The following is a 72,089-nucleotide window of genomic DNA, read 5'->3' as shown; positions in this document are numbered from 1 at the left end:
TTTATTGGATTCCTGAGTATGTGAATGTATGTGTCTCTGCATCTTGTAGGCATTTCTGGTACATTTTCTTTGCTTCTTTTTTCTTGTTCAATTGTTTTGTCATATTACAATTTGTTTGGTTTTGATTTACCTTTTATTTTAATAGTCCTTAGAGGCTTGTTTGTTTTCTAAAGACAGATAGAAAGGGTGTGGATTAGGCGAGGAGGGAAGGTGAGAAAAACTGGGAGGAGTAGAGGGAGGGGAAACTATAATCAAGATGTTCTATAAAAAAAATCCACTTTCAATAAAAGAAAAACGGTGTACATATGCAGTATAAAAAAAGAAGAGGAAGAGGAGGAGAAGCCGGGGGAGGGTCAGGCCACATGGGTCTCCACAGTTTCAGAAGCAGTGGGATACTTTCTTAACCAACCATTCATGTGAGCTTGTCTGGAGGGTGACTCACGCTGCAGACGGCTTCCGCCTGTACGGATATCTCGTCTTGTTAGTGCACTCTCCAGAGAAGCGCAGAGCTCATCCAACCTGCTTCATCTATGTAAGCTGGGGCGAGCTCAGCAGCTGGGTTCCACCGAGCAAAAAGCATCACAAAGGACATCTACAGCGCTCATGCCTGTAACCACAGCACTCTGGAAGCTGAGACAGGAGGATGGCCTCTTATTGAAGCCCAGTGTCCGAAACAGTATGTTGTACGTAGGCCTAGGTTGAAATAAGCACGAGCCTGTCACAAGCAAGCAAACACAGGCTAGCTCAACAAGCAATTATCTGTAGGAGGAGAAATGAGTATGGTTTGAAATGGAACCAGCATTGTGAAGTGATCTGACCTTTTGGTGGAGGTCGGGGGGGGGGGGGGCTTTTTTTTTTTCAGCTATAATTTTCCGAGAATCTGGGTTAAGAAAGAAGCCTTTGGGGAATACCTTTTCTTTTTAAAAGTTTACTAAGTGGATCCATACAAAAAGTCTGTGTAAAATCATCTGTGGTAGACTGGATTGTTGTGTTACACACTCTTCCCTCTCCCCCCCTCCCCACCCCCGTGCCCCATTTGCCAATGCAGTGACTGCTGTTTACACTAGTACAGGGCTATTATTTTTTTTTTCTGTTGCTGTGATAAAATATTCTGACACAAAACTTAAAGGAGAAGAAGTTTGCTTTGGCTCACAGCTCTAGGTGGCAGTCCATTTCCAGGAAGCCACAATGGCTGCAGGCAACAGGCCACATTGCATCCATGGTCCAGGAGCACAGGGTGGGTGTGTTCCTCCTTTTCATTCAGTCCCGGGCCCAACCCTTAAAAGGGTGCTGCTCACATTCAGGGTGTGTCTTCCCAATTCAATTAAACGAACCCTAGGACAACCTAACCCCCCATTGAGACTTCCTTCCCAGACAACTGCAGATTTTGCTAAATTGACGACCAACATTAACCAGCACACAAGGGGGTACTTCCCCATCTCCACCCGCTCTGTCACGTGATGTCTGGACCTGCAGACCAGACCGTGAGCACTAATGCGGTCACTTGTTCTGACACAGAGCATTACCACCTCGGTCCAGTCGCCATTCTCTACCTGATGAACCAGCTTGGGGTGGCTGCTGTTCCTTCTTCAGCTTGAGGACAAAGTTATAAAGGACATGTGGAACAGACCTGGACCTCAGCCCTACCGAACTCAGTAGAGAGCAGCCAGACCGCAGTCAACCCGCAGGCTGGTCAGCGTGACATAAATACCTGGGAGTCTAAAGCCACTGAGGTTTGGAAGCTGTTAACAGTGAAGCTTTTTAGAGCCCAAAGCCCGATATGCCTTCAGGAACGTCCTGACCCACATATGGAGTTTCATCAGAAAGACCAAAACACAAACCATAACTGTGCTTATATGGATTTCTAGCCGGCCCTGGCATATCAGAACCCACAAAGTAGCCAAAGGACACAAGCAGCCAAGGTCTATTCTTTTCTTCCAGTTGTCTTTTATTCCATATCCAACTTGCTTGGATATAGAATATTTACTAAGAAGACATCTGCTGACACCTTGTATAGTCTTGGGATATTCAACCAAAGACTTTTATATTCCTTGATATTATGGGTTGAATAGAATCACCCCCAAAACCACAGATTGAACTCACAATCTCCAGTCCCTCATACTGGGGCCTTATTTGGAAAGTGGGTCAGTGAAGATGCAATTAGGTAAGATTAGGTCATGCTTCCGTGTGGGGCGCCCTAATCAATGTAATGGCTTCCTTATAAATGGCCATGCTAGGTAAAGACAGTGATGTGGCTACAAGCCAAAGAATGGCAAGGGCCACCAGCAAGTGACCAGAAGTAAAAGATACACTCCTTACAGAGGAAATGTATCTTTGCTGATAAGCAGATTGGGGGACGTCTGCCTTCAGAACTGTGAGAAAACACATTTTGATGTTTTGTTTTGTTTTTTCAAATATTTTACTTTATGTGTACTGAGTGTTTTACCTGCATGTATGCATGTGTACCACATGGATTCCTGGTGTCCTCAGAGGCCAGAAGAGGGTGTCAGATCTCTTACAATTGCAATTACAGTCCTGAGCCTCCATATGGGTGTTGGGACTTGAACCTGGGTTCTCTGCAAGGGCAATGAGTGCTCTTAATCGCTGAGCCATCTCTCCAGCCCCCGTTTCTGTTGTTTTAAGCCACTCTATTTATGATACATCGTTCTAACAATCCTAACATGAAACTATACTGATCTTGGATTACTTCTCTATATTACCACTGTTCCCCGAAGCATGCTGTTGGAAAAACTTGACTTTCCCATCAGGACTATAGTGCTGCTGTCTCTCATCACTTCAAGGAAAGAGGAGAGTTCCATTCAGGGAACTGGCAAGTATACTATGTTGAATAACAGTAGACATGCATCCAGTCAACCCCAGTAACCAGGAGATAACTGTATAAGAACTGACATGATAATCAAGAAAATATTTCATCATAAAAGAGAGTTGAAGGCATTCTTACAATATGTGATTGTGTATTATGCCACACACATCATACTTCAGTGATTTTTCAACAAACAAAATCCCACGGCTAGATTTCTCGGTGCACTCTGGCATGACCTGTGTCATTTTCTACTTCATTCTTCAATATTCTTTCCAGCCAGACTTTGAATCTTGAAAAGGCATGGACTGTGCCCAGGCTGTGCAGGAGGACAAGCCAGGTTTACACACTGGGGTGGTCTTGAATAACAACAGTCCCCATAGGTTCAAATATTTGAATGCTTGGTCCCACATGGTGGAACTGTTTGGGAAGGATTAGGGGGTGGGGCCTCACTGGAGGAGGTGCGTCACTGGAGGTCGCTGGAGGAGCAAACGCAATTCCCAGTTAGCTCTCTGCCTCCTGCCTGCGGATCGGGTTGTAAGCTCTCAGCTACTGCGACCATACCTGCTGCCTTTACCCCCCCCCCACCATCATGATAATGAACTCTAACCCCCTGGAACAAGAAACCTCAATCAACTCTTTTATAAGTTGCCTTGGTCATGGTGTTTCTTCAAAACAAGAGGAGAGGGAGACACATGGGAACATGCATCACAACTCCTAGCTAGACACAGGATTAAAAAAATTATTTTTAATTACTGAAATGTGAGTGGGGTGGGTATGTACACATGAGGCAGGTACCTGAGGAGGCCATAAGAGACTGTTGGGTCATCTGGAACTGGAGTCACAGGTGATGGTGAGCAGCCTGACATGGCTTCTGGGAGCCCAATGTAGGTCCCTGAACCATCTCTTCAGGCCCAAACTAATTCTGACTTATTGTTAAATAACAGAAACTAACCTTAGGCAATAGAACAATAGTTCCTGTCATTATTTAGATCTTTAACTAAAAATCATATGCCACATCAATAGAAGTATCTGAACTTTTGTTTTGTTTTGTTTTTTGAGACAGGGTTTCTCTGTGTAGCTTTGCGCCTTTCCTGGAGCTCACTTGGTAGCCCAGGCTGGCCTTGAACTCACAGAGATCTGCCTGGCTCTGCCTCCCAAGTGCTGGGATTAAATGCGTGTGCCACCACTGCCTGGCCTGAACTTAAAACCCTATTTTTAACAAAAACCTATGTCTTATACACTAAGATATACCTTATATGACATATAAAATAGAAATTACAAAGATATAGACATTCTAAATTTTTCTTCTCATAGCTGATGGGGTATATGAGTCCCATTTTAGAACCACTGGTCTAGACTTTAAGAGCAGCTTTATAAAACAATAAAACATCTCCTGGGATTTTTGTCCTTTCCAGAAAATATAAGATCTATAAACTAATAAATTCACAAACCTTAAATACATTCTCTGACAGGTTCATAGAATTATCTACACCAAACAAACGGTATTTACCGATGGTAACAACCAAGATTAATTAGCACATTACCGGACTCCCACTGGTAAGCGCACTGCCAACTGTGGCATCCTCTGACACCGAATACTTCAGGGTTTAGATTGTTTGGGAAGGAAAATCTAGAATTAGATTATCACGCTAATAACATATGACTAAGAGAATCAAAAGATGTAATATCCTAATCTTAAAAATGCAAATATGAGAAGCATATCCAGAGACGATAAATGAACCCAACACCTATCAATCATTCCTAAGGATGTGAGCCACACAGGAACATCCTATGTTCTTGTGCATCATATACACATGGGTAATGCTGTGCTGCAAACTGAAGACCACAGAGCAATAAAAGATGCAGTCCCTGTAAGTTTACTGTAAGGACAAGTAGGCAATAAAGCATGCCAGCATTTAGTTCCCTTAGACGGTGTTTGTGAGATACCAGCCAGATGTGGATGACTGAAAAAGTGTGAGAAAGTTCCAGCTAGGGAAGGGAACAGGAAGCTTGCAGGCGGGAATTCTCTCCTGTATGAGTGCTGATACATGTGAGTGGGAGTGGGAAACAACCCTGAGGCTGTGAAACCTGGGGCAAGTGCGGTGCCCTTATCATCCATTCGGGATTCTCTGAGCTAAGTTCTGAAGAAGTCACCCCTTCTAAAAATCACATACATCTTTTCACTTGTTCTATTTTTCCAGAGAGGTCAGGGACTGACCTCACCAGTAGAACACTTGAGGCTTGGGTTCCATCTCCAGAACAGCGACACACACACACACACATACACAAACACACATACCACAAACTTGAGACAGATCTATGCACACACCAAGAAAGTGACACGCAAGAAAATACCAGCAGATGATGAGTGCGTGAAGATACTGAAGAAGTGAAATTACAGTAGCTCAGAAAGGAAGGGACAGTAAAATATGTCAAACTGGCCGGGTGGTGGCGGCGGCGGCGCATGCCTTTAATCCAAGCACTCGGGAGGCAGAGCCTGGCAGATCTCTGTGAGTTCGAGGCCAGCCTGGGCTACCAAGTGAGCTCCAGGAAAGGCACAAAGCTACACAGAGAAACCCTGTCTCAAAAAACAACAAAAAACAAAAAAACAAAAAACAAAAAAAATGAATACACGATCTGTAAAGACAAGGCAAGAATACAGAAATTCTATGGTATATGGTTTGTAATAAATATTTGATAATCATTGTAAAACATGAACAGGTAAAATGTGGGGCAAAGAAAATAGAAATCACCCATGCTCTCATCAAATGGAGAAAAGTTTTAATATTTTAATCACGATTTTGGCCTTCCTTCTATGTAAACATACCTTAAAATCAAATTAGGGTCCCTGCTCTGGACAACTCAAGCATGCCTCCCAGAGAAACTGGATTCACCACTGAACACACAATCTGATATTTAGCGCACTTATTATGAATGTCTCCCAAGTGGTTAGATATCCTTTAAACCCATTATTTTAATGACTAAGTATACACGCACTGTCGTTTTTTAAATGGTTTCACTGTTGGAATTTACTCAGATTCTCATAATACTCGCGACGACAGCTAACAGAACTGCTTACTTTGCACCAGGCAAGTTTCCAAGCACTTTATATAAATTATCTGATGTTCGGAGTGATGTAGGAGGTTAGGTGCTATTATTATCCTCATCTGACAGATGAGAGTTGAGAAATTAACTGCCTAAGTTCACATGGGCGGCGACAAACAGGATGACCCTGTAAGTCACCTGCTGTAGCATCCTGTTCTTAGCCGTCTACCATGTCACTCGCCTCATTACCTTAGTGTATACTCGGAATCACTGGGTCTGAGGAATTCTAGGACTAGACCATCTTCCACCTAATGGGTAGCAACATGCCTTCTTGTCTTCCACCTAATGGGTAGCAACATGCCCTCTAACCTTGATATGAAACAATTCCTTCTTCGTCAGCCTTGTTCGTGACTTTTATAATCTGCTACAATAAACTCCATCTCTTTGATGCCATCAAGCCGATGCTTGTTCGCAGCTCAGCTATTTTAAGTTCCTATTTTGTGAATTTTCCATTTCTCTTCCTAACTAGAATTTTTTTTTTAAGTTAAGGAATAGTAAATTGAAAACATTTTGGAATATGACTCAAAACATCAAAGACTGTTGCTAGCTAGCTCTTTCAGTGGGACTTAATAGATGGGCAGTCCTTAGGGAAATCATCACAGCTCAGTTGTAAATATTTAAAAACATAGACCTAAGCAGGCCCTCCCAACAGATAGAGGAATACTCTGAACTGCGATTTCCACCACCCAGTAGAGGTTGCATAATACTCTAGAATAGTTGTCTGGTGCTTGGAACCTTCTCCTCTCAGTTCCTTCTATCAACATGTTTGGGAAAGCAAAATCTATAATTCTGATGTTTGCAAGGTGAGGTCAGAATTAGAGAAGGAAACAAAGATCTGGAGAGAACAGCACCTGCAGAACTCTCCTGCATTCTTCCTGAGCTACAAGGCAAGGGAATTTGTTTGCGATAATAATCTACCGGCCAGAAATTTCACACAAGCAGGGCGAAACTCTGTTAAAGACTGTTGTTAATAGGTCATGAAAGTCATTGCTCCATACAAGGCAGTTTGTCATAAATCGAGTGCCTGGCATACCCTCTGGGTTGAAGTTTAACATGTCTCACTCACATAATAAGTAATTTTTCAGGATGGGCTTTTTCTGGATAGCTCATGTCATCTTTTGATGGCAATGTTGAATGCTTTCAACTTTTAAGGGGTGCCTCTCTTCTTGTGAGAGCCCCAAATTTCATGACACCCTTTGGAATGCTAGCTCCTTTAAGTACCAATCACAGAGAAAAGCCTAGCATTGAAGGCACGCAAGAGACTCTCCCAAACAAGGATCATAGTGAATACAAAAGTTATTTTGCAAGAGCATGGACACAATATTTGGTGACGAGTTATTAAACCAGGATTACTAGAAATGATAAGGGCAACTCCATGTATTAGATGGAGTTGGGGTGGGATGGGAAGGCAAAGGGATGGATAGTTAATGATTCAATTTTGTTTTGTGTGGCTGATCAGTCCCACTTGTTAATCAAAACCAGCTCACTTTGAAAAGAAGGGCAGTTTTACTACTTATGAGAAATAACTAGTCTGCTCATTCCCAGGACCGAAGCCCTGTGTGGGCCATCACAGCTCCATGTGTTTTCAGAATCTCAACTAAGAAAGGCCTCTGGAGGCCACATCTCAACTGTGTGGCTTGCTAACACACATGGAGATTGGTGGGGTTTTGTTGTTGGTAGTCATTTTTGTCTTGTCATGATCTCACAAGGTAGTTCTGGTTGTTCTGGAACTCACTACACAGACCAGGCTGGCCTCTAACTCACAAGAGATCCACCTACCTGCCTCTGCCTCCTGAGTGCTGGGGTTAGAGACGTGTACCACCAGAAGCAGCTAAGAGACCAGTGTATTCTAAGGAGAAGGGACAGCAAGGAGAAGTGTGCTTGCACATGAAGTGACCACCAGTTTTACTTCACTGAAATAACATTCATAACTTGGGGCTAATAAACAAATCAAACAGGGTTTGTGGTACACGATGACCCACTGAATTTTAGTCTGGAAGGGGGCTTGTCTAATAACAGCTGTGGGTCAAATAGTATCAAGGGGTAAGGGACCGGAGATGAAGTCCTCAGAACCCCAGAGAACAAGTTAAGATGTATGCACTGCAGGGACCGTGTACAAAGTCTGAAGAGGGAACTTCGGCAGTAAGGCTAGTGGAACTACAGGGTGTAGACTCTAGGTCCCGAGCACCCGAGGTGCCAGGCCAGGTGGTGGGACAGGCTATGTTAGAAAAACAGTAGAGACAAATGAGTAGGCTTTCTGTTCACATTTTCATATAAAAAAAAAAAATCTCCCTGCAGGGTTTTCAACTACAATCTGGCTACCCATGGATAGGAAAGAAGAGTCTGGGGATGAGGGGAAACTTTCAGGGTACACCTTGCAAGCTATTATTTAGTCCAAAAACTACTTTTAAAAAGAATTGGAGGTAATTAAATGAGATGCCTCTATTCGAATACCTTCCTCTAACTTCTGGCTACGTGTCAAGTTGCACTTGAATTAAGACTGTTTTTCAGCCAGAGTCCAGGTTTCCAGTGATGACTACTCACAGAGGAGGGGGTAATTCCTATGTGAGCCTGAGAGGCCAGCATATCAAACACAGTATCACACAGTGGCAAATAACTACTTACCTGGCAAAATTCAACCCCTGTAAGTTACCTGTCATAGCTACACAATGGACAGAGTCTGGCCAATTAGCTTGGGAAAATATCATGGCAAATGAAAGAGACTCTCAGAAGAATGAGTATTGTGATTTATTCGAACAAGGCTAAGTCACACGGTCTGTGGACACAGAGGTGAGATTGGCCAGCACAGTGATTGCTGAGCTAGCTTGGATTTACCCTTTGGCTAAAAATGAGTTTTGAAAAACAACATACAACCTTTTCTTTGACGTAATGCATGCTAGGAGGCAGATTGTCCAGATATAAGTGAACTAAGTCGAAAGGTTTCACCAACTCCAAATAGCTAGGGATGTTCATTCATTCAACAGTTCAAAAGTAAGTAGAATTTAACATTGCAATTTAGTTTTATAAAACCGCATGATACTGTTTCGCATTTGACTGTATTCACAAGCACCAGTGTATCAAAATTTGAATACTTGCTCAAAACTCATTCAATGTAACCAATTTGCAATGTGTTCATCAGAAACACCATGTGTCCAGAGATCAGCTATGCTATTCCTTCATTTATTTGGTTTAATGCTTTGTATTTTTTCTTATTCCATTAAGGATGAGTCATCTGAAATAATGTAATTCAATAAAATATGAGAATTAAAATTAGATAACAATCAGAATCAAGAGAAACAGGATAGAACAGCCAAAAGACATGAGGGGGGATTAGAACAATAATGCTAATAATACATTTTTTTCACATGGTTATTAGATTTGAGCTGCAAATCTCACTCTTGAATTCCTAGTCACCAAAGCATAAAGGGAAACATCTATCTAGCAAAATGGAAATAAAGTCACACATAGTAATTGTTCAGGGGAGGAGGCATGGCTTGGCTCTGGCACCTAGGGCTCAATGGAATTTTCCCCTAATCAAATCTATGAAGTGATCTAACAGTAGTTTCTTCTCCATGGTCCGCTGCATGAATCCTTCACAGTGCACACAAGGGAGGCGGGGGTGGGGCGTGGGGGTGGGGTGGGGGTGGTGGTGTCAAGCATGCTGAAGAGGGAAACCAAGTCACTCAGTTTGGAAAGCTCCCCTTAGACCCCTGGTCTAGACGAGATTAAGGTGGTAGATGGCAAGGCCTTTGTTCCACTGAACATCTAGAAACAGTTTTTATCAATTAATCTTATAAAAAATTTGGAGGGGGGGGTTTCATGACAGGGTTTCTCTGTGTAGCCCTGGCTGTTCTAGAACTAGCTCTGTAGACTAAGCTGGTCTTGAACCTCTGCCTCCCGAAAGCTGGGATTAAAGGCGTGTGCCATCATCGCCACCTGGCCAATCTTATCAAATTTAAAGACAATCCATATTCTCTTGTGAGTGTAGGAACAAATTCATTTCATGCACCTAGTGAAGGAGACAAGCACAATTATTTTTCTTCAGCCATACATCTCCTGCATTTGACATTGACGATTACAAAATTTACTTCTGTGTATTTTTCCCATAATGCTAATTCCCACAATTTTGATTGTATTGTATGTGAATTGAGAGAATTCTGCCTAATTTAAAAAGAAAATTAGGAATGAGATTTAAAAAGTACACATTTAACAAAGAACAGACAGGTTTCAAAAAGGCCAGCAGGAGCCTGGTGTAGTGACACACACCTTTAATCCCAGCACTTGGGAGGCCGAGGCAGAAGGATCTCTGTGAGTTCGAGGCCAGCCTGGTCTACAAAGAGAGTTCCAGGACAGCCAGGGCTGCTACACAGAGAAACCCTGTCTTGAAAGAACTCAAAACAAACATACAGACAAACATATAAAATGACAGCAAGAGAAAGATACACAAGGATAAAATGCAATCATCCGGGCTTAGAATTCCATGGCTACAGTGCACGGGACCCAGGGTTGCAGCTGGCTCTTTTTTTTTTTTTTTTTAAAGATTTATTTATTATGTATACATTGTTCTGTCTGTACGTATCCCCACAGGCCAGAAGAGGGCACCAAATCTCATTACAGATGGTTGTGAGCCACCATGTGGTTGCTGGGAATTGAACTCAGGACCTTTGGAAGAGCAAGCAGTGCTCTTAACCTCTAAGCCATCTCTCCAGCCCTGCAGCTGGCTCTTGAGGCAAGCCCCAACACGCGAGTCATCACATCTTAGAGGTATTACATTTGGATGTAGAACACAAGAGAAATGAAGATTCCTTCTACAATGAGGAAAAGGCTCTTATTTGGTCGACTACTTCAGAGCATAAAGATAGAGCACATTGTGAAAATGTCCAAGTTCTACTTGCTAAATGAATAAAATAACTGTCCAGAAGTTAAAAAGTAAGATGTATGTGTGGGGGCGGGGCACTCAGTGGTTAAGAGCACTGGCAGAGGACCTGAGTTTGATTCCAAACGGTGGCTCACCACGCTAACTCCAGTCTCGGGAGATCTGATGCCCTCTTCTGCCCTCTATAGGTACTGCATGCACAAGGTGCACAAACATCTTCAAGGCAAGACACACCCCATACACATATAAAAAAAATGATTTTTAAAGAAGCAAAAAGGTGTACTGTAAACCACAGGCTCTTTTAAAAAGTGAGCAGGGGAGAAAAATGCAAATGATTTGCTCAATACCCTTGATTATAAATAAGTCTCGAAAATAGCTATATCTTCATCGGGTATGGGAGCCTGCTTTGTTTTCACCAATTATAACAACTTGATTTATTCATAAGTTCTTGTCCCACGCTTCCCCCAGTCTTCCTACCTTATATCTAAAAGTTTTCCTTCACCCATTTGAAACATTCCAACTAGGTTAGAGAAGAAACAGCAACAGATTATGCTTTACCATAGTGTGTGAAAATGAGGATTCTGGGTAATTTTCTGGGTAGTGAGGAAGGAGAAGAAGATGCATGAAGATTAGAAGGTATTCCCTGTCAGATAAATGTGCTGAGGAGAGAATGAAAAGACGTTAATAATGACTCACTAGGCTTATGGGACAGGAAAAGAAAGATATATCAAAACTTTCATAGTGTAAAAGTAAAGCCAACAGAGGGTGATGGCGTGGTCCTTGTGTCTAGCTTGGTCTTTTCTGATATTTTTTCTCTTTTTCTCCTAAAATAACATTTGGAAGCAGAAAAGCCACTGGACCTTCCAAATATCTCATTTTATAGAGGAAAATATCTAAAATATTGTTTTTATGGCTGAGGATGTAGCTGAAACATGACCAAGCTAACACTGGAAGCCTTGGGCCTGATCTTGGATCTGGTCCCTAGCACCACAAGAAAAAAAAAATTGAATCTGCATCTGTTTAATATCTGTGAGGTCACTTTGCAGTTATAGACTCTTAAATGTTTTGTTTTCACTTAAGTTTTAATAAAAACATATTAAAAATAAACCACAGCCCAACCTTAAAACAAGTTGTTACTTATTAACCAGATCACTGCTCCTTCTGGAATAACTTAAGAATTTTCTTCAAACATGAATTCTGCTTTCTAAATTGTTTTTGAAAGTAGAATTGAAAGGGAATCGATTGCTATAATGCTGGAGAATGGGCACGATGTGAACCTAAACAGGGAACGACTGCCTTCCTCGCTGCTGGGGCCACAAATGTCAATTAAAAAATAACCAAGTCTGCCTGTCTATAGAAAGAAGCGATTTTTAAAAATACAGTTAATTGCACTAGCAACAAAACAAAACATACTATCATTTTAAATGGTTGGGATTATAAATATATATATATTGAAATGCAATTTCATTCATTCAACAAATAACCAACAAACAGCTATAAGGCATCCGAAGGAGGATAATTATAGAACGGGGGGGGGGTATTCTATCTCCTTGGTATTTATTTTCATTCAGTTCGCCAAAATCTCTAATCCGAAATTGTGCCTATAAAACTGGAGTTTACAATGATTCATTTTTTCAAAATTCTAAACCTTAATGTTTAGTGTAAAATGAAAAAAAAAATGCAGCCTGAGAGGAAACAATCTTGCTTAAAAAAAACAAACAAACAAACAAAAAAAAACCTCAACCTTAACCTGTTTCTCGAAAAGGCAAAGGTCAGCTCGGAGGTAGTGAGTGAGGCTGGAGATAGGGAGACAAGACTGCCTCTGCTGGTTGACAAGCGCATCTTTTCAGAGTCTCAACTCCCGACACCTGTATCAAACTTGCAGCTAGCTCTCAGATCCATCAGTTCCCCTCTGGTTTATCCTAAGAGAACACGCCGGTCTCATCCATCACCCGAGTAATCTGACTTCTACAAGGACTTGCCTTACACTGGCACCCAAAATAAAGTGTTTGCACCACTGATTTTATATACCACTCGGCCAGGCGTAAAGCACACAAATATCCACAACCCCTCCTAAATACCTCTAAAACAACACCGTTCCTCATCTACATTTTAGCTTAAAGAGATGGGAAGGACGCGCTTGCTGATCTTGCTTTTTTGAAAATGCAATGACATCGTCTACTTGAGCTAGTGCAAAAGGCAACGGTCTCCTCCCCGAAGAAGCCCCGCGCCAACCTGTCCTTCCAAGCACCCCCACCCACCAACCCGAGGGTCCCCCCAGAATGTTGGCGGGAAGGGTCCAGCGCCCCTGCGCCCCAGCTCGGCCTCGAACGTTCCAGCAGAGCGTCTCAGGTCCCCCGGGGGCTGCGCCCAACGCCATTAGCACACCTCGGAGCGCTGGCAGCCCAAGAAGGAGGCAAGTTTGGCCGCTGCCGGCCGCGTCCCCGCTTCTCCCTGGCCGCAGCATCAGCAGCGGGTGGCCTCCAAAGCCGGGCCCCGCCTCGGCCACCTACCTACTGGGCGGGGGCGCGGACTCCGCGGGTCGGGGCGAAGTGGCTCGGGCGCACGCATTTCTGGGAGCGGTGGCCTCTGCCGCTGGGCGCGGGGGAGCGCATCCTCCGGGGTGGGAGGAGGGAGGGCACGAGGGTGGGGGTGGGGGAAGGACCGCGCGTCGAGGAGGAGCGTCGGGAAGCGGCGGCCGGAGCCGGGGGGCGGAGGGGTGCGCTCCTGCGGGGTCCCCAAGTCCAGATCTGCCCCAGCAGCCGCCGCCGGGATGCTCGAGGCCTCGCCCAGGTGCCTGCAGCGGCGCCCACGGTCAGGGCACCCGCCGCGCTCCGGGCGGAAGGCGGGGAGCTGCGGTGGCGCGACTCCCGCCCGGCGCCCGCCTCTAGCTCCGCCCGAGCCAGGGAGCGCGCTGCGCTCGTCCGCTGCGGCGGGGGCCCGAGAGCCCGGCGGCCTGGCTTAGCGGTTCGGGTTGCAGCCGCGGCATCGTGCCTGCCGGGTGCGACCTCGGAGCCGCTGGCTGGACAGCTTGGGGGTGACACGGGTCCCCCAACACCGGGTCCCAGCGGCTCCGCCCCGGAGAGCTGCGCGCGCGGCCTTCCCAGGCCTCAGCCCTTTGTGACGCTGCCCCGGGCGACAACTCAGGCTATCTGTGGACCGGGAACGGTCTGCTTACCTGGCTTCTGTTCGCATCCCCTCTAGCTGGCTACGGTCTGGATCTTGGAGGGAAGTAAAGCTTAGGGGCACAGCTGGAGTTAGAGCGTCTGCTGGAGTCTTAAAGTCCCTTTACTTTCCCTTCCAGCTCTAGGACCACGGGCCACCCTAAATTCATCCTTCTGTCTTTTCCGGGATTGCCTTTGGCAACGGGGCCCACCATCTCCTCCCTCTCCCGTTCCCGGTTCAACATCCTGTAAGCTGCGGAATTGCAATCATAGCCTAAGCAATGTAGCAATTGGGCGGTCCAGCGGCTCTTCACCTAGACTGGAGGGAAGCTCAGTAGGAAGGCTTTTGCATCAGCCCCGGGGCCTGTGTTTATGAGCTTCCCCCCGGTATTGGATGCCGCTCCCTTTACTGACTCGTGACGAGCACTGCAAGATGACTCCGAGGATCTGGCCGTGAAGAATACTCTTAAATACAGGAAAAAGGAAAAAAAAAAAAAAATCAACAGCCTGCAGCTGGTCTGATAAGACTGGTGTATCCGAAGCCATCCACACATACAGTACATAGCGGCTCCCCAGGTTGCCGCTGCTGCTTGGTATTACCAGTCTTGGAGGGCTGAGGAGAGTACTGAACAGTAGTGACTTGGGGATTTTAGCTGCAGGTGATGTTATATGGTCTGGTAAATATAGAATTGTCTCTTGGTTTGCACTGACCATCAGTAGATTATGACGTGTGTTTACATCTTTATAGTCTGAGTAGGAGAGACCTCTCCTTTTTCTTTAGACACCTTCTTGGTAAATAACTTAGCATTTAGCTAAGGAAGAAAACGGGTTCCTAAAATATAAAGAGATAGTTCTATTTGGGTCAAAAGAAAAACATGTCTTGAACTCTCCAGAAGTTTGGTGGTGGTCTTACAATTCTTTGATACGTGCTTTTATGATTTTGAAATCTAAGCTTAATTAAAAAAAATGAGAACACACACACACGTCATAGTGGCATAGTCCTGTAATCCCAGCTCTTGGGGGACTCAGTTAGGAAGATAAAGAATGCAAGGCCAACCTCAACTACTAACCTAAGGTATATTTCTCTTTGAAAAAGTAAAATAAAAGTTTGAAAAGAAAGGAAAAACACCATGTCAAGTCCAAGTTGTGATAAGATAGCTGAGATCTTTGGGAGGGAGCGTTAGCTTCTTGAAGGTCAGGGTGGAACAGTCCAGTGTCTGCGGTGTATTGTCCTGGGTAGGAAGGGAGGCACATGACTCAACCCTGTTCTGAGAAGGGCTGATGATTCTAAAGCCCCATATAAGTGATAGATATAATAGTCCTGCTATTTTGCCCCAATTCAGAATGACCTGATTGTAGGGATACATAGTGATGTTATGAGAAACAACGTGAAATCACTTGGAACAAGTACTTTGCAGTTTGCTTAACAAAGTATCTAAACCTTGAGTGTAGTTTCTGCAGAAAATGTTTACTGAGCTGCAGTTACTGTGCCCCCGCTCCACCCCAACAGCACCCCTTTGTATCTATGAACCCTGATTTCCTTTCTCTTAGGCAATAGTATAACTGGGTGTGTGTGTGTGTTTAAAATGGTGACTATTGCTGAAGAAGTGTTCCTCAGCCTTTCAAAAGCATGGCAAATAATGTCACTATCTTCATTAGCTCCCCTGGGACTATATGATGTTATCACATGCTAATTATAGCTTGTCACTACAGTGAATGTCTGAATAGAGTAAGGAGTTGAGCTTTCATGGTTCGGGAGTGCTTCTAATTTAAAGATTGTTCACTCATCCTTTTTCATTACCAAGTATTGACTGATTCATCTGAGTCTTCACAGAGAAACAAAATTAACATCCTCTTTATCCCTGTTATCCACTACAGTACCCGGTAGCCCCATGTGGTCATTTAAATTTAATCAAACACAGTTAAGTTATGATTGTTCAGTCTATTAGTCGTGCTTCAAGTTCTAAGGAGTCAACTAAAGCTTGTGGTTGCCTTTTGAATAGCACAGGCCGTAGCATTTCCTTATTATAGGAAATTCTTCTGGAATCCTTGTCAACTTTCAATGGGTAGAGAGGAGTCACACAAAAGAATTTGGTTAATATGAGTACACCTCGATCAAATACCATTTGAATATATATATATATATATATATATATATATATATATATATATATATATATATATAAACATGATAATCCTGAAGAATTCATGGTTTGCCTTTGGACTACAGCTCCAACATGTGCTGGGCTTGGATAAATTACTACCTTTCTGATGCTTTTATCTTCGAAGCGGGAATGGTCGCAGCACCAACTTCATAGGGTAGATATCGGGAATGAGATCATTCATGGAGGGTATGTGCAGTGTTGGATGTGTAATCAATAGGAGTCAGCTATTACTCTAGTAGCATGTGTTAGTATAATCAAAGTTTTCTTTTCATAAACAGTATCCCCGAACTGGACACTTGTGGCCCATTTCTATAATCCCAGAATTTGGGGGGGGGGGTAGACAGGAGGATTGTTAGCTCCAGGCCAGCCTGCCATATGTGATAAAATCCTATCTCTAATTAATAAAATTAATTCATTTGTAAAATTTAATTTATTAATGAAAATGAAATGGTCTCCATAGCACCTCTCCTTGCACCTGGTTAGTTGCAAGTGATTGGTAAGTGATGAACGGTTTGGGGCTGAGGGCCTGTGATAAATATGAAGACTGCCTCTTCTTTCTCTAATAAAGGGGAGAAGTGATGGTGGGGTAGTTTAAGCACATTTGTCATGTCCTTTTTTTGTGACAAATCATTTTTATATATGGAGACTTTTGTGTAAATTAGAGAGGCAGGGAGCTCTTTGAGCCTAAAAGGGAGAAGCGGAGAGCGAGTCATTTGACTTGCTCTGCCCTACACACACACACACACACACACACACACACACACACACACACACACACACACACACACGAATAAGAAATGACTTAGGCTCAGTTAGGCTCACTGAAATATTGTCACAGATATATATTTCCGGGCCAAGATGTTTGAGTTGTAACTCGTGCACTGGATGAAAAGTTGAGGCTACGGCCACCAAGCAAGTTCCCTCTTGTAGTGATAGTATTTAGAACTATTTTTCTATGTCTAGCTCAGAGAGAAATACATGCTCACATGCTCTCTCACCCTGCACTTGGGCTGGTTGACACAGGCTGTGAGGGACACCAATAACAACTGTGGACGTCTGTAGGTGGTCCTCTACATCTAAAGAGGTTAAAGAGATCCTAATTAGCAGGGTTGAAGGCAGGAGCCCATTTTCACAAGCTGGGGTCATTAGTCTACCCAATAGACTCTATCGGGTCACTAAGATACCATCTTGACTTTGAGAAAACATGAAAGAAGTCAGATGTGGCGCCATACACCTGTAAGCCCAGCACAGGGGAACCTGAGCATTAAGATGGCAAGGGTCCATATGCTTGGTTTTATGGTTACTGCATACTCAACTTTATAAGAAACTACCACACCGGACGGTGGTGGCACACACCTTTAATCCCAGCACTCGGGAGGCAGAGCCTGGCAGATCTCTGTGAGTTCAATGCCAGCCTGGGCTACCAAGTTGGAAAAAAAAAAATGAAAAGAACTATTTTTCAGGAATCTGTATCATTTTATAGTCTTTTTTTCCCCCGACTTTTTTTTTTTGGGGGGGGGGGTTTCGAGACAGGGTTTCTCTGTGTAACTTTGGGCCTTTTCCTGGAACTCACTTGGTAGCCCAGGCTGGCCTCGAACTCACGGAGATCCGCCTGGCTCTGCCTCCCAAGTGCTGGGATTAAAGGCGTGCGCCACCACCGCCCGGCATCATTTTATAGTCTTACCTATATGTATACATTATGAAAGATAGATGTGAATCTATTAAATAAATGTAATAAAGTGTGTGATACATTTCTTTGCTATGCTGTAATTTCTTGGTTGCTTCAACTGCCACCTCAAGTTAAACTGTTACATTTGCAATCCGTGACTGGATTGATGGCTCCGCAGTTAAGAGCACTTCCTGCTCTTCCCAAGGACCTGAGTCTGGTAAGGTGATGTCCTAGTTAGGGTTACTACTGCTATGATGAAACACCATAACCAAAAGCAAGTTGGGGAGGAAATGGTTTATTTGGCTTATACTTCCACATCATAGTCCATCACTGAAGGAAGTCAAGGCAGGAACTTAAATAGCCTGGAGGTGGGAACTGATGCAGAATCCATCCTGGTGCTGGGTCAAGCTGCTGATTTTGGCTTGCTCCTCACTGATTGCTCAGCCTGCTTTCTTGTAGAACTCAGGACTACCAGCTCAGGGGGATGGGCCTTCTTACATCAATCCCTAATTAAGAAAATGCCCTATAGGCTTGCCTATGACCTGATCTGATGGAGGTATTTTCTCAGTTAAGGTTTCCACAGGTTGACATAAAACTTGTGGTACAGGTGGCATGCTCTAGGGATATATATGGAGGAGGCGTTATTGGGTCGGTATGCACAAAATTGCCAGTAATGAAAAGAGCTGGCACTGGGCGCATTCTGATGAAAAGTACTGGAGAAAATGTATCATTTATGATAGGTTTCCCGCCAAAAGATATTCCTAGTTTGAGAGACTTTCCAAAATAACTGTCCTCCATTATTTTAAAAAAAAAATCAATCTTAAAAGAAAATTGAAACTTGCAGATTGAAGAAATGAGACTTAGTTGGGTCCTGAATTAAAAAAAAAAAAACTATAAAAGATATATTAGGAAAATATATTAGGAAAATTGAAACTTTTGATTATTGATCATATAAGTATTGAATTCAAATTTCCTGAGTGTGATCATTATATTGCTGGTTCTTTTGAGATGATAAATGATAAAATATGTATTAGACATTACAATAACCTCAAGTGGCTCAAGAAAAAAGTAAACACGGCAAAAATATTACTAGTTAGTGAATCTAGGTTATTACTGTAAGATAACATATAAGCTATATACAGAACTTAAAATATTCATGTAGTTCATTAAAATAGTAACGAAACAAAAATATCAATATTTTGGGCACTCAATAGAACCAATATTACCATTTTTTAAAGGATCAATGTTTAAAAGTGTTGATATTTTATTTCTTTACACGAAGGATAGAGAACCCAATGTGAATTCAATACTTCAAGCACATCTAAATTAGTAGTAGCTGCATTTCAAGGCACTGGAGACACTCATGAAAGCCACTGAACAGACAACACAGGTTTACAAGAAGGGACTGTGTGCATTCATTATCCAATATCCCCTCCTGTAGGTTTGATATTTTTAAAAACAAAAATCTCAGGAGAAAAAGACCCATAAAAACCAGGTGTGGTGGCATGGGCTATTAACTCCTGCACTTGAGAGGCAAAAACAGGTGACTCTCTGTGAATTCAAGGTCACTTTGGTCTACATAGACAGTTCTAGGGCAGCTTGGTCTACATAGTGAGATTGTGTCAAGAAGACAAAACCCAACCCTAGCTATTTGTTCATTGGACAGATAGTTTCTGGGACTATTCAGGGGAAGTTGCTAATGCCTTCCAAATGAGAAAAAGGAATGAGGGTTATTTGGGAGGTAGAACTTGGGCATGGGTTTCACTGCCCTCCCTTTTAACATTGTGATTAAACCTATTAGAATTTAAACTAAAATTCTAAAACTGGCATCTGCTGTTTTTGCTCAAAATTCAAAGCTCAGTTGCTTCCGACAGGTTACCCCTTAAAACAGAGATAAAGCTATCTGCAGATCTTGATCTACTGAAATTTCTTAGCCAAGAAAAGGGGGAGTGTATTTTCTATATAAAATACGATAAAGGGTTAGCACAGACCTTTAATCCTAGCTCCCTGGAGCAGAGGCCAGCCGATCTCAGTAAATTAGAGGCCAGCTAGGGCCACAACAGTGAGACCCTGTCTTAAAAAAAAAAGTTTAGAAATGTCTTCTGGCAATATTTTATTAATCTTAGCCATTTCCTTTAATTTTTCCAGTTTGTGTATTGAGATAACTTTAGATTGTATCAATGATTTAGTCACCATCATCTGAAACATTTCCAAAAAAAAAAAAAAAAAGAAAAGAAAAAGAAAGAAAGAAAGAAAAAAAGCGGCAATATTCAAGCCCAGCTCAGCTGATTCTGCATGATGGAAGGCCCTTGAATCTCCACAGTGGTTTCTGAGGGTGTGGTGAGCAAGGTTCTTCGTGGATTCTTGCCTATCTTGCCTCTTTCCACCTCGATGCACAGTGGGGGCTCTTAGTTTACATGACTCTTGCCTCGCATTTCGTGAGGCGTTGTGGATGAAGGCTGACTGGCTCTTGAACACTTCTGGCAATTACAATTTCCTGGCTGTGATTAGTGTATATTGAAGCGACTGTCCAGATATGAGTCATTTGAGGAATGTGAGAGTAACTCACAGCTGGCCTGTCACCCTAACTCTCGAAGCTTCGTTAACCCTGATCACATATGCCAAATAAGTCACAATCATGTGATACATACATATATATTAATTTACATGTGCAATACGCCCTTTGGAACCGACATTTACACGCTACAGTCTTTGTGGGGTCTTGGACGATGTATCCTTAGCCTTTCTTGGGTACTAACGGCACTTAATATTCACGTGACAGGAAAAAAAAGAAAAGACAGATACAAATAGAGTCAGATTTGGTTTGAATAAAGTGTCTACGACGGTTAAGAAAAGAGCGAAGCAGACGACAAAAGTTTGACAGTAGCCTAGGCGTAGAAATATTTCCATGGAACGTAGGTAGGACGAGAATTTTGCACCACAGGAAGAAGGAGATCAGATTTCCAGGCTCCTTAGCAGCTGTTTCCCTCCTAGCAGCTGCAGCGAGCTCCGCCGGAAAGCTGAAAAACTGCTCTGGTTTCCGGTGCTCATTCCTACAGCAACTAAATGCATACAGTTAAGGGCGAGTGTGCCCTCTACAGCCTGGAAGTATATTCAGCATCTATATGAACCAATTAAAGTAATAGAAGGTTTCCCTTCAAGTTCCCTGGTGGTCTAGTGGTTAGGATTCGGCGCTCTCACCGCCGCGGCCCGGGTTCGATTCCCGGTCAGGGAAGACTTCCTTTTTCCTAGCAACTTGATTCTATGTGGATCAAGAAGCATTACTGCAAGCGGGTTCTTATTGCTGCTTTATTGTCGGCAACAAAAATTAGACTCGCTTTACGAATGTCTTTAAAGCTATATTTCAAAAATCATACGTCTATTTATTTACGATTGACAATTAAAAAGCATTAAAGTTCCCTAACTATAAAGGACTTGAAATATACTTGTTTGTAAATCTGTTCATCTAAGGAATACAATTTCCAGCCTCTGAGAATAATTCGGATGTGTAAACAAGCCAAGATTTTTAGGAAGCCTTTATTTACTCTTGGGTGTGTTTCACTGATAAAATAAGGGTATCATTTCAGGGAGATTTATGCTTATTTTGCATCACGTTTTGAGTCACTTTCTATTTATACATTGAGAGCATATATTATTTATTTAAAGTGGAGCTGTTCCTATCTTGTTCTCCTTTATAAATTCAAAGAGGCCTTTTTGATAAAAGTGAATGATGAATTATTTGCTTTTTTTAGTTTAAATTTTTATTTTTTATATTTATTATTTGTTTGTTTGTTTTCGAGACTTGGTCTCACTAAATAGCTCTGGCTGTCCTGGAACTCATTATATAGACCAGGCTGTCCTTGACTTCAAAGAGACGCACCTGCCTTTGCCTCCCAAGTGCTGGGATTAAAGTCATGTAACACAGCCTGGCATTTAGTTTTATATGTACATATATATGTATATAGTTTAATATATATATTCTAACCCATTTAATTATTTTACGTAAGTTTTTTCTTTCTAAGAAAACCACACAAATGCGGTAAGTTTCTTACATTCAGAATGCCAGTCCTCCATCTGCCAATCACATACTGTAAGTTGTACATTGGGATTTGGATGAGAATTTTTATAACTGAGAACAAATGGAGCTTTGGGATTTCTCAAAAAGAAATTATGAAAACGCTGGACCCAAAGAGAATACAAATGGTCGTACAGAGACCTTCACTGTTTTGAATTCTAAAATTTTATTCTATTCCATCCATTGTTGTTGTTTTGGGGATGTCGGGATTTAGGTTTTTTTGTTTTGTTGTTGTTTTTCCACTTTGTGTTTAAATCTGACCTTTCACAATGACATAAAAACTTGGAAAACAAGACTTGGAAGCTTGATTTCAACTAAGATGACCTGTTTTGCCTTCCTTCTAGCTGTACTATGACTGGTTTGGAAGAGAAAAATACTGAGTGGTTGCTAACAGAAGCACACTGGCTTTCTCTGAACCCAGTATTACTAGTAGGTTTTTTTTTTTTGTTGTTGTTGTTGTTTTTAGAAAATTTCACTTCACCATGCAATAACAGCAGAAGTATATTTGTCATAATTATCATCACCAACAAAATAATAGGCACCACACACTGGTTATTTGTGAGGTATCAAGCTATTCAAAGAGCCATGATCATGTGGTAAAGAAAATAAATGGGCACTGGATGAAAAAAGAATTTGAATGCTGGTTTCCAAGGTGAACAGAAAGGCTGGTAGTATATAGGTTGCCTGAGAATGGGCATTTTATTTAAGGGGATCCTGCATAATTGTGACAGGGTTTTCCAGAGAGAAAGAACCCCTAGAAGATGATAGATAGACAATAGACAGACAGACAGACAGATAGATAGATAGCTAGATAGATGATAGGAAGACAGATAATAGATAAAATGCAGTGTGTTAATTGGCTTTCTCATTACTGTAAGCAAAACACCCAAGAGAACTTAAAAGGAGGAATTATTTATTTTGGCTCCTGTTTTCAGAGAGGTCAGCCAGTCCTGACTAGGAGGGTACAGTGGAGCAAGTTAATTCACACCATGCTATCCAGGAAGCAGAGGAGCAGCTCATGGGAGGTACAGCCCTCTAAGAACACATCTGCACGGACTGATTCCACATGTCACCATCTCCCAGTAATGCATTCATTTTAGAAAACCATGAAGGGATTACTCCACTGAGTAGTTCAAAGCCCCCATGATCTAATCATCTCTGGAAACACTACAACAGATACACTCAGATCTCTGTTTTGCTAACCTAGGCATTTCTTGCTCCAAATACACTGACAATCTAAATGAATCATCAGAGATAGGTAGCTGGAGAGGTAGACACATAGAGAAGAGATCCATTGTGGGAATTGACTTTGTGATTATGGATACCGAAAAGTGCCACAAGAGGCCATCTAGAAAGCCGGAGAGCCTGGGACAGCCATGGCCAGGCTCATTTCAACACTAAAAGCCGTGCAACCAAGGAAGCTGGTAGTATAATTCTTAGCCCATGGCTGAAGACATGAGAACCTGCTATAAATCTTGGAATCCCAGACCCAGGAGTCATAGTTCAGCTGTCTAGTGACAAGAAAAGGAGAGTGTCTCAACTCTTGGACAGAGAGGAGGTTGACTTTTTGTTCCATCTAGGACCTCAGTGATTGGATGGCACCACAATCTGCCTTTGCCAGTCCATATGCTCAGGAGGTTCCTGCTTGTGGAAGCCCGCCTCGTGACCCTCCAACAAACAGCGTGGGGGCAATAGTGCCTTATCATTACCGTTTATTGAGTCCTTAATCCCATACAGTTGATACTTAAAATTAACTATCACAGTGACCACAGCTGGCATCTGCCATGAAGACAGCTTCATCAGCTGGGCTGTGATGAGGGACACATGCCGGGATATGGTGTAGGATGAGGTCAGACAGAAATATGCAACCAGATTATGGAAGACTTGACGACCTGCTTAAAAGTTGCAAGTGGAATGCAAGAGAACTCGGTATTTGATAGGCCCTGAAGCTACAGGGTCCAGAATGTAGAAGAATCATTGCTGATCCCATGATGTGTGCTCTGCCTGATGAGTACATTCAAAGGGGCACACAAAGTGATAAGGAGGCTGAAATGCAGGACAGTGGGCAGAGATGGTGAGTCCAGCTTCATCCCTCAGAGCCAACACAACCAAACATTGATAGGAAATGTTAAATTAGAGTTGAAGGTCCGGAGTGAGGAGCCCCATGCTTAGAAGAAGCTTGAGTAGATTTGGAATCTCCCAAAAGGAGAATTCACAAAACAGACAGATGATCAAGGAATAAACACAGGAGCGTATACTAAGAAAACGATAAGAACAGCATAACTAGGAAAGGACGTAGCAACAGTGATGTCAGAGAGATAAAGGGACTTAAGAAACAGTGGCGGGTGCTGGAGAGGTGCCTCATTACTTAAGAGCTCAGGTTGCTCTTCCTAGAACCCATATGGTGGCTCACAATCATCTGTATCTCCAATCGCAGGAAATCCAACACCCTCTGCTGGCCTCCAGGGCACCAGGCATGCATGAGATAACAAGACACACACAAAGGCAAAATACACAGACAAAAAAAAAATAACAATAAAGGTTAAAACATTTTAAAACAAAAAGAAGGGGTAAGTGGTGGTAGAATGAGAGTCTTGTGAAGAGGCTAAGGAGAAGAAGAAGGTGATTAAGCAAGGCAGGGAGTGAGATGTTGGGTGCTGGGTGCCGAGTATACTGTCAGGAGTTGCAACAGTAAGGGTGTCTGGGAGCTCATTGTTATATGACCGACTCTAAGAGTGAAGGCCTAATGAGAGGAAGAGGCAAGAGATTTGTCCATGAACTCGTGACAGAGGATGAACAAATATGGGAAAGCAAAAGAGGTCTGAAAAGTGCAAAAACATCCTTGTTGAGAAGCCAGAGAATGAAATCATCCTTACTGTGCCAATATTAGCTGTGTGGACTGAGGAAAGGACTCAACTCTTCAGAGCTTCTAGGTCCTTTCTGTACAGTGGAGATGCTTGTGGTCTCACAAACACTTCAGTGTGTACGTTAGTTCATTTGTCCAGCCATTCATAAAACAGGGATACCCTAGTCCATGGCAGTCACTGTGGTGGCACAGGTACATAAAAATAAATAAGATTGTCTCTACAATTGCAGTTGAATAGGAATCAGAGGAGAAAATTTGATGGTGGCTTATAAATTTGGAAAGAAGCCAAAGAAGGAAGCCATATAGTATTCATATGTGAGCCGAGGATGGTCACCCAAGTGACAGTGTTTGCTACATAGGTTGACATTTTTGACACATGATGACAGATCCAGAGGTGATTGGAACTGATGTAAGACCTCCATCCTGAAGAGAGAAAACACTTGCTCAGAGATTGAATGCAGCCAGGAGAGGCTACCTTGCAGGCTTGGTTTGGGCTGGAGAGTCAGGGTTTCTCTGTGTAGCTTTGGAGCCTGTCCTGGAACTCACTCTATAGATCAGGCTGGCCTTGAACTCACAGAGATCCACCGGCCTCTGCCTCCTGAATGCTGGGATTAAAGATGTGTGCCACCACCAGCAGGGCTGTCCAGGTACTTTCTAAAGGAGACTTTGTTTGTTTTGTTTAGTATCATCTTTATTGTCAGTCAATAATTTCCTAAGGGATACTGTTATTTCAACATAGCACTGGGTCATAATACCCACCCTCAGCTTGAAGGTACTGCTGTGGAGAGATGGAATACTGTGTTCGACTCTGAGTTTAGGACGAGTGGCGAAACACTGAGGAGTGTTTGCATAAATACTCCAGACGTGAAGAGGCCCTGCAAAGGTAAGGGAACAGGAAGTGCTTAGCCTGCAGAAAGGAATTTGTGTATACCTGAAAACACTCTTCTGTGCTTGTCCACTTTATTTTGAACGCAGAATTGTCATCCAGCCGAGGTTGTACTTACTACTCTACTGGGTGGCAATTTGGGCTGAGTCATCCTGAAACCATAAGGATGCCTGAAAGCAGCCCGTGGGGGGCCAGTTAAAGGCAAGGATTTTCATTAGCATCTAGAACAGTGTTTAGCATGTGGATGGTGTCACTGAATGAGATAAATAATTAACTAAACCAAGAAGTAGGTTGTTAGAACTGGTTTTGAAAGCAGTCATGTCAACCAGGAGAAGAGGTGAGTGACCTGCCTGCCAGCTGAATTGACCACTCCCTAGATTCTGTTCCCAAAGACCCACTCCACAGGCCACACCCTCCCACCTCATCACCCCCAAGGCTGCTGGGCCCTGCCCCCAACCCCAGCGGACTTGCATTGCTTAGACCATGCAAGCCAGAAGAACAGATCACACCAGTCAGTAGAACAGAGCCCCCTACTGCACCAAATGCCAAGCTAGCTGCCAGAAGGGTAGCCCCCAACTTGGATAGAGACTCCCTATAAGATCAGAGGTCATGCTGGCCACCAGAAACCCAGACCACAAAGACCAGAAGACCAAAGGGGAGACAAAAGCCAAGAAAAAACAAAGCAAAACACTCATCCAACAAACACAAACTCAGAAATCAACACCTAGACCTGTAATCATCCTAAACCCAGATGCTTAAACACCAGTGCAAGAATACAACCACAACAGTCAGGGCAACATGGCAACACCAGAGACCAGCTATCCTATTACAGCAAGACCTGACTATTCCCATGCAGTTGAAACACAAGCAAACTACCTTAAAAACAACTTTATGAAGATTATAGAGGTACTTACAGAGGAAATGAAAAAAAAAAATCCCTTATAGAAATTGAGGAAAAGGCAAACAAAAAAATTGGAGGAAATCAATAAATACCATAAAGAATGCCAAGAAAAGACAAACAGGTGAAGGACTCGAAAACCAGAATAGAAACAATAAAGAAAACATAAATTAATAGAATCCAGGACATGGAAAATCTGGGTAATGTACAGGAACTACAGATGCAAACTACAGATCACCAACAGAATATAAGAGTTGGAAGAGAGAATCTAAGGTGTTGAAGATATGATAGAAGAAATAGATTCATCAATCAAAGAAAATATATCTAATAAACTCCTAACACAAAACATCCAAGAAATCTGGAACACTATAAAAAGGCAAACCTAAAAAAAAAAAAAGGGATAGAAGAAGGAGAAGATTCTCAGTTCAAAAATCCAGAAAATATATTTAACAAATCATAGAAGAAAAATTTCCTACCCTAAGGAAGGAGATTCCTATATAAGTACAAGAAGCTTATAGAACACCAAAATACACTGGATCAGAAAAGAAAGTCCCTGAGCACATAATAATCAAAACACCAAACATAAAAACAAAGAAAGGATAATAAAAACTGCAAGGGGAAAAGGCCAAGTAATATATAAAGGCAGAACTATTAGAATTACATCCACCTTCTCAATGGAGACTCTGAAAGCCAGAAGGGCCTGGACAGATGTTTGACAGACACTAAAAGGCTATGGATGCCAGCACAGACTACTATAACTCAGAAAAATGTTCAATTACCATAGATGAAGAAAACAAGATATTTCATGACAAAGTCAAATTTAAACAATACCTATCCATAAATCCAGCTCTATAGAAGGTACTAGAGAGAAAACTCCAACCCAAGGAAGTTAACTATACCCACAAAACCACAGACAACAATCTCACACCAGCAAAACCCAAAGGACACACACACACTCACATGCACACATACACCACCACCACCAGCAGCAACAACAAAATAATGGAAACTAACAATAATTGGTCATTAATAATCTCTCAATATCAATGAACCCAATTCCCCAATAAAAAGACACAGGTTAACAGAATGGATACAAAAACAGGACTCATCCTTGGGCTGCATACAAGAAACACACCTCAACATCAAAGGTAGATATTACCTCAGAGTAAAGGGTTAGAAAAAGAATTTCCAAGTAAATGGACCTAAGAAACAAGCTGGTATAGCTATTCTAATATCTAACAAAATAGACTTCAAACCAAAATTAATCAAAAGAAATAGAGAAGGAAATTTCATATTCATTAAAGGAAAACTCCACCAAGGTAACATTTTAATTCTTAAATACAAGGGCATCCACATTTATAAAAGAAACATAAAGTTTAAATCACAGGTTGAACCACACACATTAATAGTGGGAGTGAGTCTTCAGTACCCCACTCTCACTAATGGACAGACAGAAACTATGAATTAAATGAACCTAACATATATCTGTAGAACACTTCACCCAGACACAAAAGAATACACCTTTTTCTTAGCACCTCATGGAACAGTCTCCAAAACTGACCACATACTCAGTTACAAAGTAAGTCTCAACAGATACAAGAAATTGAAATATTCCCCCTGTAGCTTATCTGATCACCATGGATTAAAGCTGGATTTCAACAACAACAGAAACCACAGAGAGCCTACAAACACATGGAAACTGAACAAACCCCTACTGAAAGACTACTGTGTCAAGGTGGAAATAAGGAAACTAAAGACTTCCTAGAACTCAGTGAAAATGAATGCTTGACACACCCAACTTATGGGACACAGGTGCTAAGGGGAAAGTTCAGAGCACTACGTTGTAGAATATTATTTTAAGGTGTGTTGCATTTGTTTATGCTGTGGAACATTTGTTTAATGATGCAAAGATGTGTTGCATTCTTTTGTGTTGCATTTGTTTAACTCTGTGAAGCTGTGGTACTGTGCCTGTATAAAACACCTGATGGTCTAATAAAGATGAATGGTCAATAGCAAGGCAGGAGAAAGGACAGGCAGGGCTGGCAGGCAGAGAGAATAAATAGAAGGAGAAATCTGGGAGGAAAAGAAGGAAGAACAAGAGAACAAAGAGAAGAGGATGCCAGGAGCCAGCCACAGAGTAAAAGTAAAAGTACGATATACAGAAGTAAGAAAAAGAAAAAGCCCAGAGGCCAAAGGTAGATGGGATAATTTAAAGTTAAGAAAAACTGGCAAGAAACAAGCCAAGCTAAGGCTGGGCATTCATAAGTAAGACGATATCTCCATTTTATTTGGGAGCTGGGTGGCAGGTCCTCCAAAAGAGCCAAAGAGCAAAGAGACAACAATAATACTATATGCCTTCATAAAGAAATTAGAGAGATCTCACACTAGCAACTTAACAGCATACTCGAAAGCTCTAGAACAAAAAGAAGCAAACACACTCAAGAGGAGTAGACAAAAGGAAATAATAACTGAGGGCTGAAATCAATAAAATAGAAACAGAGAACAATACAAAGAATCAGTGAAACAAAGAGTTGCTTCTTTGAGTCAACAAGATAGACAATTCCCTATCTAAACTAATTAAAAGATACAGAAAAAATTCCAAATTAACAAAATCAGAAATGAAAAAAGGGGACATAACAACAGACATGGAGGAAATTTAAAGAATCATTAGGTTATACTTCACAATCCTGTATCCCACAAAATTGGAAAATTTAAAATAAATGAACAATTTTCTTGATAAACATCTCATCAAAGCTAAATCAAGATCAGATAAAGAATTTACATAGATCTATGGCCCCTAAGGTTCCCCCCTCAAAAAAAGCCCATGGCCAGATGATTTTAGTGCAGAATTCTACCAGACTTTCAAAGAAGAGCTAATGCCACTACTCCTCAAATTATTCCACAAAATAGAAACAGATGAAACATTGCCAAATTTATTTTATGAGGTCAGAGTCACCCTGATATCCAAACCACTCAAAGATTCAACAAAGAAAGAGAATTACATGTTGTGGAATATTCCTTTACACTATGTGAATATATGTTGCTATGATTGGTTTAATAAACAAGTTGACTGGCCAATAGATGAACAGAATGAGGTTAGGCAGGAGAACTAGACTAGGAGAATGCTGAAAGAAAGAAGCGTGGAGCTGGGAGTTACCACCAGACTTAGAGGGAGCAGGAGATGAATGTGTCATGGTAATAAAGGTACTACCATGTGGCAGAGCATAAATAAGGAATATGGGTTAACTTAAAATGTAAGAGCTAGTAGATAATAAGCCTGAGCTATTGGCCGAGCATTTGTAATTTATATTAAGCCTCTGAGTGATTATTTGAGAGCAGCTGTAGGATGGGAAAACTTCCCCCTACAGGTATAGACTAATTTCCCTCATGAACATTGATGCAAAAATCCTCAGTAAAATACTTGCAAACCAAATCCAAGAACACATCAAAAAGATCATTCACCATGATCACTTAGACTTCATCCCAGAGATGCAGAGATGGTTCAACATTTGAAAATCTGTCAATGTAATCTACCATACAAACAAACTGGAAGAAAAAAACCCATGTGATCATCTCATTAGAAGTTGAAAAGGACTTTGATAAATTTAATACTACTTCATGATACAAGTCTTGGAGAGATCAGAGATACAAGGGACATACCCAAACATAATAAAGGCAATATACAGCAAGCCTATAGCCAACATCAAATTAAACAGAGAGAAACTTAAAGTCATTCCACTAAAATCAGGAATAAGACAAGGCTGTCTGCTCTCTCCATACCTATTCAATATAGTACTTGAAGTTCTAGCTAGAGCAATAAGACAACTGAAGAAGATAAAGGGTATACAAATTGGAAAGGCAGAAGTCAAAGTATTGCTATTTGCAGATGATATGATAGGATACATAAGTGACCCTAAAAATTCTACCAGGGAACTCTTACAGTGGATAAACACATTCAGCAAAGTGGCTGAATATAAGATTAACTAAAACAACAACAACAACAGACACAACAACAAAAAACAAACAAACAAACAAAAAACAGTATCCCTCATACACACAAATAACAAACAGGTTGAGAAAAAAACCAGGGGAACAACATCCTTCACAATAGCCAAAAATAATATAAAATATCTTGGGGTAACTTTAACCAAGCAATGAAAGACCTGTGTGATAGAAACTTCAAGTCTTGAAGAAGAAAATTGGAGAAGATATCAGAAGATGGAAAGATCTCCCATATTCATGGATGGGTAGAATTGACATAGTAAAAATAGCCATTCTACCAAAAGCAATCTACAGATTCAATGCAATCTCCATCAAAACCCCAACACAATTCTTTACAGACCTTGAAAAAACAATACTCAACTTCATATGGAAAAACAAAAAACCCAGGATAGCTAAAACAATCCTATACAATAAAAAGAATTTCCAGAGGTATCACCATCCCTGATATCAAACTGTACTACAGAGGTGTAGTAGTAAAAACAGTATGGTATTGGCATAAAAACAGACAGGTTGATCAACAGAATTGAATTGAAGATCCAGACCTAAATCCACACCCCTATGGACACCTGATTTGTGATAAAGAAGCCCGGCATATACAATGGAAAAAAAATAAGCACCTTCAACAAATGGTGCTAATCTAACTGGATGTCAGCATGTAGAAGAATGCAAGTAGATCCATATCTATCACCCTGCACAAAACTCAAGTCCAAGTAGATCAAAGACCTTAACATAAAACCAGATACACTGAACCTGGTAGAAGAGAAAGTGAGGAATGACCTTGAAATCATTGGAACAGGAGATAACTTCCTGAACAGAACACCAGTAGTGCAGACACTAAGATCGAAAATTAACAAATGGAACTTCATGGAACTGAAAAGCTTCTGTAAGGCAAAAAACACCACCAATAGGACAAAAAGGCAGCACAGAATGGGAAAAGATTTTCACCAACCTCATATCTGACAGAGGGCTGATCTCCAAAATATATAAAGAACTCAAGAAACTAGACAATCAACAAACTAAATAATCCAATTAAAAAATGGAGTACAGAACAAACCAGAGACTTCTCAAATGGCTGAGAAACACTTAAAGAAATGTTCAACATCCTTAGCAATCAGGGAAATGCAAATCAAAACAATTTTGAGATTCCATCTTACACCTTACATCAGAATGACTAAGATCAATAACACAATTGACAGCACATGCTGATGAGGATGTGGAGCAAGGGGAACACTCCTCCATTGCCCATAGGACTGCAAACTTGTACAGTCACTTTGGAAATCAATATGGCAATTTCTCAGAAAATTGGGAATTGATATACCCAAGACTCCACTATACTGCTCCTGGGCATATACCCAAAGGACACTCAATCCTATCACAAGGACACTTGCTGAACTATGTTTACAGCAGCTTCTTCATTCATAATAGCCAGAAACTGGAAAAAAACTAGATGTCCCTTAACTGAAGAATGAATAAAGAAAATGTGGTACATTTATACAATGAAGTATTACTAAGCTGTGAAAAACAACGACATCATGGAATTTGCAGATAAATGGATGGAACTTGAAAAAAAAAAAAATCCTGAATGAGGTAACCCAGATCCAGAAAGACACACGTCATATGTATTCACTTATAAGTGGATATTAGCTATAAAGTAAAAGATAAACATGCTATGGTCCACAGACCCAGAGAGACTAAGCAACAAGGAAGCCTTAAGAGGGGACACGCGGATCTCCTTGGGAAAGGGAAATAGAATAGATTTGACTTGTGCACTGGGGTGGGTGAGGCTGGGAACAGGAGGGAATCATTTGGGGCGGGGGAAATACTGGGAGAAACAACTGGAATTGGGGTGCATTTCGGGTGTAAGGTGGAAACACAGTGCAACGGAAACCGCATGGAATCTACTTTAGTTTACCCTAGCAAAGACTTCTTGTAATGGGAGTTCCTTTTAGACACGGAGCCTGAACCAGGCATCTTGTGTAACCAGGCAAGGCTTCAACAAGAGGAACCCAGTTACAAAGCTTTGACCTACAGTTTCTCCTGCCTGAGAGTGTTCTGGGACCAGAGCCTGTCAGAGTCCTCATCAAAGAGACCAGACACTTCATCCAGCAACTGATGGGAGGAGATGCAGAGTCCTACAATCAAACATTAGGCAGAGCCCTGGGAGTCTTGCAGAGGAAGGAGAGGAAGGATCGGAGGAACCAGGGGGTCAGGAACATCAGGGGAAAAGGGTCCACAGAACCAATTCACGAGGACTCATGGGGGCTCACAGAGATCAGGGAGCCTGTAGGGGTCTGACCTAGGCCCTCTGTATATCTGTTATGGTTAAGGAGCTTGGTGTCCTGCGGATTCCTAGCAGTGGGGCGGGGCTGTCTCTGACTCTTTTGCGTACTTATGGGACCCTTTTCGTCCTACTGAGTCACCACGTCCAGCCTTGATGTGATGGTATGTACTGGTATTTTTGTAGTATATTATTATTACTATTACTATTACTATTACTATTATTATTATTGTTTTGTTTTTTGAGACAGGGTTTCTCTGTGTAGTTTTGCACCTTTCCTGGAACTCACTTTGTAGACCAGCCTGGCCTCGAACTCACAGAGATCTGCCTGCCTCTGCCTCCTGTTTGGCTAATGTCCCTGGAAGGCCTGCTCTTTTCTGAGGGGAGATGGAGGGTCCTTGTTTTACAGCTTAGGAAAACAGACTGAAAGGGCTGTGTAATGATTTAAAGTTGCATCAGTATGGATGGGACTCAGGATTCCAACCTGGGCTTTCCTGATCTAAGTCCTGTGCTCTTTGGCAATCTGGCACTCCACTCAGCTGTGTGGTGGATCTACAGAAGCCTGGATGGAGCCACGTTACCTACAGAGTGCCACGCTGAAGCAAAGAGGAAATATGAGAATTTGCATGTTCTTTCTTCAAATTCCGCCTTACATTGCAAGTTTGGGGGCTGCTAGATTATCACCAAAATATGTGGAAAACTTTTCACAGGAATATCAAAAGTGTTTTCTTTTCTTTAGCATAATGTTTGCTCACCTAAAATATCATTTTCATATGCTATTGACTTAGCTATTTTTCATCTTATTTTAAGTAGGCTATCGAAAAATATATTCATTGTTTACATAAAATGAAGGCAATTCAAATTTAAACCATGGATTTACTTGATCATTTACCTTTTCCCCTCTTGTCATGCTGCCTGTGGCCAGAATTCATAATTTAGACCTCTGTTTCAAACTGATGGTCACATTAAATGTCCATTTCTTTTTTTCTGTTTTTTGGTCTCTATAATTAGTGATCATTGCAGACAAGAAAGAAACAGATAAGCCAGGAACACACATGTGTGTGTATGTGTGTGTGTGTATGTGTACATAACACAATAAATAAATGTAAAAATTAAAAAGTAAAATGTAGTTTATATAAATAACAGAATCTTATTAAGCAATAAAGAAGAATGAAATTAGGTCGTTTGCAGGAAAATGGGAAGTAGACCAAACGAAACCTCATCACATTAAGTGAAACAAGCCAAAAATCAGAAAAACAAATACTGTGTGTTTTCTCTCATATTCAGCCTCTGGATTTATTAATTTATTTATCAAAGGCATGAAAATAGGAAAGATATTATATGGGAAAAGTGGGGACCGGTGGGTCGGGTGGACAGATGTCATAAAAAAACCCCCACTATATATCTATGAAAACGTTATAATAGAACCTGTTATTTTGTTTAAATTATATACACTAAACACATAATGGAATGGAAGTACATTGTGTGTAGTCATACAATGAAGTACTACAGAGTAAGAAAAACAGGTGGGGTTGGGGATTTAGCTCAGTGGTACAGTGCTTGCCTAGCAAGCACAAGGCTCTCGGTTCGGTCCTCAGCTTGGGAAAAAGAGAAACAAACAAACAAACAAACAAACAAACCCCAGGTGGGTTGAATCATTTCCTGACTCACAGGGAAAAAAATTGATATTTAAATATTAAAAATAGAAATATTTTAATTTCATTAAAATCAATATAAAAATATGTCAAATAGAGTATGGTTCCATTGTAGTTTGCGTCTCCAAATGATAAATGCCATTTATTGATGTGTCAATGGATGTAACACTATTAATAAAAGAGGGAATCCTTTACATGTGCATTTACAGGAATAAGGAAGATGGAAAATGGTTCAGGAAGAAGAACAGACAGATTTGCAGGTATACATGTTCACGTTCATCTGATGACCTGAACCTACATGTGTGTTATTCTTCTGAATTGGTTTCGATATTTAAGTAAGATGAAGAATAAAAAAATAAAGAAAAGATAATATTCTAGCTAATTCTTGGAGATAACTGCATAGATTACTTAGCTAAGTGAATTTCTGCTTTCCTTTAGAGTCCTAGTTTAGGATGTTTTTTGGAAAAATAGTTCCAGGCAGATTGAAAATGGTCAGTGTGAGCATTAACCACAAGGGGGCATACTAGCCTCATGTGATTCACATTCATTATCCAAGTAGCCTTGTTACCTAGGAAAGGTCGCATATGGTTAAAGTCTAGGATTTGTTTGCCTGCGTGGGAAATAGAGGAAATTCATCTTCTTCCTTTCTTTTCTTTCTGTTAACCCCTCCCCCCCTCGCTTTTTCTCCTTCTTATCTCATCAGTTGTGTTTGATTTGCTGTGAGTTTGGAGGAAACCTTAAAACACCCAAACACCATTCTATTGGTCCAGTGGAGGACAGGACATTCACTCACTCCTTCATCATTCAGTCAAGCGTTCAGGAACCTACTCTCTCGGCCAGTCTACACAAATACATGTCGAGCTGCTCTTCTGTGCCAGACAAAAGAACAAAGAGGCCCTAGAGACACAGTGGGCCCAAACATCTCACCATCATTTGCTTTCTGTATGGGAACAGTGTGAGCACACAATCACAGACAACTTGCAAACACTAAGTTCTGTGAAGAAAAGGAACGTGGTCACGTGATGCCACAAGGAGGTTCCCCATGGGTCAGTGATCACAGAGGAATGATGCATTTAATGGGAAACACGAAGATGAGTTACCTAAGGCGGGAGTGGGGGACGGGGGTGGGAGAGAAGAACATTCTGATTCCAAGTGATCTATGCAAGGCCTTGCAGCAAGACAAGAAGAAAGCCAGGAGCTGAAATTACCAGGAAGGCTGACTGGCAAGTGAGAGAGGGGCAGCTGACTGTGGTGATATTTTATTTGTGCTCTAACAAATAAAGCTTGCCTGGGGATCAGAGGAAAAAGCCAGCTACTGTATTAAACATAGAGGTCAGGCAGTGGTAGCACACACCTTTAATCCTAGCATTCGGGAGGCAGAGATTCATCCAGATCTCTGTGAGTTCAAGGCTACACCGGGAACAGAGCCCGGCATGGTGGCACACACCTTTAATCCCAGCACTAGTTAACCATTGGGGTCTGGAGGTCTGTACAGACGGACAGGAAGTGACAGAGCTGGCCGGAAAGAGGAAGTGATGTAGCTGGGTGGAGAGAGGAAGTAAGATGGCAGGGCACAGACAGGTATATAAGGCATGAATATACAGGAAGTAGCTCTCTTGGGCTGAGGATTTCCTAGCTGTAAGAACTTGTGGTTAGCTTGTTCTATCCTCTGATTTTTCAGCTTTCACCCCCAATGTCTGGCTCTGGGTTTTTATTAATAAAACCATTTAGCCATTCATGTTAGAGCTGACATCAGTGAAGACAGACAGGAGATGGATCTCTGATAGCTTTGCAAACTTAAAGATTTTGTCTTCACCATGAGAGCCCCAGAGAGCGCTGCTGCTGCATTGTGGAGAAGCCATATGCACACATGGCAAAGGAATAAGCCACCAATTCTGCCTCAAGGGCTGGATGGTAGAGCCCAACCCCATTCACTTGGGTATTAGCAACTTGGTGGCAGTGTAGGACATCATTTAAAAACAGTAATATAATTTCAAACTCAGCAATATTAATCAGATTTAAGGTTTTCTTTTAAAGACCCAGACTTTGTTTATTTTGAATCAGACTAAAAACCACTGTTCTTGAAAATGGTACACAGAAGATATGTTATCTTAATAAACAAATGGAACTAGTTATCTCATCCACAGCAAAGCAAAATCTACTAAAATATAAAAGATATGAAAGAAAATGTTTACTTTATGATCACATTGTCTCCAAAAGAACCAGATCTCAGAAAGGGGGCCCGTGTATGCAACCACATAAATGTTTATTTTATTTGGGGCCTGAGTTGTTTTTATGTGTAAGATGAAGCACCAGCCTAGTTTATGTTCTCCCGAGTCTGTGAGTCTATGAATTTACTCATAGAAAGGAATACATCCATGTTAGTGATTTAAGCGGAATAGACGCTGCAGAATGCCTTGGGATGCATTCAATGCAGATGTGTGAGTGGGAAGTAGAGGTTTTGCATATGAGCTCATTCTAGATCTTAGCAAACTACATTTGAATAAGCCACACTACTATTTATTGATAGCCCACTATCCATAAGATTTTCAAACTGTTATTTAATCTTCAGAAGTTCCCTGTGAGGTAGATTTTTAACACAGCTCACACAGATTCAAATATCTGTTAAAGGTCCTATGGTTCAGTCATTCTCCACCTTTTTTTTTTTGAGACATGGTCTCTCACTGAACTTGTAACTCACTGATTGCCCACACTAACTGCCAGTGATCTACCAGGATCTACCTGTCCCAAATCGCCAGGGCTGGGCTTGTAGACATACACTATACACCTAGGTGTTTTTCTTTTCATTTTATGTTTATGGGTGTTTTGCTTGCATGTATGGCTGCGTACCATGTCTGCGCAGTGCCTGTAAAGGACAGAAGAGGGCATCAGATCCCCGGGGATTGGAATTATAGCTATTTGTAAACCACTGTGTGAATGCTGGGAATCAAAACTGGGTCTTCTGGAAGAGCAGCCAATGCTTTCAACAGCTGAGCCATCTCTGCAGCCCCAACATTTCTTTTTTTTTAAAATATGTGCACAAAGGATCTGAACTCAGGTCCTCATGCTATTGACTGAGTCATCTCCCCAGCCTTTAAGAGCTGCTATTAAAAAAATGATATAACTATTGAAGGGAGCAGAGATGAGCTCATTAGAATTATAAATATGGAATTCAAGTGGTCTGTTGAATAAGTACCAAGAATTTTATTACACCCTCACATCTTAAAAGTGATTAATAGACTTAACTAAAATAATTAAACATGCGTGTTCCTAGATGTGGCTGTGAAAGGTGTGATTTCCTTGAGCACACAGCCTACGTGTTACGGTGTCCTTCTTGTGGCAGCAGAATTCACCTACAGACTTGGACTCCGCAGCTATATATTTGAAAAGAACAATTACACTGCGCACTTTCCCTTTCTCACCGCATCTTATCTTGAAGACGGTTTGTGAAGTTTGTTTCCCTTTTGGTCTTGCGTTCTACACACGTGGACAGTGGGTGCCTGCTGGACCTTGGTGTGCTGGTCAATGGCTGCATACCTTTATCCTGAGCCACAGCATGCATGTTTTGTCTGTGGCTCTCTCTCCTTCTTGGGTATCCTTCCAGTTTGAGATTTACATCAGTGGTGAGGCTGTGCGGGGAGAAATGATCTGGGTGAACCCCATATGTGACTCATGGTTTTGGTGCCTAGACCTGTTCTAGCGAGAGTCATGCTCAGCACGTACTTGGTGTTTCTGGTCGGTTCCTTGGCCCACTACATAGGACTTAAGCACACATTGATTCAGCAGTAGTCACCTCATAGTGACTTCTCTTTTGATGGACACAGTAGTCCTCAAGCCCCTCTTTGGTAGCATCAAAAGATGACTATATCCCACAGTTGATGCTTGCCTATGAGTCTGGTCCTTTCATCATCTGATGGTCAATAAACTGCCCTTGAGTTTTGATGGATTACCACACTTAGGCCATTGTACTTTTCTCTGCTCATCATTCCACCAGCAGAAAGACGTAAAGATAATAATAATAAAAAATAATGGTGGCTTGTGAGATAAAAAGCAGCCAGCTTCATTTCCATTAGAAGTGGCTTTTAGCTTGACAAACGTGTTATGACGAGAGTAAAATAGAGTCTGTTTTGCCCTTCAGACTGAAAACATATCTCTATCAATGTTGCCAGATTACCCTCCCACCCCACAAAAGCCTGTTGATAGCACCTGGGTGGGAAAGGCTGGCCAGGATGAGGGTTGATGCCAGCATCCTGGCTCAGCACAAACTCCACACAATAGCTCCAAGAAGCCCCCATTCATCATGCTGTTTTGGTTTTTAAGAAGTGTTAAGGTGTTTTCTAACAGGAGACGAAGGTTTACAGAGGCGCCCGAAGATCTAGGAAGCAGAGTTTTGCAATATGGCAAATAGTATTCAGTTTAATAGTCTGTCATTGGGGAAGAAGTGGTGACGTGAAGGTGCCCCCATTGCTAAAGGAGTCTGTGAGCAATTTAAAGTTTATCAGCACTCTTACACAAGTGCAACATTGTGAATAAGAATCATTAATGGTGAACTTTTTTTTTCTTCCCCATCTGATAAAATGCCATTTTGTTTTCACTATAATGGAAACACAAAATGGTTACAACTTGAAGCCTCTGTAAGGACACGGAGCGTCACCCCAATAAAGTTATTCAATCTTTTCTGCCCTTAAAACAAAGTTTGTGATGCATTCGGTTGAAGTCGTGTATCATTTTTATCGTTGTCACAGACAGAAAGGATAACAGCAGAGCTCAAGCGAACCAAAAGGTTTATGGAAGGCTGAGACCTGAGAAACATAAACGTGCCTCTGGGCAGAAGGACATGAGGATGTTTTGAAACACCGTGTATACATATTTAGTGTAAGTACTACAGAAAGCATGCCCCACTCTAGGATAAAGAAGTTTGGCCAGTTTAAGTCTTTCCTAGGAAAGAGACTTACTGCAATGGGTGAGTTACTGGGCAGGTCACCACAGTCAAATGAAGGCTTTCTTTATGAGACAATGGACCTAGAATGTGTAAACATTCTGAATAGTTCAGCATTCCCCTCAACACACCACACACACACACACACACACACACACACACACACACACACACGAGAGAGAGAGAGAGAGAGAGAGAGAGAGAGAGAGAGAGAGAGAGAGAGAGACTTCTTGTATATTAATTTGTTTAGCATCTTTTTCTTAATTTCTCACCACTCTGTCTGACCTTTGTCAGTCGCCTTACCAAGATTGCAAAATACTCTTTGGTATCAAAGGGCAAACTAGACACTTGCCAAAAGAATGTCTTTTTTATATGGTATTATGGAGTAAATGTACCTGCTAAGAAGGAGAGGTGGTAGTTTCATGCTAAATCTATAGGCAGAGTTACTTTTATGTTAATTCAGTCATCCCTGGTGGGTTGATAGCATGGAGGATTTTAGATGAGTATGAGTTAAAAAAAAATGCCAAAGCCATAGATCAGGAGACCAAAAGTATGGGCTGGAAGAGTAAATGGGTGCACATGGAATTATTGTCTACTTGGTAGGTATGATATTGGACAATTAATATAGTTTTCCTATTCCCAGGATGTCAATATAGTATTGTGACTTCTATAGCAAAGGTATGGGGCTTGAATGAGGAAACAGGTTTCTAACATTGCTTGGGCTTAGCACCGAACATGACTGTATTTGTTATTAGGGCTACATTTGAGTTTCTGTCTAGTCCTGTACCTAAAAGTGGTCCTAGTTCCAATAGTTGCATAGCAAAGGACCTGATTCCCTAACTGACCCCATTCTTGTCCTTTCCTCTGAAGTCAGAAGGAGGGCAGGAGAGACAGCATTACCTTGTACCTAGAGAACCACTTCCCATATGATCTGCCCTTACACCAGATCACCTGTGTTAGCCCAGGGCACTTTCCTTCTTTGCAGCATCTTCCACTGATGCTCGAAGATGTATCCTTCAGGGATTATGAACCAAAGCACCGGTTTAATTGTCCTGTTTGTTGCGATGCTTTGCTGTAGCTGTTGAAATATTCAGTCTCGGGCAACTGCTTAGACCCCAGGAGAAGGACAACCAACGCCATTCTTCAGGAAGGGAAGTGGAAGTAGTGTCACTGGGCAATTAAAACACAGTAACAAACAAATACAAACCCCTGTATCTTTAGATCACTAAGCTTATAAAGTCATTTAAAGGAAAGCCAACGCAGCCCACCCCCTCTATGTACGTCATTGGCTGTGACTTCTAAAATTGCGCTCATCATTACGAAAACATGCTAGAGTGTTGGTTCAAACTCAAGATGCATTTTTCTGTTTTATATTTCATTAGGCTATTTTATAATCATTCTGTATTATAAAAGTGTATATTGTACAAGTCCTTATTCCTTAAAAATTGATCTTAAATCAACAGCAACTGATGGAGACTTATACCCACGGGAAAATGGAATTCTGAAGTCATAATCCTTTGTGATGATGCCTCTCAGATAATTACTCTTGTGTTGAGATAACTTGTGATGGGTAAGACGAATAAGTCACATATATAAGAAAGCTAACCCGGGCTGGAGAGATGGCTCAGTGGTTAAGAGCACTGACTGCTCTTCCAGAGGTCCTGAGTTCAATTCCCAGCAACCACATGGTGGCTCACAACCACCTGTAATGAGACCTGGTGCCCTCTTCTGGCTTGCAGGAACACATGCAGGCAGAATACTGTATACATAATAAGTTAATAAATCTTTAACAACAACAACAAAAAGATAACTCAAAGGCTTCCTTCAGGCTATACTACCTTCATACATGTGGATATAGTGGGCACTGTTCTAGTTAATAATTGGATTTTTATTTTTTCAATATTACTCTAAAAGTAATCATATTTCTTCAAATAAAATACGATTGGTCATATTTGTCAATGACCTCAGGAAGAGTCATACCCCTCCCTCACCATTGCCAGAAAATTTTTTCTTTTCTTTTTTCTTTGCTTCTCTTCTTTTCTTTTCTTCCTGAGACAGGGTTTCTCTGTGTAGCTTTGGAGCCTGTCTTGGAACTTGCTCTGTAGACCAAGCTGGCCTCGAACTCACAGAGATCCACCTGCGTCTTCCTCCCGAGTGCTGGGATTAAAGGTGTGCGCCACCACCGCCTGGCCAGAAAAAATTTTCTTTATTCTCAACATCTCGGCATGCCTCTTCCTTTGAAAGTCCCCGTGATTAGCTTCGGCATCAGTTCCCATAAAACCACCCTAAACCTGATGAGTACAGCTCAAGGCTGTGCACACACTTGCTGATGGGAGACACAAAGCTATGTTCTAGCTGTGCACATGCATAGCTTCTGAGTTTGGGGGAAACCCAAACTGCTCCTTTCCCCCCTTTTATTCTACTAAAACACCTTTGAGGTGATTTTAGAACCAACTTTTACATAAAACCCACCAACAAATTGATACCTAAAAGTTCTTTAAGAGGCCCAAATTTTGTTTTTGTAATGAACGTGAAAACCATCGCACCAGAAAGCAGTACACACAACTTCACAAGACAGAACCCCTCCCTCCAGTGATACTATATACTTCATTTTTCAAAACCAGAATACTGTGAAAGTCCCTCCATCCCAACTTTTTCGTTTGAGCATTTTGATATGATGCAAAGATTTATTTTTATTTAGTTATTTATTTTGGGTGGTTTTTTTTGGCCCATGGCTTTAGGAGTGCTCCCTGATTTTAGCCTTCTCTGTAGAGGGGGCTACACCCACATCTCCAACTTACCCATGAAACTTTCAAAGACAGAGGACTCACTGTCAGGATGCATGTACATGCCTATTGTATATCCACGATGTTCCACAAATACACCTTGTTTTTTGAGCTACACAGTTTCACACATTCTAGTTCCTCCTCTGTGTTTGATATTCTCTTATTCGGAAGTCTCATATTTGTACCTTTCCAAGAGGCAATGTTATGATCAAAAGATGCTACTTGTTGGGAGTCTGAGGTGGCAGAATCTTGGTTTTGAAGCCAAGCTCAGCTATGTAGCAAATTCCTGGCCAGGTTGGGCTACACAGCAAGACCTTGTCAATAAATAAATAAATAAGGAAGAAGCAACAAAAGACAGAGGAAAATGATCACCTTTTGCCTTTACAATTCTTACCTATGTTTTTAATCTATAAGCTCCATAAAGTTTATTTTCAAGTAAGATGTGAATTCCATCCATCAAATGGGTTTGAAATACACGATACAAAACCATGGCTTAAAGAGTTAGTAAAAGGAAGCCTCACGTGAAAGGCACGTCAATTTGCCGTTCTGAAAAGCAACTCATCCACATGAAGTAGTCAAAGAGGACTTCATTTAATTAGTGATATGTAGAGGCTTGCATAGAAAAAGGTTACAAAGTAATGCAGGGAAGACTAGGTACAGTAATTTTAAAACAAATATTTATGAGTATAACCTTGCATAATGTTTAACATTCTCATTTATTGCTTTCTCCACACAGCAGAGAAATGTAGTGCATAAGAATACATGCTGTGTCTTTATCTTTCAAATATAAAAATCTCACGTGCTCAATTTCAACGTATTAAGAGATTATTTTGTCATTTAAACAAGATAAAAAAAATCAAAACCAAAACACCATTATGTAGCTCTAGTCTAGGCATGGGCAAAAATAATTTATGTACACTTCATTGCATACATTCATTGTGATTTGGGATCAAATGCAATTCCTAACTCGACCGAGGGCATTTAAGTCATGGAGCTTTTCTTGTCTAAATCCTCTCATCTCATTACCACCAGAAATGCAACATCCCCCCCGCCCCCCAAGGGACAAGAACAGACATTTCATGTTGTCAGGAGAAAACTGAAGAAATTAACTCTATAAATGCAGCCCAAATGAAACTGAATAAATTAATTCAACTTTGCAAACTGAAGAGTTTGAGTTGGCATGAATGAGCCTCTGGTGGGCACACAGCAGCCTCGAGGTGCATTGTACAGCTGTAAGTGTACACAAAGAAGTGCTGTGTTCTAAGCCATGTCTTACTAGAGTGTGTGTGAGCTTGAAGGCAGAGCAGAAATACTTGTTCATGTGGGCTCCGGTGGAACTGTTCTTTCTATCAATGCACTGCTAAATATCCCTGCTTGGCAAGTCTGTTTACAGAAGGCAAAACTATGTCTTTCAACTTAATTTTCATTAATCTTTATGGCCAATAAAACCTGTTGGTTTCAAAAGGGCACTACTGTGTGCTGTACAGCTCTCATCCATGCTGTCTGTTCCTTCCCTTTCTCAACTTTACAGCTATGCCCTTCTGGTCTTGTGCTACATTACATTCCTTAGCTCAGGCACTTAGAAAATATGGTATTTTTTTTTTTTTAATCTCCCTTCTCATTTTAGGAGAATTCAGTTATGGCATTTTTTTTTTCTTTTCCAAGTCAGATGAATTGATATACCGCTGGCTGGTGACATCCATATATTTTCCAGGAAAGTTTATATGGAAATAGATGTGACGTTTTTTAAGTTGCGGATGTCAGCTGCCATGCTGCCTTAAAACAAAGGGGGAAAAAAAAGATAACACTACATTTCCGTTCGTGAAGTTTGCTTCTCAAATCGCTTTACTGTTGCTGTGTGGATCTGTAGGTATCTGTATGGCTACCTTCAGGGTGCAGAGGTTTGAAGCTGATTCTGAAATGAAGGACATTCAGTTACGATTGCAAGAAATAAGAATAACTTAAAAGGCTCCGACTTCTGTCCCCCAGGGTCGGTAAGGTTTACTGTTTGTTCCACTGCTTGTCTGCTGAGGACTGGAGGCGGCCGACACTGACAAGGGTGGGCTGATGGTGGTGGCTGCAGCCACTGCGGCTGCGGCTGCTGCATTGGAGGGGAGCATGGGAAAGGCCCCTGCGAAAGACAGAGGGAAGCTGTGGGCAGCTGCGGTGGCCGCTGCGGCTGCGGCATGCACGGTGGCCGAAAGAGACAGGAGAGAGGTGGAGAGAGGCGGCACACACGGTGCCACGGTGCCTGTCGTGGGCATCCGAAGAGCAGAATCGGCATGGGCGAACGTGGCTGTGAGCAGGGCAGAGCCATGGGCGGGAGGCACTTCTGACGATGTGGAGAGGCGGCACGGGGTTGACTCCGACGTGTGGAGTCCGTTGGGTTGGAGCAGGGCTGTGGGGAGGTGGTGGAAGGCGGCTGCCCAGTGGTGTGGGTGCAGGGGGTGATGGTGGTGGGCCATGGAGGACGTCATCACGGCCGCCTCCCGCTGGGAGGCGCAGGTGCTGAGATGGGAGACGAGGCGCACGCGCAGTGGGTCTGATGAGTCAAGGCCTTCCACGGAGCTCAAGTACCTGGCCACTTCGGTCAAGCACTCTCGGAATCCAATGCTCATGAAGTCCATGGCGAGAGCATGGGCATCAAAGTAGCCTGGAGAAGGGTTGAGGAGAGTCAGAGGTGAGGGAGCAAAAGGAAGAAAACGGATCGGTCGGGCTTTGAAGAACAAACCACCCACTTAGGTTCCACTCTGGTCTTAGGAAGAGATAAGATGGCTCTTTCTGAAAACACAATGGCTGCTATGTTCATAATTTTTTTGCATGAGTCAAGAAAGGATGATTTGCAGGTGGCATGCATGACAACTTTAGCAATGTGATAGTTGTTCTAGGATCTAAATGCCACAAGAGGAAAAATAAACTAGGGACATCGCCTCCCCCCCCCCCCCCCCCGAGTGTGAGGGGATGTCTTAGCTTTAGTATTTTTAGTATTGTGGGGTAATGACTTTCCTCAACAATACTTTTTATGAAAATAGAAAAAGAAAAAAAATAGAAAAAATCTCACAAAGTTGGTAATTTACTGGACTTTTTCCATGACTGGACCTGTTCTAAGCCACCACTCTGCCTCTGAGCTACCTCACTAATCCAAATTAGGGTCTTTTCATTGAAAGCAGTTATGACATCATTTTATGCTTTTATGCAGAGCAAAATTTGCCCATTTCCTTCGGACTACTTCATAATAGAAGCATTATGAAAAAGTGTTGTTATATTTATTGAGTATAATGTGGAGGGGAAAAAAAGAGGTTTTGGAGCAAACACAACCACCAGGAAAACAAACAGCACCAAGTTGAACAAGTTGGACTGTCATGAAAGGTGGGGTATCAGCCCTGACATCCCCAGACCCTGGAGTAGTCATCAAGCAAAGTCCCTGGGATTAGGAGAAAAAGCTGCTCCAGAATGAGGGATGCTCCACAGAGAGATTGCACACGCCCGTCTTTAGGGTCCCTATCAGTCCTGAGTTTCACAACAGAAGGAGGGAGGTAATGATCAGAGTTCAGAGATGATTGAAAATGTCAATAATTTGGGTTTCTCTCAAGAAACGACCATAATTCTATGGAATTCTATGGAAGACTGAAAGGGACACACTAGCTTCTTTGAATTTCACTGGTGGTTGTAAAGTAAGTGACATTTGAGGTTTGCTAACTATGTGGCTGTATATGACTGCATCTTGGTGCATCTTAAGGAATATGAATTGTGCAATTCCCATTCTATTGTTGGAACAGGAGGGAAATGATGAGCAGCTGTCTCCTTTAAGTGGGTCTTAAGCCAACAACAACACGTGCCCATAACCACTTCCTCTGTACCAGTGCAGCTCTATAGCCTTCAAGTCAATTAGGAAATTTGCAACCACTTGGGAGGAGCCCTTCATCACTGCCACTGTGTTATAGATGATCAAACTGGTGCTCAGACATTAGTTAACTTAGCCCCAGGGACAGAGCTAATGAACCGGAGAACCAGAAGCCACCATCGGGCAACTGCTCTAGAGTCCACGTCCTTTGCCACGACGCTAGGGACAACCGAGAGTCTAGGCGCGTGAGGCAACACTGGCAGCCCCTCTTGTTCAAGGCTTCCGCGTTCTTCTGTGCAATGGCCTCTCCCGTGATCCCGCAGTCAGGTGACTCACATGGCATCTGGTTGGAAAGGACTGTTCACCAATGAATCTGGGACGGATTTGAGGACTGCTCAAGTAGCCACAGATAAGAACTAAGATAACACTTGGCATGAAGCCAAAGGACTTTAGAAGTGCAATTCATGCCAAATATTTGGCGCTCTGGTAGCAGCAATTCTTCACCTCACAGATACCAGTTCGAGGGAAGCTAGGGTAATCACATAGCTTTCCTTGTACTGCATCTAACTTCACTGCTCTCCTGAAATCCCGAGGTGGCAGGTGTAGAGGCAGTCACGGTACTTAGGGCCTGTGGAGCACATGAGGCTGGTTTAACCCTCGAAGCCCATCAGGTTACCTCCAACTCGGGTCAAAGGTTGTAGTCAAGTTGGGCAGGACAACCGACTTCTAGGATTTAACCATTAGCTTCTATGTTACGAGAATATTTGCATCCTATACTATTCTTCGTTCATTCAAGACAGTTTCTTGGGACTTTGGGACCTGAGGCAAATGTACCATATAGACATCATGTATAGTAATCTCCTCTACTGACATGAGCAGAAGATGGTTTGGGTCAAGGCTGGCGTTCTATCAGTTTTCAGATTAGTAAAAATGACTTGCCTCTATTCCCTGCTCTGTCCTGCCCCAGATCTAGGACCTGCAGACTGTAGAGGAAGCCTATGATGCATTGAGGAGGCCCTCAGCATTCAGCTGCAGCATTAACTGCTTGAGGCTTTCTCTCCTTATTCCGTTGTCAGATAGACTTGGCTGAGATGAGTATCAAAGGCATCTTTTAATTAAAGAGGGAAAAAGCTGTGAAGGGGCAGCATGAAGTCTGAGCGAGGTGGGAGGAAGCGGGATCATGAAATATGAGTGAATATTCAGCTTTCACGGTTTCGTCTATTTTTAGTGTGAGGGTCCTACTCTGACTTGACAACTCTTCCCTAATGTACTGTTCAGTACAGAGGACATTCTACCACGGCATGGGGCTAGGCCTGGATATCTACTCCTGGAGTTCTCCGCAGGAACAGATTGTTTTCTTGTTCTTTCCAGTAGAGATTCAGTACCTGTACTTCAAATGTTGTGGTTGGTGTAAAGTCAAGACAGGCCAAAATGGCCTGGGAAACAACCACAAAATAATTCTAGAGTCACTTCCTCTAAATAACTAAGTAATTTGAGTCCTAGCCTTGATTTAATGAAAGTGAGAGAAAGAGGGGGGGGGCAGCCTTGTTTATATTTGGCTGTTGGTGTGTTTGTTTTGTTTTTCTGTTCAGACTCCAGCATGCACTTCTCAAATCCCAAACACATCTCTGACCAGGCCGCTGTGCAGGGAGCTTTACTCCCACAGTATTATGAAAGCAAACACAAGTTCAGGGTCAAGTGCTGCTTTTGTTCTGGAAGTCCTTTCCCACGAGTTCAATCCCGCCATTAGCATTGATTTCCACAGCTTTAATCTGGGACTGCCTCTCTCAGCTTGTTAGAGGGCTGCTCAACTGTAACTTCCTTAGAATAGGAGAGGGAAATGAAGAGAGAAAGTTAGAAAGGGGGTGGACAGTGGTGCCAACTCTTACCTTTACCCCCCGTTGCCTGAAGCATCTTCAAATGATCCACTGTCATTTGCAATATTTCAGCCTTTTCCAACTTAGCAGATCCCTTCAGAATCAAATAATAAAGTCTCATGAATCCTGCAGAAACTAACTTGTACTTTATATACTGAACTCAGGACTACATCTGTAATTTTGTCTCTCATTATAAAATTCTGTTTAATTTCATCAGAGGGAAAAACTGAATGCCTTTTACTTTAAATTTTAATTGTGTGTGTGTATATGTGCATGTGTGCTTGTGTGGGTACGTGTGTGTGTGTGTGTGTGTGTGTGTGTGTGTGTGTGTGTTTGTGTGCTGCACACACATGCATGCAGGTAATTATGCAGGTCAGGGCACCAGAACCTGCTGAAACTGTTGTGAGCCACCCAGTGTGGGTGCTGGGACCAAGTTTGGTCCCTTCTCTTAACTTTGGAGCCATCTCAACAGCCTCCAAAGTCTTTCTAAACTTTATATAAAAGCATCAGTGACTATGACACAGTCAATGACATCAGCTTGTAACTCGGAAGACCAGAACAAGGCGCCGAAGAAATGATTCGTTAAATAGTAAGAACACTTATCTTCCTGAGATCATCCCACAAACACTATGCCAACTGCAAAACTCTCAGACTTTCTGCTTGATTTCTACCCTTGATTAATGATCTATTTCATTAAGGTACCTTCATTTGTCATTACTATTAAAGTCTAGAGCAGTTAAATAGTTGAATGTTAATTCTGGAGGATAACAAAACCTCAAAAGTAGAACATTTAAAAATAGAGAATTCCAACAAGTCTTTAAGATAACTTCTAGATACCAGGAGAAAAGGAAACAAAATAGAAAAGGACTTTCAAGGTTACCAGCAGGTGTCACTGTGAATTCTAAGATCATAAACCCGACAGACTAACTTGCAGTTGACTTAAAGAGCATCATCCATGCCTAAGGATTTTTCCAATCATTCAAAACTGCCCTTAACAAAATAGTCTTCAAATACATTTTCATTGTTCCTTTCTTAAAATAAAGCAACCTTTCAAAACCAACTGAAACAAATGTACCACTTAGAGCATCTTGGGGGCGATGGTGGTTCCTCCCTAACTTCCCAGAGGAGCTGAGTAATTAAACCAATATGTGGGTTTGTTGTTATTGTTGTTCTTTTGGTGTAGTGTGGTGTGTGTCTGTGTGGTGTGTGTGTGTCTGTCTGTGTGGTGTGTGTGTATGTGGTGTGTGTGTGGTGTGTATGTATGGTGTGTGTGTATGTGTGTGTGGTGTGTGTGTGTGGTGTATGTATGGTGTGTATATGGTGTGTATGTGGTGTGTGTGTGTGTGTGTGTGTGTGTGTGTGTGTGTGTGTGTGTGTATGTGGTATGTATATGTGTGTGAAAAGAATCCTGATATTTATTCCCGGGTCCTAGCTGCCTATACTTGGTGTTTTTTAATTTATCTTTTTAGTTTTAATTTTTTTAAAAAATGATCAGCACCCCGTCAATAGCAGGAGTTTCAGTTCTTTAGCTGTTCTAAAGAATATCCTTCTCCTCTAATTGTGACAGGGGCCAGCTCACTAGGGTTGGCAGCCAGATTCTGTAAATGGGACCGCTGTGTTTACGGTAACTAACTGCCAACAACTGAGGCTTGCTCTTAAGGTTTAAGTCAATATTTATGAAAAAGAAACCGAACAAACCAAGACTGAGAAAAAACAAAAAAAAAAACAAAAAACAGCAAGTGACTGTTTCTCAGTGTCACAATGTAGATATCTCAGTACTCAAAAAAGTAAAAAATCCATAGGTTATTGCCATTTTCATTCCTACTAATCAGAAGTATAAGTATACTTCGTTATACTTACAGTGTAAGTAAGTTACCAAAGACAGCCTCGGCATATGAATTGCACCGTGTATTTTTTGTCTTAAACACACAGAATCACAACACGTCCTGTAATTCTCATTGTTCACCACGTCCATGAAGATGTATGAGCAGTTAGGGCCAAAGTGCCAAGCTGCCGCCCTGGATGGCCTCCAAAGGCTCTGTGGGGCTTGCTTTACAATGTCTGAAGAATCACGAAGTAAACCCACCAACAAAAAAAGGCATAAACAACCAACTGATGTTTTGCACCCAATTTGGAACTGGAATGAAAACATTTTCAGCACAGAAACTGCTACATACTTGGAAAGATGCTCTTAGAAGCCCATGTATTAGCTACAGAGGCAGAACGGGGGAAAAAAAAAAAAAAAAAAAAAAAAAAACCAAAAAAAAAAAAAAAAAAAACCAAAAAAACGAGACTTCCAAAGCCTCGAAGGAAGTGTAAGCATTTGGCTTTCTGCTTTCCCAAATGTGCAATAGCTTTTGTTTTAATGTAAAAGAATATTTGAATTTTGAAAAGCAGCATTTATAACTACTTTGATTTTTATCAAACTTCCAAACTATGTCCCAAATCAAACAATGTTCTATTAGCCCAAGAATTAAAAATGAAAGTGGCTTGCTAAATAAACTGTATTGGTATAATTTAATTTAGAAAACCAAAATAGAATCTTACTTCCTTGACTTTGATTTCTTTCTTTCTTTTTTAAAAGAGTACTTTCAAAGTTTGAGGGGAAAATGGTATTTCATATATGATACATATTTTTTTTCAAGAATACTACAGACAGCACAATTTTAAACAAAATCCCTGCTGGATTCAAAGAAAGCACAGGGAAAGCTTGAGTCCTGTTACCCTTAAGGGGAAAATAAGCTAAAGAATGGAAATGTTTTCAACTTCATGATGGATTATGTTTTTAATAGTTTCGCCACAACAAAGCATTTTATTGAAATGGCCGTTCTATGCCAGATCAGGGCGCGCATGCACACACCATTATTTTAATGAGCTTCCACAAGAATCCACATTCCCAGATGAGGAATCGGATTCTTTGAGCCTTTTGGGGGGTGGGGTGGTGGTGGGTGGGGGAAAGGAGTAACTTACTTGTTTTTCAAAAGCCGTTGGTACTAGTCGTCTCAATTCAGACAGACTGTTATTGATTCGGTCCCGACGCCTTTTTTCTATGATCTAATCCCAAAGAAAGTGGAACAAGAGTTTAAGGATGCATACACAGTAACGTTGTTCGGGATAGGAAAGCAGCAGCAGTGGTGTGCATGTTAGATGGCGTGGCATCCAAGGGGGGGGAGGGGGGTGTCACTTACCCCTCTCCTTTTCTTTCTCGCCATAATCTGAGAGGTGGTGGTTGGTGAATTTGACCTCATCACTGAGCTTGCACTTTGCCTGTGAAGAAGGAAGGGCCATGCATGTCACGTGCTGTTATCAGCCAAACAATTGTCCCCCACCCCCACCCCCCCGCCCCGGGGCTTCATGGTACCCATTGATATTCAGATTGATCACACAGTTCATGTCTATGTTATTATTATTATTTTTCCTTAGCTTTGGCTTCCCTTTTAGTTCCCAGGTAGTAATTATGCCTTTCAGGGACAAAGGAAAAAAAATGTTAGTGAGGCCTTAATATGGCTTAGCAAGTAAAGGCAATGGCCACAAAGTTTGACCATCTGACCTGAGCTCCATCCCTTGGAACCACATGATGAAAGGGGAGAACCACTTGGACCTCCACAGACAAGAGGTGACAGTGACATGCACCTTTCCACACACATACAGGAAATACTAAATACATGTGATTTAAAAATTGCTACTGGGTAATTTAGCTGCCAATTCAAATGGCAAAAATGAACCTGAAATTTTGTGTTCCCCAATGAAATAATGATGGCCAGTTAGGGTGGGAGGTCCGAGATTAATATGTTCTATTTCTCCTCACATGCTTCTTAAAGGTCAACAAGCCATCTGATAGCATGCCTCCTATTCTCTCCTGCCAGACACACTGAACATCACATGTGTCCCACTATAAAACGGTCACCACACTGCAAACTTGTCTCTAGATGCAACTTTTAAAACAAACCAGATACTTGTACCACTCCAAAATTTCAACAACTCATATTCAGTGACACAAAAAGGGCAGGTTTTAAGTTTTGCATAATTAACCTTTTAAAAGAATACCCTAGCCATATCACGGAAGAGGAGGAAATTTTGGGTTTAGTACTTTGCAGGCTTTGCTTAGAAAATGAAACTGTGTGTTACCAGCCTTCAAACTAAGCTTAAATCACCAGAAGCTACAATCCACCTTGAGTTTAATAAGAGGTATTTTTATACTGAAACGTTTAATCAAACACTTAATTTGGTCACAGAGTTGATCACCTAATGTATAAGTGTCCTATGAGTATACATTAGTATATGTCGCTTTGAATATATATGTCGCTTTGAGATTCACAGATGCTATAATTCGTTGCGGTGTTAAATTCTCCAGGCCCTGCTCTCTTTCGTTTTAGAAGTTCTCTTCTCACTTCTGGATCTCAATTCGAAACCAAGCGTCCCCTTTTTTCTCACCCGCTCATCTTTTCACTTGACTGTCTCCGTTTTCATTTTCTAAGACGAGACACTTCAACAATGAGATAATTGATAAACAGCGTCTCAAGCATCTTTTTTTTTTTTTTTGCTCTTGCTGTTTTCAGGCTTTGGTTTGTAAATCTTAAAATAAGTCTGTGAAATAGAACCAGTTTCCTACATGCAGGAAGGATTTTGCTCTTTGAGTGACAGCTGCAGATAAATAATTAAGGTGCTTCTGGGCATGCCAATTAGAAGCAATTATCATTTGACCCGCCTTGGCTTTAAAATGCCTGGGTAATCTCGCTGTCACAGGAAACTGGAGGTTTGCCTCCTGTGATCACAACGCCGATCTTCTGAAGACTAAAGGACAAGCCATTAAAGCAACGCTGCCTCGTCTGCTCCTTACATCTGTCATGCCTAGGTGGGTCTGCCAGATCCCCCTCTGCAACCTGCACAGCTCAGCCTGTTTAGCCTTAACAACGCAGATGCTTTAATTCCCCAAAAACTCAAGTCGCGATCCCAGCTTTCTATTCAAAAACAGAAATCCAGTTGTTTTTCTTTTCTCCTGACCTATTTTGGAACTGTCCCTAAATACAGTTCCAGTGGCGGGGGCGTCGCCCGGACGTGCCTGTGCGCGTGCTAGCGCTGACAGCCCGGGACCCTCCCTCGCCATCTCCTGCACGCTCCCTTCCCGTTCCCTTTCCAGTCGCGTCCCACGCCTACCTCTCGCCCTACCCCGACTCTAGCTCCGCGAGCACCCACTTCTCGGGGACAACTTTCTCCCCTCCACCAGGAGCCCCGGGATTTCCTAGGAGCCCGAAGCTCCCGGACACTCTCCGCTTCCCCCGCGCTCACCCGGAGTAATTGTTCTCGCTCCCCACGTCGATGGTCTCATCCATGTCGCTTTCGGAGGTCGTCTCCTCGCAAGGGCGCTTCATCGCGGCGTGGAAGGAGCAGCCACCTACGCCGAGCCGGACGCAGCGCGCTCCCCGCGGGCCTCCTCCCTCCCTCCCTCCCTGCCCGGTTCCTGCAAGCGCGGCTCCCCCGGCGGCGCAGTCAGCTCCTCGAGGCTCTTTCCCACGCCGCAGCCCAGCCTGGGCGCAAGAAGCGGCGCCGGCCACGCCTCCCGGGCGGGCGGGGCCCCTTGGCTTCTTCGCGGGCCCGCCCGGGCCGCCCTCCAGGCCCCGCCTCCCTAGGACGGCGTGGCTTTCTATTGGCTAAGACGGAAGGGGCGGGCCCGTTCTGGCCAATGCCTGCATCGAGGCGCCGGCAGAGGCGTGGGAACGCGGCCGCGCACCTGGTAGCCGGGAGCTGTGCGCGGTGACTCGGGGTGGCGGGCGCGGGCGCGCTCGGGGCGGGCTCCGGGATTTGAGCCCTTCTCTGCCCGCCACGGTCTCTCCCGCCTAGTTTCTGCCCTGGGTTTAAAGAATAACCGCTAGCGCGTGGCTGAGACGTGTGTGACGTTGCGGGTGGGTGAGAGGAGGGAGGGGGGCGGGCGGCGAGGCTCCTCGACCCACCCCGCTCAGCTGTCCCTCCTCTGGACCCAAGCTGCTGACTGGCTGACCGGAGCGGTCACGTTGACCCTCAGGGGATTTTGAAAGCTTTAAATCAAAGTTGCTTTTCACCCGGCCAACTCCGCAGCTTCTGGGTTGTGGGCAGATAAGGACCCGCGCTTACCCGTCCAGGTGCCTGAGCTCAGGAGGCTGGTCTGGTGCAACATCGGATTTGCCATCCTTCGGCCACTTCCTTTGTGTCTCCAGCCACAGGGACCTGGGGAGTATATGGTGGGCTCTGTTGGGAAGGGTTAGCAAAGAAGCGGTGATTTCAGGACACAATCTGAGTAGGTTTTCGAGTTCAGATTTCTCGGACTTGGACTATCCAAATTAAATGCTCCAGTCCTCTCTCCAGCCCCTCAGGTGTGTGCAGCTTCAGAGTTCTTTAGCATCCGGGCCGAGAAGATTCGTTGGACATTGAATTTGTTTTGTAAAGTGCCCATGTTTAGTAGTTCTTAGTGCATGGACAGAATGGGTTGTCTAAACTCTAGGTGTGCTTCTAGACTTGTTTCCAAGCTGCTGCCTCTCTCTGCAAACGGCGGGACTTTTGAACCGGTTCCACCGACGCGTCGCCCCTCGCTCAGGAAGTGAGCAAGACCGTCTTGGGGAATCGGGGCGCGCTCAGCGGTCTGACGCTGCAGCGCGGGGTGGGCTGGTTGGGGGTCCAGCGGGAGACTCCACACGGTGCTCCGGGCCAGCTTTGCGCTTGGTGGAAAAAAGCCTTTGAGAAAGAGGCATCCATCAATCACCAAGACCCTCCACCTTGCACAGATGCTTATCTTTCTGGAAATCTAAGGCACCCCTTTGACATTCCATTCCCTGGCCACACTAGACCGGTGGGGCGGGAGAGGACAAGAGAAAAAGAGACAGCAAAAGACTGGCGCAGACTGGGTGGATGGAGAGCTGGAAGGAGCCAGGGCAACGCCAAGGACCTGCAGCCAGCGTTGTCATTAAAACAACAACAACAACAACAACAACAAAAACCCTTTCTTACAGGCCCTGGTCTCTTTTGTGCGGTCCCCACCGCGGTGCCTTCAATAAACCGTGTGAACAGAAATTTGAAACTTTCCGTCCTGACTTTTGAAACATAACTCCAGGCAAATCACAAGGTCATCGGGGACCGGGCGGGGCCTGGCAAGGCAGGCTAGGGTCAGTGCGGCTGGACCGCAGAACCGTGGGTGGCTGACTCCCCAGCTCGGCACTCAGTCCCTGGGAGGGCGCCCTGGTGCTCCGTGGCCGCAGGGCCTTAGCCCGGCCTCAGAGATGATGGCCGGAGACTGCTGGCCCGAAGCAAAGCAGGCCAGCACCCTGTGCCACTCTGCCTTCTGCATGGGTGATGCAGCGGAAGGTGAGCCCTACACCCAGCGGGTTCCAGGCCTGGCTTTTCCAGCTGGAGTTGGTGTTCCCAACGCTCAATAGGCTTCACTCCCCCACCTCCGCCCTGAAATTAAGGTTGGCCATGGAGCACACGAGCAAATTAGCGGGGGCTTCCAAATGCCTGAAGCAAAACCTGAAATCACGCGTTGGGTGGGGGACAACCTTAAGAGGTTTTTTTTTCCCCTCTCACTATACTAGTGTGTTTAATTATAATGATTGCGAAAAATTGCAGCGGGAAACGGTTTGCTTGTAATAAAGTAGCAACTGGTTAAAGTTTTTCCATTTTGTCTTTGAAGACTTAACCGCTGTGCCGTGTCATAAAAGAGTATGTTAGGGACGTTGGGAAGCACGCACGGATTTAATGTTGGTTAGAATAGTTTCTTTCTTTCTTTTTCTTTTTTTTTTTAAAGCAACGAGGGTCATATATTGAAAAAGTTTAGAATAGTGCCTGGGATTCCGAAAACCTGTTTAGTGTAAAGAAGAATAAACGAGACGAAAGACAGCACGTTAAAATGTCCAAGGAACATGCTGGTTAATCTTTAAAATACTTGATCCCAATTACAGTGATTTTCCATTCTATCTGTTATTCTCAAGGATCTCCTTTGCCTGTCGCCTGCCTAGACGCCTATTCTGTGTTGGGTCCTGCGCCTGGGTCGGAGGTAGAATGCGAGGGAACTTGCAAGCGCTTCAGCCTGCTTAAAACAAAACAAAACTTGGGTGGAGTGGGGAGGAAGAAAGAGAACTTTGCGCCTTTCAGCCCCGTCTCCCTCTGCCACATCGTTTTTTTTTTTTTTTCCCAGAGAGAGTGGCTGGAAAGCTTGCTGAGAACTAGGGTAAAAAGAAAAGACGTCCGTGCGTGCGTGCGCAGAGCAATCTGCCTTTCTTTCCGTTGGAAAGGTTTGGACAATGGGATAATTAGGCCGATAGATACGGGGAGGAGGGACTGACTGTCCTAGAAACGAAATGCCATTAGGAAAGAAAGACCTGGCTGACAAATGGAAAGGGAAAGGGAGCTGTAGACTCCGGCGGCGGCCTTCCCTAAATTGGTCATCTGGTCCCTGGTGCGTGAGTGATTTAGCTGAGTAGAGAGGGACAGATGAGGAAGGCTCAGAGATCGGGGAGAGGGGCACCAGACTCAGTGGTTTCCCTATCCTCCCCCCGCCCCTACCTACCGGTTTATTATAATGTGAGTTTTCCTACTTAAATTAAGTTTGGAGATCTTGAGCAAGTCTTACCTTGTTCCTCAAATTCGAAATTTTAGCACACAAACTAATAAAGTGATTTCTTTGCCGCTACTCTAAAAATTCCCTTGAAGAATTTTGGGAATGAATCATATATATATATATTTGACTATATATATATGATTATATATGTGAAATTATATATATATATAATTTATTTATTTCTTGGGCTGCCTTTTGCTCTCATTAGAATCCTGTAGTGTTTTTTTTTTCAACATGAGAGGTGACACTTCTTTATTTTCATTGAGATATGGCTTACAATTTTCTTAAAAAAAAAAAAAACAACCATAAGAAAACCAACTACTGGAGCATTTGCTTGTTTCAGAGTCTGCAAAGCATGATACCATTAAAAAATATTTAACTTATTTTATCTGTGAAGTAAGGGCAATTCTGTTATTTAGAGACCTTATGTTAGTTTGAGAAGTTTAAATGCACACAGTTCAAACTCGGAAGTTCAGGGCTTTGCCCCCTTGGAAATGTAAGCATGGAGAAGGCTCTTCTGCCCCCCCTCCACCCTCAGTGGGAGGGCAAACAGTGGTATTTTATTTGCAATTGCCAAGCAGGTGATAAGCACGTGCTGATCTGTGGGCAGCCTTGTTGAGCTGTCTTGCCTGACTACAAGGCTATTGTGAGCAGGCACCACCTTCAAATGTGTGAGAATGCTGCGCCCTGGGAGCAGAGGGCAAGGGCAGGATCCTTGTAAATTTCAATACCTTTTCAACATCAGGCAGGCAGCAAGCAGGCCAGTCTAGGGTCACTGTGTGACACAAATATGCGAGCCAGTAAAACAACACAAAGCCGAAAGCGAGGGAACGTCTAGGCCCACCAACCTTGAAATCATCTCTGCAACAATGCTTCCTTTTAGCAAGCATCCTTGCCAGGTTAGCCACAGCACAGGGTGGATGGTATTCAGGGCTAGCTCTTCTAGGTGTTATTGCAGAGACAGCAAGGGAGGAAATCCAAGATCTCAAACTCCCTTTCCTGGATGTTGTTTTGTTTAGGCTGATCTATGCCACCAAGGGGCAATCTATTGAAAAGCGTTTCCTTCATGAGGGCTTAGTGTTATTAGTACTCAGCATGGGCCCAGGGATAAAGATTGGTTTTATTGTAGGACCCTTGAGAAGAGGGTCGCAGTACAGCAAGGAACCAGTTTTCCATACCCAAGAAAGCAATAGTCAGAAGACGTCAGCACTCAGTGTATTAGCTAAATTCTTCCAGGGGGCCAAATTGATGTTGACAAGTTTTTCTGTAAAGGAATGTCTTTAAATGTCTATGTTCTTGATGCTGGTTTGAAAAGCAGGTCTTCCCCCTCCCCTCTTTTATAGACGGAGGAAAATATGTTCACTTTTCTCATGAAAATGATTCTTCAGTATATCCCCATCCTCTCAAATGATGCCAGGCATATAGTGGGCGCATAATAGGTGGTTTGGAATGAATTTCTCATTAAAAGTAATGAACTCCACTTTGTCCCATAAACACAGAGTTTAGATACAGAGGGATAAAAATAAACAATGTGAACTAAAAGGCTATGAAAATATGAAGTGACTACTTAAATCTGAGAAGGAAAGAGCTAACTGTGAATGGGTTCTTATTTAGTCTCGAGCATCCTGGTGGCCTAGACAGAGAAGAGTCATAAAGAATTTTTTAATTTTATATCGGAAAAGTAAACACACTTAGCTTAAAAAAAAAAAAAACCACTTTATTCAGAAACTGTATTCTAACCAAATCGCCTTGCTGCCTAGGTTACAGACTTGAAACGTTGAATTATTTGAAACAATTATTTTCCTTGTCGAAAATTCTTCCCCAAGTATCTCTATTAGTTATAGCAGGAAAAATAACCCTGACAGGATGTATACATGAAAACAATAGCTCCAAATGGCTGAACAAACCATCCAGCAAGCTGTCAGGATTAATTAATTGACATGAACAGAACCAGCGTCTCACGGTGCTCCAAAAGTGGAGATTCTCTGTCGCAAAAGGGCTTGCTTTCACTTTGAGAAAGCAAATCATGTAAGTCGAGGATTCCTGAGTCTTTTAGTGTGGCATTACAAGATGAAAGTAAAATAGTTTGAAATACTATTTGAAATACAATTTTATCCGCTGTGGGGATATTAAAAGTGTTTGCTCACAGAATACAAATGAATATCTACATTTTCTTAGTGTACTTATCAGAACATTTCCATTAGATATGTTCACATTTATACCCTCACCATTCTATTAACTTGGGAGGTGCCTCTGAAAAGAAAACCTATATAGATTGAAAATAATTCACTAATTTTAGAGTTATGATTGGCGCAGGGAGGAGAGAAAGGACCAGCTATTTTTAGGCCTCAGTGTTTTGTAAACCGATTGAAATATGGACTGTTCGAGACACATTAAAAAGAAGAAAGCTTTTTTCCCTCCACCCTAGACAGGGCTAAATTTGTTCTACCAGATAAGACTTTGGCTAGTTCTTGGTATCTGTTGGTTAAATACAATGCATGGCAGTTTGTGTCTTCTGGTATGAGACATCCAAATCATTTAATAGCTTGATAATATATTAGGAATCACAGATTAAACATTTTTAATAGATAGATCTGACGTTCAGCAATAGGCCATTATCGTTCTAAAAAGTAAATAAGGAAAATAACAGTTTATTGAGGGACTGCCATGTTCACTGGGACAGTGACATTTTGACAACAGAATGCCATGCTACTTCACAGACAGCTCCGAGCTCAGCTGCAGCATGGAAAACAGCAGTGCACTGTGCCTTGAATATGCAAGAAAGGTACGCTGTGTGTTTCCACGGCACTTTAATTGAGAACATTATTAAGTTATGAATCAAAACTCCCAGCACTCAGGATTTTCTGGTCCAGGATGGCTTATAGACAAACAGGAAGATTTGAAAGCCTGGTGACAGAAGACAGACTGTTACTAAAAATATGCAAATGATATATATGGGTGTGTATGTATACATCTGTCTACAAACACAAGTATCCACACACACATATGGCACAAAATTAAAAGTTTTAAAATTGTTGGCATTTGAAAGGCTATGGTAACACTAATACAAACCAGTAGCTCAAATCCGGGAGGGAGTGCACAAATGCACAGTGTAATTTATAGGCTTTATATATTTGGTAGGATATTCATTTTTAAAAACCTCATTTATTATTTTAGAATCTGTAATTTTTTATCTTTTGTCTCCTCTATTGCCCACATTTTAAGGCAGTTTCTTCGTGTGTGTGTGTGTGTGTGTGTGTGTGTGTGTGTGTGTGTGGTTTTTTTTTTTTTTAATTTAAGATGCAGAACCTTAGGAAAACAGAGCTTATTGGTTTGTACCTCTCAATGTGATGGGAATAAAGTTGTTATGGTAGAGGACTGGGAGAGGAAAGTGGAGTACCCTGGTGTTCAAATGGTGCTCTTGGAAAATCATGGGACTAATGATACGTTGCTAAATTGTTTGTGTGCATTGACTCTGGTTGGGACAATGAGGTTTTGAACAAAATTGAAAAGTTCTAACCATAATCCAGGTGGTGGTGGTGCACGCTTTTAATCCCAGCACTTGGGAGGCAGAGGTAGATGGATCTCTGAGTTCAAGGCTAGCCTGGTCTACAGAGCGAGTTCCAGGACAGCCAGGGCTACACAGAGAGACCCTGTCTCATAAACAAAACCAAAAAAAAGTTCTAACCAGGGCTGGAGAGATGGCTCAGCAGTAAAGAGCACTGGCTGCTCTTCCAGGGGACCCAGGTTCAGTTCCCAGCATCCACATAGCCGCTCACAACTGTCTGTAACTCCAGTTCCAAGGGATCTGGCATCTTCCCACAGACATATATGCAGGCAAAGCACCAATGCACATAAAATACAAATAAATAAATTATATAAAAAAGAAAAGATGTATTTAAAAAAGTTCTAACTATACATTTATTTTTGGAGGCATCAATTCAGGAAAGAATATTCGTATTTTAATTTTAACCATGAAATGCTTTTCTTCTACTTTTAGAGTGTGGGTTGAGAATAGCACAGTAAGGACTAGGTAGATGGAGCTGTATGTGTGTGAGTAGCTGGTGCTGGTAGCAGGGTCCAATCTAAATGAAACTAAAAAGCTATGGGGTCAGATTACTAGTAGAACTGTAGGTTATACGCTGAGAGTGGACAAACTAACCTTTATTAATCATTGCAGGATTCGTTAGACAGTCCCTTTCTTCATTCTTTCATTCCCATTTCCTGGCCATTAAAAGATGGAATAGCCACTCTGAGCAATGTTCCACTGAGCAATGTGGGTGAGGTATGGTGAGCTAGATTCAATTCTTCCTCTCTGGAAATAGTGGGAAAAATAATAGGGAATTCTGCACAAACAACTGTTAAATAAGTGCCACAGTGTCAAGGCCAAAGTAAGCAGAATACTGCATGCTGTGCACCCAAAGACAGAATACATTCATATGAAAAGGGGGATTTCAGTAGCAGCGGCTCCAGCCCAGGGAAAAGGAGACTTTTAAGGGTAGAGATGACCTAAGGACTTTTGTCTTCAAGATCCTTTGATATTAGAAACACATTGCTTTTACTTAGCTAGCTTGTTGGGGTGTCCTTACATTGCCCTTAAACATTCTGTATGATCTCTTATCTACCCCTCAGAGCCCTGTGGGGTCTAAAAGAAAGCATTCCATCTGAACGGCGCCTTGAAAGATGCACATAAAGCTGCAGCTTATTTATTTTCTCTTTTGAAATTAAAATGTAATAGCATCATTTCTCCTCTTTGCTTTTGTCTCTCCAACACCTCATTGCCTTCACCTGATCCCTCCCAAATTCATGACCTTTCCTTTAACTGTTATTGTTTTACACACACACACACACACACACACACACACACACACACACACACACACACCTCTCATTTTGTTTAGTGTTACTTGCACACATATGAGTTTAGGGCTGACCACTGATATTGGGTAACAAAATAGAGGATCATACACAGGGAGGGCTATTTCTACTGTCGGCATTCTATAGTTACTTATGTGTCTCTCTGTCTATGGATGGGGTCCATGAAATTCACCCTTCCCATGCTAGCATCTCTATCAGTACTGCACCCCTTCATGCTTTATTTAGGCAGCCATGTTGCTGAGGTATTATGGGCAAAACCTCCCTGTCATTTCTAGGAGATATAATCTCACATCAGGTTTCTTGGTCCTCTGGATCTTACAGTCTTCCCACTTTCTCTTCTGAGATGCTTCTTGAGCCTTAGGTGCAGGTGTTAGGTTATGGATGTGTCTGTTGAGGCTAGGTTCCCCGCAATAATATGTTCTCTGCATTTTGACCAGTTGTGTTTTTTGGTTATGGTCTCCCTATGGTACAAAGTGAAGTTTCTTTGATGAGGAGTGAGACCTGCATTTATCTGTGAGTGTAAGGATAAATATTTAAAATGCAGTTAGGAATTATGCTGGTTTAATATAGTGGTAGTAGGTTCTTCTATGAGATCTGTGACCTCTCTGGACCAGGGAAGTTGGTCCAGTACCAAGCATTTCTCCCCCTCCTACTAAAAAGGCCTTAAGTCCAATTAGACAGTTGTTGCTTACTGACAAGATGTGAATACCACTGTTGCATCCCTAGGGATATCTTGGCATGCTGATCTTGGTTGGAATTCATAAGTGTCATATCTGGGTAGAAATATTGTTTTCTTTCCTCTCTCTGAAGCTTGCATGGAACCCTTTGGCACTATAAAAGCTAGTCCTTATGAAGGAGGCAGAAAGCTGCGAATTTAAAAGATGCTCTGGAAGAAGGATCAGAATTTGCCAAGTCCCATGAGGGTGGAAGAATACAAGTGATTCTTACGGGAAGGTGGTGTGAGGGAAATGGAAAGGAAGTGTCTGGAGAGGAGATACTTGTCTTGGGAAATGAGTTAGGCTATAGGCAAATCATGACAGAACTGGTCTAGAAAGCTGGGTATCAGCCTCCAGCAGCTCAGGACTTGTTACACAAAGTATTCCCTCATACCAAGGTCCCTAACCTAAATTTACATGTCTTACTGAAGGAGAGCATCACATGCCTCCATCACTCTAGTCCTTTGTTATGTATATGTGAAATACACAATAGTATAAGAGCCTTGGGTGTGCCTGAGGCATCTTGTGACCAACGTCATGGGATGGCTGCAAAGTCCTTTCAGCAAAACAATCACTGTTTTCCACTAGGATTCTTCAAGGTCAAAGTACTTCTGAGAAACAGCTGTTCATTCTAACATCTACTCCATACAGTCTTAAAGAAATCACAAACCTAAACTTTTATACATAAAAATCAATCAGTCAGCTGTACTTTAGATCTTTAGGGTGCATACCCATTCATCAATAGTTTTTTATATCAGGAGATGGAGGGCAGGAATGGGTATAAGGAATTAATCATCACCCTTGATCATCAACCAACCCTAGGAAGAAAATACGTCAGCCAGTAACAGTTGGGCTGCTTTGTATTTTTTACCTCAGCTATGTGTCCTTGTGATTTTTAGATTGTTTTCTGGGTTTTTTTCATCTTAAGGCTATTATCAAAACATCTGATTTAACCTGAAATTATTACAAGGCTTGGTTTCAGCTAATGATGCACACCAAAATCTGTGACTCTGTCTTTCAACATTAAGGCTAAAGGAATTTGAGCCAGACTGGCTCCTGGGACTTAACTGTTTCTTCTAATCATCAACTTGAGCTATGGTCCATGCAGCTCCCTAAGTGAAACTCACAGGCCCCAGCTGTGGAACACTCCCTGTATCCACCTTCACTCATCAAAACTCTGTATAAGCCAACCCACCACTATCAATCAAAAGGTACAGCTTAGAGAGGAAGCCATCCCCACAATAACAATCCACAGGTCAAAAGACATTCCAGGGTCTCTGGTCCTGGGGCCCCACCCATCTGAGATTCCATTGGGGGGGGGGAGCGCCTCCCAGTGGGCTGACACCCTGAACTTCAACTACTGCCCGATGCTCATGACGACACTGGAAGCTGGGCATCTTCCTGAAGTTCTAGAGAGCCACTAGGGGTTTGTGTGAAGTAACACATTCAGCCATTTTTATTCAATCTTGCCAAATGTCTTTCTTGTGACTGTCACTAGTTGGTATTAAAAGTATTACAGTGAAAAAGAAAAAGAATGTGTCTTGGGAAAGGGGATCTCGCTCTCTCTTTCTGACACACACACACACACACACACACACACAGAGAGAGAGAGAGAGAGAGAGAGAGAGAGAGAGAGAGAGAGAGAGAGAGAGAGAGAGAGAGACAAAGAGAGAGAGAGAGATCAAGCATGTGAGTATGTTTTGGGATGTTTGTGCCCAATTATGTGCATGGAAGGCCAGAGGAGACCAGGGAAGGATATCAGTATCTTCCTTTATCTCTATCTTATTACCTTGAATGAGGGTCTCATACTGAACTGAAACTCCACTGTTTTGGCTAGGTTAACTGCCCAGCGACTCCCATGATCTTCCTGTCTCTGCCCATGCCCCCATCTCAATGTTGGGCTTAAAGACCTGTGAAATCATGCTTGGCTTTTCATATGAATGCTGGAGAGTGAACTCAGGGCTTTATGCTCACACAGCAAGCGCTTTTACCCACTGAGCCACCTTTCCAGACTCAGAAATGATATTTATTTAAGAAAAAAAAAAGACATTTATTTTTGTGTGTGTGTGTGTGTGTGGGTGTTTTGTCTGCAGGTTTGTGCACCACATGTGTGCAGTGCCTGCTGAGGCCAGCAGAGGGCATCAGAACCCCTGGAGCTGTAGTTACAGATGGTTGTGAGCCCCAAGTAGGCACAGGGAACTGGACTCTGGGTCATCTGCAAGAGCAGCAAACACTTGTAATGCCGAGCCATCACTCCAGCTCTGGAAAGTGGGTTTTGGAAGGTGATTGTTCTCACTGCATTTTACTATGGAGGTTGCTACAGCATGGGTTTCAAATGTCTCCAGAGGCCCACGTGTTGAAAACTTGGTATTCATCCCATGGCACAATTGAGAAGTGTTGAGACAGTTAGGAAATGAGGCCTTATGGAAGGAAGTTATAGGTCATTGGAGCTTGTGCCCTTGAATGGGATATTGACACCCAAACTCTTCCTGTCTCTTTTTGATTCCTGGCCTCCATCAAGTATATAGATCTCCTCTACCATGTACTCCCATCATGCCACCATTGATCCAAAGCAACAGGCCAAGTGACCATGGGTTTAAACCAATGAACCTGTGAGCCACAACATACTTCTCCTACTCATGAACTGTTTATGTATGGTATTTGTTACACAATGAAAAAATACTAACACTGAAGAATATTATTAGGTAAATTCTGCACTTGGGAAACATTGCTTTTAATTGAGTTCTTTGGTTTTCCTTAATTACACACACACACACACACACACACACACACACACACACACACACACACAGTTTTTACTACCTGCTCTGTAGAATACGCACATAACTATGTCAGGACTTGCACATGAGTGTTTACAGATTTGTTTTGAAATCCATCATGCCATAATTAAAACCAGAACATAGTTATACCCTCGATGATTAAGAGAACTTCCTAAAGTGAGAGTTTAAGCTTCATTGATTTCAAAGTAACACGAAGTACAGGAACACAGTTAACTATCCCTGGATTTGTCCAGCTTAAATACTCTCCGTGAAAGGCTGAGCTATGAATCTTTCTTGCTTCTTCTTTCTGAGAGAGAGTTTTGAGCAGTGATTCCATACTTTCCAAATGCTGTGACCCTTTAATACAGTTCTTCATGTATTACCCCCAACCATAAAATTATGTTCATTGCTACTTCCTAACTATGATTTTCCTACTGTTATGAATTTTGGTGTAAATGTCTGCTATTTCTGATGGTCTTAGTCTACCCCTGTAAAAGGGTTGTTTGACCCCAAAGGGGTCATTACTTGAGGGTTGAGAACCACTGGGTTACAGTTAGCTTTCTACAGAATGTTCATCATTAGCGAACATTCATGGATTTTATAACTCAGTTGTCATTCAGATATTTTTAGACACCACCCCCTCACATCCTTCTACCCCAAAGGCCTTGCTAAATTGGATATTCCAAATATCAACTAGTTGGAAGGCAGCCATGATGCTCGAAAAGAAAATGCAAAACATACTTAAAGATTTCTTCTTGTCACCTGAGAGCAGACAAACAAGAACGGAGTTCCTATTACCAGGCAGAGCAAGCGAGGTAGTGCTTGTCAGTCAGACAAGTGCATTTGCAGCACTGAGACCTTTTCTTCTCAAGTGACTTTATTCCATGCTTTACTTTGCCAATGAGCCATTTACTGAGCTCTTGGGGGACATTTGAAAGCAACACAGCCTGTGATTCTTGTCCCTGAGGAATTTACTATTCTGAGATTATAGTAACAAGGATCATGACCACTTCCATTTACCCATCACTCTGTTTTTGGTTTTTCTGTTTTAAAGACTTTATTCAACTTGGATTTATTGTGCCATATTTTATATGTAGGAGTGAATGTTAGTCCATTCACCCATAAAACACTGACTAGATGCCCATGATGTTCCAGATCAAAGACTCTTAGGTAGGTGATTGATAAATGACACTGTCAGAATTTATGCCTTCAAGAAGCCATTGAGTTTTCAAATGGTTCTGGAATGGCCTTAGACTGCTGATGATCAAGTGTTGTTCTCATGGACCTGAGTGCTGACTTCATAATGTACATAGCATCTGCTGTTTATTTCTTATTAAGTTCCATTTATTTGTTCTTCTACATCTGTCAGCCCCCAATAATTTGTTATAATTTTAAAGCAATGCATTTTAATAAATAATAGTAAGGCAAGGATGAACTTCATTACTGAGATCTCAAGTGTGTGCCAACACACCCGGCTTAGCACACTGAAATTCTATAGAATGTCAAATCTCTAGCATTTTAGTCTGCACATTGGTGACACATTTCTGGGATTAGGGTTGGCTGTCTATAACCACAGTTTCTAAAACCATGCCTGGTTTTTTTTTCTTTTTGCCCATTTCCACTGATGAATTTACAAGTTTTCTTTATTTTTGGGATTCTTCCCATGGTAATGATGTTCGTGGCACCTGTGACAGGGAAAGAGTAGTTGGTAAGTGTTGTGTGATTCACAGTGGATAGACAGGTGTGAATCACTTACTATCTTAAGATGAATATTTCTTATGAATGACCAAATGCTAATTCTATATGCACAATTCAAATATGGAAGAGGGAACTGAAAGCTGGTATGTTTTGGGAGTATGACAGGAATGAGTCATTTGGAAAATCTATTTTTTTCTTCTGCTCTCTGTAGAGATAAAGATAAAATCCTAGAAGAAAGAATCCATTATTAGATCAGTGGTCATAGTTCATCTAGTTGGTGTATGTATTGGAAAGAACATGGATGTTGGAATCATGCAGACCTTAGGTTAAATTCCTCCCTCTGTCACTTAGTAGCATATGTTATTTAAGCCATATTAATTTTTCTTTTAGTTTCCTATCTGAAAAGTGTAGCCCATGGATTTGATTTAAAGATCAATTAAGTTAAATGTGAGACTCCTAGCATTACATGGTTCAGTATCAATTTTCTTTTCCTTTCATTCCTAAGTGACAACAAAAGTTGTCTGTTCAGAGAAAGAGCTTGTAGCACTGGGGGCCTTTGCTTTCTGGGCTAAGGGCTTATCATAAAGCTAATCCCTTAATTTTTCACAATGCTTGATTTTTCTATGTCTGGTTTTTATTTCATGCTTCACCAAATTACAGTGTTTTCAAAGCACCTTAACTTCCTTAGCACAAAGCACAGAACAGGATGGACTCAACACTACTTTATTTTCTTGGTGTCCTCCATGCCCTCTGGTTCTAATACACCTTCTGCTTCTTCTTCTACAGGGTCCCCTGAGCCCTGAGGCAGGGATTTGATGGAGCTATCCATTCTTGGGATGAGCATTTCCAGGTCTTTCACTCTGTGCATATTGACTGGCTGTAGGTCTCTGTATTTGTTCCCGTCTGCTGCAGGAGGAAGCTTTTCTGATGAAGCTGAACAAGTCATGGATCTATGAGTCTAGCAGAATGCTGTTAGGAGTCATTTTATTGCTATATTCTTTTAGCAGAACAGTAGAATTTAGTTTTCACCGAGGTCTCTGGCTGATCTAGTAGTATGATCTTGGCCACTCAGCGGGGTCAGGGATAGGTTCCATCTCATGGAGTGGTCCTTAAGTCCAATCAGATATTGGTTGGTTACTTCCAGATGTTTTATGCCATGATTTCTCCAGCATATCTTGCAGGTGAGTCACCTTTGTAGGCGAAGGTTTTATAGTTGGGCTAGTGTTTACCTCTTCCCTTTGGTAACATGCAAGTACCTTTTAGTACTGTGAACTCTAGTCATTAGGGATGAAGGTTCTGAGTAGACACCAGCTTGAGTTCTTCATGTTCAGTGAGTTTTGTAGGTGTCATCTTCAGCAATAGGGCCTTACTTTCAGTTCATGGAGAGCAACCAATCGCCTTGGCAATAGTCTGGGTTGGTTGAGGTGCCAATGGGACCCCTTTGGCCAAGAAATCAGTTAGATGGAATCCATTCTCAGAACTGGAGGCTTCATTTTGTGGCAAGAGATGTCCAGCTGGGTCTCTGTCTACCTCCTTATTTGGCAATTTCATTTAGGTTGCCTTCATACATTATATATATACCACAAAACGTCTACTGTATTAGGTTTCTGTACAACCCCTCAAATGTCCCTTAGTTTTAGACATGCCTCCCTCACTCCCCTCTTCTCTCCCCATCCCTGTTTGATCCTCCTGTTCCAGTCCACATTCCCTCTTCCATCCATAACTATCTGTTGTATTTTCCCTTCCTAGGGAAAGCTGTTCTCCTCCAGGGGTATTCCTTACATTTTACCTAACCTCTATGGTTATACAGATTATAGCTTGTTTATCAATGGCCTTTCCTGCATCTACTGAGATAATCATGTGATTTTTTTGTCTTTCAGTCTTTTTATATGGTGGACTTGTATGGTGGATTATATTTATCAATTTTGGCATGTTGAACCATCCCTGTATTAAGTCCACTTGATAGTGGGGGGTAATTTTTTTGAATTATTCTTGGATTCAGTTTGCAAATATTTTATTGAGAATTTTTGCCTCTGTGTTCATAAAGAAATTGGCCTGTAATTATCTTTTGTGTGTGTGTGTGTGTGTGTGTGTGTGTGTGTGTGTGTGTATGTGTTTACATAGTTTGGATATCAGGGTAACTGTGGTCTCATAAAAAGAGTTGGGCAATGACCCTTATGTTTATATTGTGTGGAATAATTTGAGGAGTATTAGTATTAGCTCTTCTTTGAAAATCTGGTAGAATTCTGAGCTAAAACTGTCTGGCCCTGGGCTTTTTTTTTTTTTGGGGGGGGGGTAGACTTTTTTTCTCTGTGTAGCCCTGACTGTTTTGGAACTTGCTATGTTAACCAGGGGTTGGTAGACTTTTAATGACTGCTTCTATTTCATTAGGGGCTATAGATCTGCTTAAATTGTTTATTATGATCTTTATTTAGCTTTGGTATATATCAAGAAAATGATCCATTTTATTTAGAATTTCCAATTTGGGGGAGAACAGGTTTTTAAAGTATGTCCTTATGATTTTCTGGATTTCTTGGTGTGTGTTGTTATGTTCCCTCTTTCATCTTTTGTTAATTTGGACCTTTTCTCCCTACTTTTTTAGTTAATTTGGTTAAGCGTTTGTCAATTTTATTGATCTTTTCAAAGAACCAACTCTTGTTCATTGACTTTCTTTTTTCATATTTTTTTTGTATCTGTTTTATTGATTTCAGTCCTGAGTTTGATGATTTCTTGCCATCTACTCCTTTTGGGTGTGGGTTTCTTCTTTTTGTTTCAGAGCTTTCAGCTGTGCTGTTGAAGTTCCTAATAGGAGATCGTTCCAATTTTTTTTCTTTCTTTCTTTCTTTCTTTCTTTCTTTCTTTCTTTCTTTCTTTCTTTCTTTCTTTCTTTCTTTCTTTTTTTTTTTTTTAATAATGTAGGCAGTTAATGCTGTGAACTTGCTTCTTAGAATCACTTTCGAGTCGGGCAGTGGTGGTGGTGGCCGCGGCGCACGCCTTTAATTCCAGCACTTGGGAGGCAGAGGCAGGCAGATCTTTGTGAGTTCGAGACCAGCCTAGTCTACAGAGCGAGGTCCAGGAAAGGCACAAAGCTACACAGAACTCTGTCTTGAAAAACCTAAAAAATAAAAGAATCACCTTCATTGTGTCCCATAGGTTGGGGTAGGCTGTGTTTTCATTTCTCCCTTAATTTATGTCTTCACATATTTTTCATTCAGCAGTGGGTTGTTCAGTCTCCATGAGTTTGCTGGCTTTCTGTTGTTTCTGTTGTTGTGGATGTGCAGCTGTTATCTGGGGTGGGAAGGTTATTTCAGTTTTCTTGCATCTGTTGAGGCTTGCTTTGTGTCCAAGTATGTGATCAATTTTGGAGAAAGTTTCCTGAGGAGCTATGGAGAACATATATCCCTTTGTGTTTGGGTGAAATGTTCTGTAAATACCTGTTAAGTCTCTTTGGTTTATGTTGTCAGTTAGCTCCAACATTTCTGTTTAGTTTTTGTCTGGTTAATCTCCCTGTTGGTGAGAGTAGGGTATTGAAGCCTTCCACTAAGGGACAGTCAATATGTGATTGAAGCTGTAGAAGTGTTTCTTGTATGAACTTAGGTGACCTTGTGTTTGGTGCACAGTGTTGTGAATTTGAATATCCTCTTTGGTGTATTTTTCCTTTGATGAGTTTGTAGTGTCCTTCCTTATCTCCTCTGCTTAGTTTTGGTTTGGTCTAGCTGCCACAGCTTGCTTCTTAGGTCCATTTATTTATTTTTATTTTTATTTTCTTTGGTTTTTCAAGACAGAGTTTCTCTGTGTCACATTTTGGAGTCTGTTCTGGAACTCACTCTGTAGACCAGGCTGGCCTCGAACTCACAGAGATTCACCTGCCTCTGCCTCCGAGTGCTGGAATTAAAGGCGTGCACCACCACCGCCCGGCCATTTACTTTGAATATCTTTTCCCAAGCTTTTTTCCTGAGGTGATGTCTATCCTTGTTAAGGTGTCTTTCTTGGATTCAGCAGAAGGATGGAACCTATTTTGGAACCCACTGTGTTAGCCTGTCTTTTTGTTGAGGAACTGAGACCATTGATGTGGAGAAATATCAGTAGTCATTGTTTTTTTCCACATTATTTTGTTTCTGTGGTGTGGGTTTGTTTCCCCTCTTCTTTAGATTTGCTGGTCTGATATTATTTGTTCCTTGTGTTTTCTTGGGTGTGGTTAGCTTCTTCAGGCTGAAGGTTTTCTTCTAGCACCTTCTGTGGGGCTGAATTTAGAGACAGATACTGCTTAAATTTACTGCTTAAATTTGGTTATATCACAGGATGTCTTTTGTTCTCTATGTGTTGTGAGTGAAAATTTTGCTGGGTATAGTAGTCTAGGATGGCATCTGTGATCTCTTAGCATTTGGAAATATGTCATCCAGGCCCTTTGGCTTTTAAAGTCTCCATTGAAATGTCAGGTGTTGCTATAATAGGTCTGCCATTAAATGTTATTTGATCCTTTCTCCCTTTAGCTTTTAATATTCTTTCTTTTTTCCTGTACATTTAGTGTTTTGATTCTTATGTTTCAGGGAAATTTCTTTTCTGGTCCTGTATATTTAGTGTTCTACATTCTTCTTGTACATTGATAGATGCCTCCTTCTTTAGGTTGGGAAAATGCTCTTCTCTGATTTTGTTGAAAATATTTTCTGTGTTTTTGACATGGGTTTCTTCTTCTTCCTCTAATCATGTTTATTTGTATACTTGGTCTTTTCATAGTGTCCCAGATTTCCTGGATTTTTTTTTTTACATTTAACATTTTCTTTGACAGACATATCTGTTTCTTCTACCTTGTCTACAATGCCTGAGAGTCTCTCTTCCATATTCTGTTGGTGAGCCTTGCCTCTGAGGTTTCAGTTCGAGTTCTTAAATTTTTTATTTTCAGTTTTCCCTTAGTTCAAGGCTTCTTTATTGATTCTATTTCCACTTGAAGTCTTGAACTCTTTTCTTCCTTTCCTTCTGCTGTTTGTTTCTGTTTTCACAGATGTTCTTAATGGGTTTATCCCCTTTCTTTTTAAGGACCTCTTACATACTCATAGAGGATATTTTGAAGTCCTTGTCTTGTGTTTCAGCTATACTGCATTTCTTAGGGCCTGCTGTAGTAGTGGTGCTGGGCTTTAGTGCTGACGCATTGTCCTGGCTGTTACTGTGTTTTTACACTCATGTCTTGGCATCTGAGTAAGGGATGATTTTAACTATAGGTGTTGATATCTGGTCTTGTCTTCGTTGGGTGGGTATCCATTCCTTCATTTTCTGTTACTCTCTTTTGTTCTTTGGAGAGTGTGTTGGCTGTGGCTTGCCTGGTTGGTAATGATCCTGCCAGGTGTAGCCATTAGGGGTTTCGGGATAGAATGTGTTTCTTGGTGTTTGGAGCTGACACTCAGGGATGGAGATGGGCTAGAAATGGAGGGATGCTGAGTGGGTCCATAGGAGGGAGGGAGGCAGGGTGTGCCACCAGGATCCACATAGTCCCTTGGGAATGGAGGCAAAGGTAAGGGAAAGG

General features: G+C 42.1%; 2 protein-coding genes and 1 non-coding gene across 5 annotated transcripts in view; 1 reads left to right on the top strand and 2 right to left on the bottom strand.

Annotated features, from left to right (window-relative positions):
- The window catches only part of Ncoa7 (nuclear receptor coactivator 7), a 150,503-nt gene extending 136,074 nt beyond the window's left edge, over nucleotides 1-14,429 (bottom strand). For 2 of the 3 annotated variants that reach the window (XM_028868333.2, XM_028868336.2), the window contains exon 1: nucleotides 13,319-13,624. The gene's annotated coding sequence lies outside the window, so the exon portion shown is untranslated. Of the gene's footprint in view, nucleotides 1-13,318; nucleotides 13,625-13,983 lie in introns of those variants that run through there. The other variant, XM_028868335.2, reaches the window with a different exon arrangement.
- A 6,537-nt stretch (nucleotides 14,430-20,966) lies between these two features.
- Nucleotides 20,967-21,038, top strand: Trnae-cuc. Its single transcript has one exon. It is a non-coding gene; the product is annotated as a tRNA-Glu (tRNA).
- Nucleotides 21,039-42,120: 21,082 nt separating this feature from the next.
- Hey2 (hes related family bHLH transcription factor with YRPW motif 2) lies at nucleotides 42,121-53,443 on the bottom strand. The gene is made up of 5 exons (XM_028868338.2): nucleotides 53,199-53,443; nucleotides 51,098-51,176; nucleotides 50,880-50,963; nucleotides 47,922-48,003; nucleotides 42,121-44,841 (listed from the first exon to the last, which is right to left on the bottom strand). Exons 1-5 carry the CDS (start codon nucleotides 53,279-53,281, stop codon nucleotides 44,150-44,152), a joined length of 1,020 nt encoding a protein of 339 aa, XP_028724171.1. The 5' UTR covers nucleotides 53,282-53,443; the 3' UTR covers nucleotides 42,121-44,149.
- Between the last annotated feature and the right edge of the window lie 18,646 nt (nucleotides 53,444-72,089).

Source organism: Peromyscus leucopus, chromosome 8a (genome assembly GCF_004664715.2).
Source record: "Peromyscus leucopus breed LL Stock chromosome 8a, UCI_PerLeu_2.1, whole genome shotgun sequence".
Lineage (NCBI taxonomy): Eukaryota > Metazoa > Chordata > Mammalia > Rodentia > Cricetidae > Peromyscus > Peromyscus leucopus.
Note: the sequence above shows the minus strand (reverse complement) of the source record. Positions and strands in the feature narration are given on the sequence as shown.

Coding starts and splice junctions, on each gene's coding strand:
- Hey2 (XM_028868338.2), bottom strand. CDS start 53,281: ATGAAGCGCCCTTGCGAGGAGACGACCTCCGAAAGCGACATGGATGAG. Junction 48,004..50,879: donor CAACGGCTTTTGAAAAACAA/GTAAGTTACTCC, acceptor TTGATTCTGAAG/GGATCTGCTAAGTTGGAAAA. Junction 44,842..47,921: donor TCAGGCAACGGGGGGTAAAG/GTAAGAGTTGGC, acceptor ACCCTTCTCCAG/GCTACTTTGATGCCCATGCT.